A 64,437-nucleotide genomic window follows, 5' to 3' on the forward strand; every position below is an offset into this window, starting at 1 on the left:
GTGTTCTCAAGATAATGATAATTCATGGCCCATTTAAAATTGAGGGGGGTTCTGCGAATAGCTTCCTCTGTGTGGCTGTATTGTTAATACTGCACACGAGTCAGTCCCACAACATCTCCGAGAGGGATGACCCAAACTTGCAGCATTCAGCCAGACGTTGCTACAGGTAAGGAGTCTGTGACCAATTTGCCACGGGACCGTACTGCTGAGTTAAAACAATCCCATTGCATAATTATGGAGGGTTTGGGGTCATAGTGCTCTGAAACCATCGCAACCAATTCATCAAAGGATTTGGAGCTCAGTGCAGTGGATAAGTCAAACTCTTTATGCTCCCAAACATCTGGGCCCCGCAGGAGGAGGACCTTCTTTTTTATTTATTTATTTATTATAAATTTAGAGTACCTAATTCATTTTTTTTTCCAATTAAGGGACAATTTAGCATGGCCAATCCACCTACCTTGCACATCTTTGGGTTGTGGGCGCAAAACCCATGGGGAGGATGTGCAAACTGCTCATGGACAGTGACCCAGAGCCAGGATCGAACCTGGGACCTCGGCACCATGAGGCAGCAGTGCTAACCACTGCGCTACCATGCTGGGAGGAGGAACTTCTGACGGTCTTCCGCCAAAATGCCATTCGTCTGGAACTGAAACTTAAATGGGAGGAGGAGCTAGGCGGGGAAATGGAGGATGGGCTGTGGGCAGAGGCCCTGAGTAGGGTCAATTCGACCGCGACATGTGCTAGGCTCGGGCTGATTTAATTTAAGGTCGTTCACCGGGCCCATATGACGGTGGCTCGGATGAGCAAATTCTTCGGGATAGAAGAAAAATGCGCTAGGTGCGCGGGAGGACCAGCGAACCACGTGCACATGTTTTGGGCATGCCCTAAGCTGAGGGGGTACTGGGAGGGATTTGCGGGGGTCATGTCCCGGGTGCTAAAAACAAGGGTGGTGATGAGTCCAGGGGTGGCAATTTTGGGGTTTCGGAGGACCCGGGGATCCAGGGGGAGAAAGAGGCCGATGTTTTGGCCTTTGCTTCCCTGATAGCCCGGCAACGAATACTATTGGCGTGGAGGGACTCAAAGCCCCCGAAGACTGAGTTGTGGCTTGCGGACATGTCGAGTTTCCTGGGTATGGAGAAAATTAAGTTCGCCTTGAGGGGATCTGTGCAGGGGTTTGCCCGGAGGTGGCAACCATTTATTGACTTCTTTGCGGGAGAGTGAGCGTCAGCAGGGGGTGGGGGTGGGGGGGGGGGGGGGGGGGGGGTAGAGTAGAGTAGGAGGGAAAATATGGCGGGTAGTACCGGTGGGAGAGGAGCGGGCTTGTGCAATATGTTATAATGGAAGTATTGAAAGTACATGGATGTTTGCACATTTTTGCCTTTTTTGCTTTCTTTCTGATGATGTCTGTAACTGTTTATAAAGCCAAAAAGTACCTCAATAAAATTGTTTATTAAAAAAAAATGCCATTCGTCTGAAAAAATACCTCATGTGCTCTGCATATTGGTTCCAATCTCCCAGGCCTGCGCGATGTCTTCCAATTTCCAGAATAAAGGCATCCTAAGCTTTTGATGGTACGTCCCAAAACAGCAACTTCCGGCAGTTCCTCCAGTGTGTCCAGAGTTTCTTTTAATCCTCGTCGCCAATTTAGCAACTTGAGGAAACAGGCAAACATTAAACATTAATTTATTTTAGCGATATACAATGCCTGCGTAAAGCAGCATTTTGCTCCCAGTGCAATCCTGGCTGGGAGGCCTAGTTTGTCTAGCCCCTGCTTTGGGCTGGCTTTTATATCAATACATAATGAGCCCCAAGCAGGTGGCCCCCGCTCCCTACTTGGGAAGCTCGCACTTCACGAGTCCCACAGGGAGATTAATAATGGTTTCCCCATGCTATGTGTGAAATTTATGACAGTAACATACAAAAATGTCTTGTTTTGAAATGCTTTCAAAGTAATATACATATGTTCAAACTCAGTTACAATAAAGGCTGCATGTTACAGGTCAGGATTCTATCTGCTTTTTTGTTTTGTATGTCAAAGGCAGTGTCAAACAATTCCAGTAGGTCTGGTATCATTATCCTGTTACAGCATGTTTGTTTTCCAAAGTACTGTTCCTTGAATTTATATAAGCCTTGTCTCACCAGTGTTCATTAGTTCCACCTACTGGAAAATTGGAGAAGTGCACGAGGGCTCATAGAAACAGGACCATGTCACACGAGGGGGCAATTCTCCAAATGTGTTGCGTCCGGTGCAAATCCTGCTATGTCAGGAGAATTGTAGGAAAGCCCCCAACCGGGATTGGCGCAAATCAACTTCTGATTCTACTGGCCTGCTCCCATTGGCGTAATCAGGGAAACCTGATCGGAAATCATTTGCATTCTTTTTAATCTCATTAGAGAAATTAAAGTTGATTGCAGCGGCCTCCCAGTATTCACCTGTAGCCCCACCCCCCAATGGTAGGTTACCTGGGTGCAAATCACTACTGGTCCCTAAAAGTGGGGGCCAGGCACCAGGAACACCGAGGGGGAGCAAGGGGTGAGTATTCTCTCTACGGTTACCTCCAGGGTGCTGAGGGGGGGAGGGTTCTTCAAGGAGGTGGGTTTCGAGGGATGGGAAGAGCTGGAGGCCCCGTATTGTCCTGAGGAGATTTTGACTGACATTTGGTGGACGCAAACGGGTAAAATGCCTGGGCCTGATGGTTTTCCAGTGGAATTCTTTTTTTAAAAATAAATTTTGTACGGATGGCCTTCCCAAAATTTCCCCCAGGCACTGCGTGACAATTCCTACCTTATTCAAGTTGGGACGTGAGCACATTCACATTTTTAAAATCAAAGGTCCATCTCACCAACGAGCTGTAACGATATTCTTTTTCCCACAGCAATCTGCTTCACAAAGTGCCCATTTTCACAACGCAGCTCAACAACAGCTCCAGACTCCTCCTTGTTGAACACATTTTGTCCAATACAAATCACCAGCTGCATCATTTCCCATCATCAATACGTGGAGAACTTGTGCACAGAGTTTGCATAGTCCGCTCATGGCACAGCCAGTGTATATTGCCCTCTCGGGATTGCTTATTAGAAGGTTTACACTCGTGCTACCAAGATGCAATTTAACGTGAGAACATAATTCTGCATGGATTTAATCAGGGGTTTTCATTGTATCAACAGCATAAGGTCATCAAATCAAGTGTGAGCTAACTTTTGGCAAGCGGGCAGAGACTATTCCAGGAATCAATCTCGCACTATGTGACGTCACGCTGGCTACAGAATACCTAGAGCTCGCTGAAAACCATTTAAAATATCAATGATAAAAAAGATTTCGAGGAGAAATGTAAGTGGTCTGTAGAGAGTAGTTAGAATGGTGGTCTTCAATAAAATTAAAAGTGTTACTAAAATCTCAATATTATTGTGCACAAATTCAGGAATGCAGTGCACAAAAGGCCAATCTTTTGAGGAACTAAGAGGACCTTGTGGCAAACCATTATGTCCGGTACAAGTGGAAATTAAATTGCAATTCACTTTACCATCTCCCAACTTAACCGGTGCGGAATCAGCAGAAATGTGGAGAACTCCCATTGAAACGATGGTGGTCTTTGTTCTTTTAAATTAGATTTAAAAGTTGTCCTGTAGAGCAGGATTTTTCAAAGTGCGGATCGTGACCCCGTGGTTGGATGCCGGAAGGGATGCAGATCACGGTGTTCCCGACCCCGAAAGAAGCGCTCAATGGCTGCTACTGGCATTTAACATGAGAATGGCTGCATTATCAGCTATGCACACTTCCACCACAAGAGCCAACAGTGAGCAAGTCATGCACCCTGCACATATACTTGACTTCAAGTGCCCTGTCTGTACGTGCTTTTAGCACGAAATCACAGAGGTGAGCTTCTTACATTTTCTACCTGCTAGCAAGCCAGGCAAGAAGACTGTGATCTTGGATTATTTTGCTACAAGAAAGAGACAGCCAAAGATGCAAATAGGCAGTGTCCCTACTGGCCAGGATCTCACATTGGAATCAGCTGTAGAGAGCTGCGCAGGAGAGCCCATGACAGGACAGAGCAGTGATAGTGTTAGCTCTGAGCGTACAGAACTCCAGGGCCTCTGATGAAGTTTGGCAAGTGCGAGTACAAAACCTAAAACTACTACATGTTCCTCACACTGTTGCGGCACATTGAAGAAAACAGTGTTAGTAAGGGAACTGTCAATAGAATGGCAAGCCTTGTTCAGACACACCTGGCTGCACTGATCAACAGTTTTTGTCGCTACTTGCCAGAGGAGAAGCTTCAGATTTTGAAAGAGAAGTGGTGGGTAAAAAATCCCTTTTCCGTTTCAGACCCCAGACTCAGTCATTAACTTACAGCTGACTCCAAATGAGGAGACTGACCTGCTGCACCAGACCTGTGACAGCACATTAAAAACACGCCACAAGTCCATGATGTTGTTAACATTCTGAATTAGCATTTTCCAGGAGCAATTAATGCTGAGTAAAACAAGTACGTTGTTGCTATTGCCCTTCAAGGAGGCCTACATGTGAAAGATTGGATTTTCGTTCACACGAAGATGAAGACGGCACAGAGGAACCAGCAGAGCTCTGCACTTAATATGCGCATTGGCCTGTCCTAGTGTGAAACGGATTGGAGTGAGATTGTGAAGACCAAGCAGGCTCACCTGTCGCATTAAAGGTAAGCAAATGTGGAGTGTGCCACAAAGGTTGGCCAGCATGGGTCACAAACATCAGCCGGTTGGCAAAAGTGTGCCCCGGGAAAAAAGTTTCAAAAACACAGCAATAGAGGTATTATCCAAGTACCTCCCAATGAACTTGTTGTCATCTCACAGCAGTGCAAGAGAAATGTGCTTGCTTGTGATAAACATCCCTTTCCTTTATTAGTGTTTAAAATCATGATTTTAACAAATGACATGTGTCAGCTCCAGATACTTTTATACATCCCCTCTCTCTCCTAATTTTGAAAATATTTTTATTAAAAAATGTTTTAACATTTTTAGAGTCCCAATTCTTTTTTTTTCCAATTCAGAGGCAATTTAGCGTGCACATTTGTTTGGGTCGTGGGGGTGAGACCCACATAAACACGGGGGGGAGTGTGCACACGGACAGTCACCCAGGGCCGGGATCGAACCTGGGACCTCGGTGCAGTGCGAACCAGGGCGGCCGCAGACTGAGTTCACAGCCGCCACTCCTAGCTACCGCTGGATGGAACCATGAGTGAACCACTTCGGCAGGAACTTGGCCATTTGTCGGCTGAGAATCGCCGTGGGTGCCTCTTTCAATAGTCCCCGACCTGTGCCGCGATGACTGCGCACGACATTTGGCGACGATTCTCTGGTCCCCAGAGAATCGCGGGAACGACATCGGACCCGAACATGGGTCTGACGCCCATTTGCCGCCCCCGCGCCAAGCGAGATTGCGGCGCAGAGGCTCGGAAAATCCGGGCCCAGGTATTCATATTCATATAACTTATGTTTCACAAACTTTAAATTGGTCTCAGCCTGATGAGTCAGCAAGGTGTCAAGTGCGGCAAGAGTTGCACCAAAGGTTAGGACTCCTACCATACTCTCCTTCTATTTCGGCCAGTTTTACTTCTAACCAGAGCTGTTGCTCCAGCATTTTACGACTTTTGTTGACCATGTATGAGATGACTAGCATAAACCTTACAAGATTTCCACAGGATCGAGAGGCGGCACGGTAGCACAGTGGTTAGCACTGTTGCTTCACAGCACCAGGGTCCCAGATTCGATTCCCGGCTCGGGTCACTGTCTGTGCGGAGGCTGCACGTTCTCCCTGTGTCTGCGTGGGTTTCCTCCGGGTGCTCCGGTTTCCTCCCACAAGTCCTGAATGATGTGCTGTTAGGTAATTTGGACATTCTGAATTCTCCCTCTGTGTACCTAGGCGCCAGAATGTGGTGACTAGGAGCTTTTCACAGTAACTTCATTGCAGTGTTAATGTAAGCCTACTTGTGACAATGAGGAGTTATTTTTTTTACATCAGAAGGAAATTGATTAAGAGGATCCATCTTAAAATATGTAGTGAAATAGTCAATTCTAGTATGACATTGATGAGAAGGTGAAAATGGTGAAATCCTTACCTATCGGGTGGAGAGTTTCCCACACATTGAAGTACCCCACTTCACTGCAATTCGATGCTACCGCCCTTGCATTTTGGGTGGAGTTGGGGGGGGGGGGGGGGGGGGATCTTCTGGTTACTGAAAGTTTGTCAATCACAAGGTTAAGATGGCAATTGGGTAGCATAGTGGTTAGAACTGCTGCCTCACAGATCCAGGGATCCGGGTTCAATTCCGGCCTTGGGTCACTGTTTCTGTGGAATTTGTGCATTCTCTTCATGTCTGCGTGGGTTTCCTACGGGTGCTCCCGCAGTCCAAAGATGTACCGGTTAGGTGGATTGGCCATGATAAAATTGTCCCTTAGTTTCCAGGGATGTGCGGGTTTGGTTATAGGGTTAGGGCAGGGTGGCTGGGTAAGTGGATATGGATTGAGTTCTTTTTTGAAGGGCTGAATGGCCTCCATCTGCACCCATCCCCACATCCCCCTGGAACTCTGCCCTCAGTGACCGGCACCACAGTGGCCTCTAGCCCCTATGAAGTTGGCAGCTATAAAGAAATTGGCCGACGTCAGGTCAGCAAAGTCCATGAAGACTTTAGTAACAAAATTAGGGGAATAATTTGGAGGACGATACACATTTATTATTGAGACAGATTCCCCATATAAAAGGTGTTGTCAGTCTCTTATCGGCCCCTCTTGCTCTTTACCCAGTTCTCTATTTTGAAAGGAACATTTTTGTTGACTAATACTGAAATGCCACGACTACTGGTCGGAAAATCTGCCCACCCAGTCCCGCCTCAACTTTGTGTTCCTTGTCATGTAAACACGTTTCCTGCAACAAAGCTATGTCAACATTCTCTTTTTCAAGGAAAGATAAAGGGCGGGATTCTCTGCCCAGCGACTCCAGAATCGTGAAACATGATTGGGCGGAGAATCGCGCGTGAGCCGGAAATCGTGTCCAGCGCTGGGCACCCGATTGAATGCCATGGTCTGGTGCCTCGACAGTGGCGTCAATGCGCACATACAATAAACGCTGTTGACAAAGGCCCGACCCATTATTCTCCGGGCTCCCATGTTGCTCCGCCTCCACCAGGAGGAATTACCAACGGCGAGGTTCACATTTGGTTTTACAAATCGGGGAACAGTGGCTGCTGAGGGAGAGAGGAGGTAGGACATGTCCCCAGAGGCGTGACCATGAGCTGCCGGTCCTACCGCTGGCATGGCTGGAGTATGACATTGATGGAGGTTACTGCCAGGGCTTGGGGATGTGCATGTGTAGCAGTGGGGGTGACCAGGGGTGACCCCCGGGACCAGAGTGATGTCCAGGTACAGACGGCCATTGGCGCATCCGACTGACTGCCCAGCGTGACTGGTGGTTACATAGCGTGCCACTGGCCATATGGATGCATCCACCCCACCACCCCTGCCCCCCAACCCACAACTGGATGTGTGATGCAAAGGCATCACACGCCCCACCCAAGGGGAAAGCCATGGTAGCCCCTACAGGAGGGCTACGGACGACGTCCGCAGAGAGTACCACTGGCATGGGTCTCGCCAGCTAGTGGGGACGGGTGCTGGGGCTAGAGGCCACTGTGGTGCCGGTCACTGAGGGCAGAGTTCCAGGGGGATGTGGGGATGGGTGGAGGGACATGAGGGGGCAGGAGGTGCAGAGTGGGCCACCATGTAGCCCTTGGATCTGGTTGGGTATGGGGGGTACACACCATGCTAATATGTCTGCCTTTCACCTCCCAGATAGTCGGCCACCCAACAGGCCGAGGAGGTGGGAAGGAGGCACCACATCAGGCTTCGTGTGTACCGGCAGCTCATTCATTCTTGGAATGCCAGACTGGGCATGCGGTCGAAGATTCTGGCTGAGCAGGGGAACCATACGGCATATCTGTCAGATCATGGCGCACCTGGAACCGCGCGGGCTTGGAGGACACTTTCTCTCGGGGCCAGCAAGGGGAAGATCGCCCTTACCACTTTACGCCACGGGGTCCTTCCAGGCTCTGGGTGGGACCTGGCAGGGATCTTGCAGGTCTCAGTGCACAGACACATGCCGGCCATCATGGAGGCCCTATTTAACTACTTGGCACAATATATCAAATTCAATGTGGACCGAGCCCACTAGGATGCCCAGGCAGCGGGATTCGCTACCATCGGCGGGATGACCCAGGTCCAGGGATGATCGACGGGACACATGTTCTCTATGAGGACCGGCGCATGAGGGGCCTGTCTTCACAAACCGAAAGGGGTTCCACTTGATGAACATTAAGCTGGTGTACGACCATGAGATTCACATCATGCACATCTGCGCCTGATACCCAGACAGCGTGCATGATGCCTTCTTCCTGGCACATCCGATGAAGCCCAACACCTTCGAGGACCATCCCCGGGTGAGATTTTGGCACCTGGGCAAAGGGTTATCAGCTGTGGTCATGTCTGATGACGCGTACCCCAAGGCCACAGACCAACTAGGAGACCCGCTACGATGACATCCATACCGTGACCAGGAGCATGATTGAGCGGTGCATTGGCGCCCAGAAGATATGGCTCAGGTGCTTTGACTGCTCTGGAGGGGCTCTCAGTATAGCGCTAGTCTCCCACTTTGTGGTGGCCTGCTGCGTCCTCCACATTGTTTAGCAGAAGGGGCGATAAGCTTGAGGAGGATGAATGGTAGTAGACATCTGATGAGGAGGATGCAGTGGAAGGCCAGGATGGGCAAAGCGTGGGGCCCAGGCAGGCACAGGGACTGCACAACGTGCGCGCCATGGCTGACGAACAACTGACGCTCTAATTGCCTCCAGGTTGACCGACTAGGGAGCCTGGCCAGCGGCACAAATATGTTATCACACGCCCAACGGAGGTGGAGACAGAGTGGGTTGGGGTGGAGAGGGATGGGGGTGGGGTGGAGAGGGATGGGGGTGGGGTGGAGAGGGATGGGGGTGGGCCGGGTACCGGGATGGTGAGTAGTGGCTGAACTGGGGGCCTGGCCCGTGCCCACCTCCAACGACCGCCCATATCTCCCTCCCCACATTCTGCAATTAGCCCATCCAGACCATCCCTCACAGAGCATTGGGCAGATTGAAGCGTCTGTGCATAGTTGTTTATTGTGAAAAGGTGAACATCTTTGTTCAAGTCTGTGCCCTACCCCTAAAGCTATCTTATGTACTGCACCTGTGCAACTTAACTGGTGTCTAACTTTGTGGTCTTTTGGGCCCTAACGTTACACCTAGATGGATCCCCAGGTGGTAAATCAGGGGTGGAGAGGGTCTGTTGCGAAGCTCGTCATGTAACCTGGGTCCCCTTTGACCGCCTTCCACTGGAGCGATCTCTCGGGTATCACCGTTCTGCCCATCAGATGCACCAGGGACAGGGGACGAGTCCGAGGCGTGGTGTTCCAGCACCTCCCCTGCAGGGGTCATAAGCATGGGTTCCATCGTCTCCTCCCTTGGGATGCCCGATGGCCCCAGGGCTGCTCAGGACAAGTTTGCTTTGGGAGCACCCCCACCACTGCTCGTCCTGGAGGCTTGCTCTTGTCTCGACCACGGTCTCAATGCTCGCAACCTTTACGCACAGGGACTAGGTCACCTCCCTCGGCTCAAATCAGCCAGCACCCAGGCAATGCCGTCAACCATGGCCCATTGTGAATGGCTCAAGCTCTGGAATGCTGCTGCAATGTCCAGGTCGCCCTGGTACCTAGCTGCCTGTGCCAGGGCAGCCTTGTTCAGTGCCTTGGCCACACAGACCTTGGACATCCTGACCCATGGCTGATACCTTCGTCCACAAGGCCTGCCCCAGTGGACGTCGCACGTGGTGTTGACCTGGGGAGCTTGCATGCCCCTGGACTCCTCCAACTGCAACTACAGGTGCTAGATGTTGCTGACAACCCCTCACGTAGTCCCCAGCTCTGTGTCAGCATCTCCAGCATCAACAGGACTGCCCTTTCCAGAAGCCCGAGATGCGTCTGGACGGTAGCTGGTCGCTGGGGTCAGGCCACCCTCTGACTGTCCGCCCTCGGTTCCTACTTCCACCTGATGTACTGCTGCACGTGTGTGGTGCGCACCGGATAATATCCCAGGAGCCTCTTCACTATAATGCACAACCGAGGTGAGTTTTTCTATGATGGTGGAGGGTGTTAGAGACATTTCAATCAGCCAGAGAAAATATAGGATAAGATTTTTGTGCCATTTGTGAACCAAAACATACCTCCCTCATTTCCAGACATGCCCGAGGCACCATTGACTCTGATAAGAGATCTGCCTGCACCATTGCAGGATCCAGTTAACAATTCTTTAACCCCAAAACAAAAATCTCCCACACCCAAAAAATTCACAATGACACTAATTCTAAGGGGACATTCCTCAAGACATGTGAGGACTTGTAGGGTTATCCCTATAACCATTCCATCAGAAACAGCCGGACAGGTGCCGGAATGTGGCGACTAGGGGCTTTTCACAGTAACTTCATTGAAGCCTACTCGTGACAATAAGTGATTTTCATTTCATTTTCATTTCATCTATTTTTAATTACAAGTCACACATACATGCAAATACTCAAATTGGTGAAAGTGCTTTTGGTGCCCAAGAAGACCTGTTGACGTCAAGTCCACTCATTCAAATAAAATAAAAACTTTCTATAATATTCAACTGATGAGATAATAACTAAATGAAAAAGACCACATTAACCATCATCATTTAATCCCTACATTGCTGTTGACTGATTTTTAGCACTACAACTAGCCTCAAGGTACCTGGGCTTGGGAAGAAAAATATCCCATAGTTCATGCTTCCCAAAAAAAGTGCACATCTAACATTGGGTGATTTGTTTGATATTCTAGTTCATTGAGAATCATTGGGGTGAATTCTCCACCTTCCCAGCCACATGTTCCTTAGCAGCGCGCCGTCGCTGGCAGCAGGTATCTCTGTTCCTACCGCCGGCCAATGGCATTCCCTATTGTGGCCACCCCACATCACAGGGAAAGCCGCGGACAGGGGTACGCTGCCGGCGGAATGGAGAACCCCACCAGCGGAGAATTCACCCCATTGTCTTAGGCCAATCGTGAACAGTAACCATTTGAACCCAATGCTGAGTGTGGTATCTACCGTCTATGAAACAAGACCTCAGCAAGGAATAAACAAGCAAGCTGGTTAAAAGGCAGATGAAAATGGAGTGTGAAACAGACTTGAACAGAAACAAACTGCATTGAACATAATTTAAGATCAAATCTGACATTTAATGTCAAACTTGGCAACACTGATTTTTGTGGAATTCATGCATGAAATAGAACAGTCGTACATGGAGGTGAGTCTCAGTTTGATAAGTAAAAGGTTTTAACACTGGCGTTAGCATCTTTTTCATACTGTCTCTACAAAGAAAAACACAAATTCACATACAATAAGTCAAATATGGCAAGAAAATGCAGTACAGAGAAAATAAATCCAGATTGTTGATCAAATTAATTGAGGAATAAAAGGAATATGTGAAATCGTGAAAACCCCTGCATGGAGATCAACTTAGTACATTAGAAATTAATATGTTTTCTAACTAACCGTCATGGAACCAAACAATGATAGCAGCAGAAAAAGATGCCATTTGGCCGATCATGCTTGCGCTGGCTCTTTGGGAGATTAATCCCACTTTCCCAACAGTCCTGGGAATTTTTAAACCCTTCAAATATTTGTTCAATTCCCTTTTGAATTACAGGCAGTGCATTCCAGCTCACAACAAATTGAGAAGATGGATTCTGTCTTACGGATTCCACCAATATTGGCAAAATTAAGATAACGCTTCTTAAAATAAATCTTAAATACCACTAAATATCTGACTTAATTACACCAAAATATTTTGACATAACTTCTTCACCTCCTACATTACCAACAGTGCTTTTACTAGGATTTCAAGTCAGTATAATGGCAGCTCTGCTAAAAACAAAAATAACTTCCTCCGGGTGGCAATCAGTAGCGGATTGGCACTCTGCACTGACTTACCTGCACTTAAATTCTAAAGCGCCTGTCTCATATGACCTTCCCAAAATAGGTTGGGTGAGACTGAAGCAGCGAAGGAGGTCCCTGGCTCCGGCAGCAAAGACTAAAAGGGATGAAGGAGGAGAAACTCCCTTTTGCACAGGACTAGCTGCTGTAGAGCAGGTGACTTTAAAGGTGCCACTGAAAGGAAGTTTCTAAGATGTGAATGGGATGTGGAGGGGCGTTCGGAGTCAGATCAGATGGGGGTGTGGGGCTGGGGAAGTGGTCGGACCTCGGCTGGTCTGGGTCTTTAAAATAGTGACTATTAAGTTGGCAGTGTTTTTTCCCCTTACCTGGGAACCTCGGTGAGTGATTCCCCAGCACATCTTTGGGGTACCCCCCAAATCCGACACTGCGGTCCAGAGGCTATGGGCCTATTTTTCTAATATGTCCATCAAAACTATGTAAATCATCCAGTGTAAATGTGCAATTAGAAACTTGATTTAAATCTGAAGTGGGATTTCAATCTGTATAACACAAAGGTGAAGTCGTAGTGGTTACAGGTCTGTCATTTGAGTGGTAGAAACAATTTGTCACAATGAACAAAAACTGTTACTTTCTTAGTAATATTATTTCACAGAACGTGGTCAACGCTGGCTCAGCCAGTACTTGTTGCCCAACCCTAATTTTCCTTGGGAAGGTGGTGGCGGTGAGCCAGTTCTTTGAACTGTGGCAGTCCACGCGGTCTAGATACTCCCACACTGTTGCTAGAGAGGGAGGGAGTTTCAGGATTTTAATCTAGCGACAGCACAGGTCAGGCTGGTGTGAGACTTGGAGGGGAACTTGCTGATGGTAATTCTTTCCATGCAGCAGCTGCCCTTTACCTTCAAGGTTAAGTGGGAGTTACTGGGTTACGGGGAGAGGGTAGATACGGGGGCTTGAGTAGGGTGCTCTTTGTAAGGGCCGGTGCAGACTCGATGGGCCAAATGGCCTCCGACTGCACTGTAAATTCTATGACTATGGTAGCGGTCATGGGTTTGCGAGGTGCTGCCGAAGATGCGAGTTTCTGCAGTGGATCCTGTAGATGGTGCTTAATGTTGCCACTGCATCGGTCATAGAAGCTTACAGCATGAAAACATGCCCTTCGGTCCAACGTGTCTATGCCGCCCAATTTTTAACCTCCAAGCTAGTCCTAATTGTCCGCACTTGGCCCATATCCCTCTATACCCAGTTTTCCCATTTTACTGTCTTTTTCTTTTTTTAAATGTTTTTATTGAGGTATGTGCAAAATTTTTATAACAACAAAAACAATCATATTAACATGGCAAATAAACATTTCCCCACCCGACCCAAACCTTACACACCCCAACCATCTAACACCTATCCGTTTGTGAGGGCTGGGGTGCTAATCAAGCAGGTTGAGTTGTCCTGGAGGGTGTTGAGCTCCATGAGTGTTGTTGGAGCTGCACTCATCCAGGCAAGTGGAGAGTATTCCACCACATTCCTGACTTGTGCCTTATAAATTGTGGCCAGGCTTTGGGCAGTCAGGTGGTGAGTTACTTGCAACAGAATTCCCAGGCTTTGACTTGCTCATGTAGCCATGGTGTTTATATGGATGGTTCAGTTCAGTTTCTGGACGTTAGGATCCTGAAAGTTAGAATGTTGATATTAAAAGCATTTGAGCACCAAAACGCTAAATAAGCTAGGAGCAACTAATTTCTCTCCAACACACTTGCTTGCGGCAGCTTGAGCAAACATTTACCTGAAGAATAAAGTTATGGCATAATGGAGGTTTTATTCACAAAAGTACATCAACTTTGTATGTAGATCTAGTTCTCTTAATGCTCTTCCCTCGAATTCTTCAGTATCAACACTCTTGGAACTTCCGTCATTAGAAAACTGTCCAGAATCTGTACTAGTTTGACCACTTTGATCATTTTTCTCATTCCCAATATGTGGTAAAGTCAAGGAACTGGAGTATGAATTCAAGCTTTCAGTTTCACAAATGACTTTGAGCTGGTCACAACACTTCTCGGCATCTTCCTCTGGCACCAGCTCGAGGAAGGCATTCTGGGAAGGTACACTGAAATACTGCAGGAGTAAAGCAAAGGGAAGAGGGCAATAAATAGGATTGTAATGACAGGTTGTAACATTTTATGTATAGCCAAGTGTGTGTTTCTAAAAATAAGAAAAGGACTTCCATTTGTACTGTGTCTTTCACAATGCCTTACTGTCATATTTTGAACTGTGATCGATGTTGAGAACAATGACAGTCAATTTGCTCAGAACAAAGTCCCTCAAAATGCAATGAGACACAGGATCAAATCTATTCAGTGATGTTGGTTTAGAGAAATATAGTGGATAGGGTACCAAGAGCACACTTGGCTCTTCTCAGTAGAGAACCTGGTGGTCTCCTATTTCCACTAGAGGGGCCATTCTGTGCTTCGGTTTAAAACCTCAATTGAAAAATGTACCTCCAACAGTACAGTAGTTCCTCAGGGATACACCAGTGTTAGCCTGCAGTCTCTGGAGTGGAGCATAAACCGACCTACAACCTTTCGATTTAGAAATGAGAATGCAGGGCAGCACGGTGGCGCAGTGGGTTAGCCCTGCTGCCTCACGGCGCCAAGGTCCCAGGTTCGATCCCGGCTCTGGGTCACTGTCTGTGTGGAGTTTGCACATTCTCCCCGTGTTTGCGTGGGTTTCGCCCCCACAACCCAAAAGATGTGCAGTCTAGGTGGATTGGCCACGCTAAAATTGCCCCTTAATTGGAAAAAAATAAATTGGGCACTCTAAATTTAAAAAAAAGAAATGAGAATGCTGCCACTAAACCAAGACCAACACCTTAACAGGTATGTAGATTCCACTCAAAACTGTGAACTGTCTTCTCTTTTTCCCTACTAAATTAGATGTGACCAAGTTACAGATCAGATGCTGGGACAACGGTTGGCACTCAGGGTCCTGATTATTTCTGAAACCCCAATGCCAAACAGCTGGGAGACTAAGACTGTCAAAGTATTTGGGGAATATTTTTAAATGCAAACCCTTTGCAGTTGATGAACAAAAATATATTTTGCTACCTGGAGATCTTTAAATAAAAATCTTCCATAAACCATGCTTCTAAATTGTTTTCCACATTTCTTAGGAATTTTTAAAATACTATTTTTGATCTTCCAGACAAGATAGTAGTAAACCAACTAATCTCCTAAAAAATGATAATTCTTAAAACAAAATATCTTGATTGTAATGTTGGCACTTTTCATTTCAGGATAGATGTCAACGTACAAAACAATGCTAGACCGTACTCGGCATGAGGAAGTCCTCTGTAAAACTAATGACTCCAAATAAAATATTTAATGCTACACAAGGGAACCAAAGGATACGGGGGGGGGGGGGGGGGGGGGGGGGGGGGGGGGGGGGGGAGGAAGGAGAGGGCGAGAGCGAGAGAGAGAGAGAGAGAGAGCAGGTTAGAGGCCTATTTCTAATTTTTTTTAAACTCCAATTAAGGGGCAAGTTTAGCGTCACCAATCCATCTACCCTGCATATCTTTGGGCTGTGGGGCGAGACCCATGCAGACACAGGAGAATGTGCAAATATGCAAACTCCACACACAGGGGTGACCCGGGGTTGGGATCGAACCTGGATCCTTGGCGCTGTGAGGCAGCAGTGCTAACCACTGCACCACTATGCCACCCCAAATGGACTATTTCTGATCCTATTTTGTAAGTTTATATGCAATTTGTACAAGTCTGTATTATATTTCTAAACAGTTTGCACCATAACTTCAGATTTTTCCTTCTCCTTAAGTTCTGTCTGAAAACAAAATCCAACATCCCGATTTGATACAGGACACATACCTCCTGTAAATGTTCCGGCAAAATGTGCGGAGGAAAGAAGGCATACTTTATGCACCTGTATGCGTAATGTATACAGAAGGAGCATCCCACTGCCACACTGAAAACAATCACTAGTGAGACAATGAAGATGACAACAATTTTCCACAATGGAGTAGCACCTTAAGAAAATTAAAAACATCATCAGTTTTACTTTTTCACACATGAATGGTTACTATTTCCTGAGAACTATTTCACGACAACATATTTACAGAGCACCTTTAACATAAACCTCCCAAGACACATTATAAAACAAAATACAACACCAAGCCATACAAGGAGATATTATGGAGAGGTGTCGAGAGAGCATTCTAGATCTCAGGGCCAAAATTGAAGCATAGCCGCCAATAGCAGAGATTAAATTCAGGGATTCTCTTTTTAAAAAAAATAAGTTTGGAGTACCCAACTATTTTTTCCAGGTAAGAGACAATTTAGCGTGGCAAGTCCTCCTCATGTGCATCTTTGAGTTGTGGGGGTGAGCCCACGCAGACACAGGGAGAACGTGCAAACTCCACACGGACAGTGAACCAGAGCTGGGATTGAACCTGGGACTTTGGCTGTGAGGGAGCAGTGCTAGCTACTGTGCCACCGTGCTGCCCCCAAATCAGGGATTCTCAAGGGGACAGATTTGACATGGGCAGCAGAATTTCAGATGACATCAAGTTCACAGACAGTAGAATGTGGAAGACTAGTCAGCTGTTCATTGGAATAGTCCAGTCCAACGGGAGCAAAGGTATGAGATTCAGATGATGAACTGAGACAGGCCAAAGTCGGATGGTGTCACAGAGGTCAAAATAAGCATATGAGGCAATTATTATATCAAATTAAGTTGAGTCAAAACATCCCACTACCATAGTTTATCATGAGACACTTTCCTTCAGGATGGAGATCAAGAGAGTCCAGGCAGCAGATGAAGCAATAGTGGTGCATTAGGTGACATCAAGACAGCATTAAGGTGGTGGGGGACTGGACTGATGATCCAGCGATCCTGGGGACCTGGGTTCCAGTGCCACCACGGCAGATGGTAGAAACTGAATCCAAGAAATATCTGGAATTAAAAGTTTACTGTTCATGAAACCATTGTCGATTGTTCACTACTGGTTCGCCAATGTCCTTTAGGGAAGGAAATCTGCAGTCCTCACCTGGTGGGGCCTACATGTGACTCCAGATTCACAGCAATGTGGTTGACTCTTAAATACCCCAGCAAACTACTCAGTTATATCAAACCACTACAAAGTCAATAAAAAAAGGATCCAAACTGGACAGACTACTTAGCATCGACCTAGGCATTGGAAACCCTGAAAAGTCCTCCTTACTAACATCTGGGAGCTTCTGCCAAAATTGGGAGAGCTGTCTCACAGATTAGCCAAGCAACGGCCTGAGATAGTCCTACTCATGCAATCACCCCGTACAGATAATGTGCCAGACACCACTGTCACCATCCTGGAATCAATGGGAATCAGGGAGCAAACTCGCCAATGGTTGGAGTCATGCCTAGCACAAAGGAAGATGGTTGAGTTTGTCGTAGGTCAGTCATTTCAATCCCAGGACATCGCTGCAGGAGTTCCTCAGGGCATGGTCCTTGGCCCAGCCATCTTTAGCTTCTTCATGAATGATCTTCCTTCCAACATAAGGCTAGATGTGGGGATGTTCGCTGATGACTGCACAATGTTCAGCACTGTTTGCGAGTCCTCAGATAATGAAGCAGTCCACGTGCAAATGCAGCAAGACCTGGACAATATCCAGGCTCGGGCTGACAAGAGAAAAGTAACGTCTGCACCATACAATAACCATCTCCATTAAGAGAGAATCAAACTATCGCCCTTGATATTGAATGGCATTATCATCGCTGAATCCTCACTATCAACATCCTGGGTGCTACCACTGACCAATTGGACTTACAATATAAATACTGGGGCTACAAGCATAGGTCAGAAGTTAGGAATCCTGTGGCGAGTAAGGCACCTCCAGACCTGTCCACCATCTACAAAGCAAATGTCATGTGTGATGGAATACTCCCCATTTGCCTGGTGAGTGCAGCTCCAACAGCACACAAGAAGCTTGACTCCATCCAGGACGAAGTAGCTCATTTGATTAGCATCCGTTCCACAAACATTCACTCCATCCACCACTGATGCGAATTTTCAAGATGCACTGCAGGACTTCACCAAATCTCCTTCAGCAGCACCTCATGACCACTACTATCGCAAAGGACAAGGTCAGCAGACATATGGGAACACCATCACCTGGAAATTCTCCCCAAGCCACTCACCAGCCTGACTTGATATCACGGCTCCACTACTCGCCGGGTCAAAATCCCTCTTTTAACAGAACTGTGGGTGTACCTACGCTTCATCAACTGCAGCGGTTCAAGGCGGCGGTGGCTCATCGACTACAGTGGTTCAAGTGGCGGAATGCCACCATCTTCTCAAGGACAATTAAGAATTGGCAATGAATGCTGATCTAGCCAACTAAGGCCCACATCCCTTGATGAATAAGTCAAAATGAATGTTCCACTGTCATTACAAAACTAGTATGTGCTTTCCTGAAAATGCCCAAATGGGAGCACAGAAAAGTTGCAGTATGAAATGATTCTGCAAGACCAACAATGGCCTGCTCAATTGTTTGGCCAAGGAATTGGATTTGGCAGAGAGCCTAATATGTAAGGTAAAGCGTGGGGGAGAAAAGATTTTCCATTAGACAATGTAACCTACACTAACACTTTTAAAGCTAAATAATTAAAAGCATACCGTTAATCTTTTCACAGACAACATGACTGAGCTGTCCAACAACACGAAATGTAGGGCTGAAAAGCTGAACACGCAGACAGTACATGGTCCAAGGTTCGAGTTTTAGTGACACCAATTTACTTGTGCTGTTTGTCACCTGTAATTTAAATAAATAATTAAATACAGAAATATTCATTCATTTCAACAGTTTGCTATGTTATCTCTCCAAAGGATTAGTTTAATACATTAATTAAGTTATAAAGCATTTGACCCTACAAAGTCTATTTAAATAGATTTCCTGTTTAGTAAAATATTTTTAGAACAGTATTCTTTTGCATTCCAAACAGTCAGCACTGTGGTGCATATGGCTCCAGTTAGGTGCCTAAACTGACACATCAACAAAAGTACTGTGTTCTCCGATTGGGGGTATGGCCAGGAAACAACATTATATGAGTAACCCGCAGCATTTAGGGCGAGGAAAGAAAAGAACATTATCAAGTTTATCTTGCTGAAAAATTAGGCATTTTGGTGAGCAATCACAAAGCCAATTATGACTTAAAAAGATTACCCAATTTATTTTCCAATTAAGGGGCAATTTAGCATGGCCAATTCACCTACCCTGCACATCTTTTGTTTTTGGGTTATGGGGTTAAGACTCATGCAGACCCAGGGAGCCTGGATGCGGGGTTTCGAGTATGACAAAGGGCGGAAATTGAGAGGAAGGGAGACCTGTTCCTGGAAGGGAGCTTCCCTAGCTTGAGGGCGCTGGAGGAGAAGTTTGGGTTGGCAAGAGGGAACAACTTCAGATATTTACAGGTGCGGGACTTTCTGCGCAGGCAGGTATCATCCTTCCCACTCCTGCCAGGGGTCCAGGGTAGGGTAGTATCTAGGGGATTGGTGGGGGAGGGGAGTGTCTCGGACATCTACAAAGAGCTAATGGGGGTGGAGGAGACGGAGACCAAGTAGCTGAAGCATAAGTGGGAGGAGGAGCTTGGGGGAAGAGATGGAGGACGGCTTATGGGCGGACGCGTTGAGCAGAGTAAACGCGACCGCTACATGCTCAAGGCTCAGCTTGATCCAATTCAAGGTGGTACACCGGGTCCATATGACAGTGGCCCCGATGAGTAGATTCTTTGGGGTGGAGGACAGGTGTGCAAAATGTGCGGGAGGTCCAGCGAACCATGTCCACATGTTCTGGGTGTGTCCAAACCTTCGGGGATATTGGCAAGGGTTTGCGAACGTCATGTCCAGAGTATTGAAAACAAGGGTGGCAATGAGTCCAGAGGTGGCGATGTTTGGGGTGTCGGAAGATCTGAGGGTCCAGGAGGAGAAAGATGCAGATGTTCTGGCCTTTGCATTGGGCTTTTAAAGCAGACCAAGGCAGGCCAGCAGCACGGTTCAATTCCTGTACCAGCCTCCCCGAACAGGCGGCGGAATGTGGCGACTAGGGGCTTTTCACAGTAACTTCATTGAAGCCTACTTGTGACAATAAGCGATTTTCATTTCATTTCAAATGCCAATATAGTTCCAGCCACTTTATAGTTTTTTAAAAAAAAAGCGAATGCCCAGACTTTCCTTAACCTCAAGAGTGGTGGAATGTTATTTGACAGTACAGGACAACACAGCTAAACCCAATTCTGTCAACACACAGGCAGCAGAGCTGGAAGTTATCAGCTTCCCTGGTGCTAGGACCCAGGATGTAACAAAGAAGCTACAGAACATTTTGGAGGGTGGGGGCGAAGAGCCAGTGGTCGTACTATACACTGGTACCAATTACATACATTTTAAAAAAGGGAGGATGTTCTGAAAGCTGAATATAGAGATTTTGGCGATAAATTAAAAAGCACATCCAAGGTAGTAATCTCAGGATTGCTCCCAGTGCCATGTGCTAGTGAGAGCAGAAAAAGAAGGATAAGTAGGATAAATGCATGGCGAGAGGGGTGGTGTACGAGGATGGGTTTCAGATTCCTGAGCCGTTGAGACAGGTTCTGGGGAAGATGAACCTGCACAAACTGGATGGGTTACACCCCAACAGCACCGGAACCAATATTCTTGCAGGAGTGTTTGCTAGTGCTGATGGGGAGGCTTTGAACTAGTATGGCAGGGGGATGGGCACCTGCACAGGAAATTAGAGGAGATGGAAACAAATGGCAGAAAAAGTGAAAGCAAAAGGGAAGACATGTTAATAAAAGGCAAAAAGAAAATAGCAGCTCTACTGTCCCTAGCGATGGGCTTAGTGCAAGCAAAATTGGCAGAAAAACAAAATCAAGAGTTATGTATCGTAATGCACGTAGCATCAAAAACAAGATAAATGAACTGACTGCACAAATGGAATTAAATGGGTATGATCTAAAAGCTATTACTGAGGCATGGTTGCATGGAGATAAAAGTTGGGAAATCAGTTTTCATGGATATTTGACTTTTAGGAAGGACAGGCGGGAAGGAAAAGACGGTGGGGTAGCTCTGCTAATAAGAGAGGAAATAAGTACTGAGGGACCATCTAGGCTCAGAGGATGTGGAGTCGATTTGGATGGAAGTGACAAATACCAAAGAAAGAAAGAGAGCGATAGGGAGTATTGTTGTAGCCCCCTGAAAAGTAGCCAAATTGTAGGAAAGAGTTTAAGATCAAGAAATAACAAATACATGTAAAAAGAGTACTGCATTAATCATGGATGACTTTAATCTTCATATAGATTGGTCTAATCAAATTCAAAATGGTAGCTATGAGAATTAACTCAAAAGTGTGCATTTGGGATGGTTTTTTTTGAAGCAATATGTTATGGATCAAGCTATTTTGGATCCGGTAATGTGTAATGAGGTAGGTTTGATAACGATCTCAAGGCTAAGGATCCCTAGGAAGTAGTAATCACAGGGTGATAAGAATTTGGCATTCAGCTTGAATGTAAGAAAATTGGAGCTGAAATATCAGTGTTAAACTTAAAGAACAGGAATTACAATGGTATGAGAATGGAATTGGTCAAAGTGGACTGGTCATACAAATTGCTGGTAAGGTAATAGGTGAGCAGTGGAAGGCATTCATGACACCCAGCAGAAATACATCCCAATGAATGGAAAGGCTCTCTAAGAGTAGGAAGAACCTAGCATGGATAACCAAAGAAGTTAAGGAGGGTATTAAGTGAAAGCAGAAACATATATTTTAAATAATAAATTTAGGGTACCCTGTTCTTTTATTTTCCAATTAAGGGGCAATTTAGCATGGCTTATCCACCTAACCTGCACATATTTGTGTTGTGGGGGTGAGACCCACGCAGATATGGGGAGAATGTGCAAAGTCTACATGGACAATTACTCGGGGCTAGGATCAAACCTGGAACCTTGGCGCTGTGAGGCAGCAATGCTAACCACTGCGCCACCGTGCTGCCCAAAAGCAGAAACATATATGATGGCAAAAGTTGGTGGTTAGGCCAGAAGGGTGGGATAGATTCAGAATGCAGAAAAGATGGATTAAAAAAATAAGCAGAATGAGAAAATAAACTGAGGGCACGTTAGTGAGAAACATAACAAAATAGACATTAGAGCTTTTTAAAAGTACATTAAAAGAGAGAAATAAAAGAAAGCATTGGCCCCTTAGAGAATGAAGCAGAGTAAGTAATTATGGAAGCAATGAACTGGCTGAGGAATTAAATTGATATTTTGCATTGGTCTTTACTGTAGGGTATACAAGCATTCCAGAAATAATGAAAAATACCGGGGAGAAATGGAATACAGTCACGATCACCAAATAATTAGTTTTAGGCAAACTAATGGGGTTAAAGGCTGACAAGTCCCCTGGACCTGATGGTTTGCTCCTCAACGTCTTAAAAGGAAGTAGCTACAAAGATCATGGGTGCATCAGTAGCCCTTTTACAAAAATTCTTGGATTCTGGAACTGTACCAAAGGATTGGAGAGCTGCCAATGTGGTATCCTTGTTCAAAAAGGGAAGGAGTCAAAATGTAGGAAGCTAAAGGCCAGTTGGTCCAGCCTCAAGTTATTGGAAAAATATTAGAATTAATTATTAAATGAGGGCGGAATGGTGGCCCAGTGGTTAGCACTGCTGCCTACAGCATTGACGACCCGGATTCAATCCAGGCCCCGTGTCACTGTCCATGTGGAGTTTGCACATTCTCCTCGTGTCTGCGTGGGCCAGTCGGTAGCATAGTGGTTAGCTCCACAGCGCCAGGGTCTCAGGTTCGATTCCTGGCTTGGGTCACTGTCTGTGCGGAGTCTGTACATTCTCCCCATGACTGCGTGGGTTTCTTCCGGGTGCTCCAGTTTCCTCCCACAAGTCCCGAAAGACACGCCGTTAGGTAACTTGGACATTCTGAATTCTCCCTCTGTATATCCGAACAGGTGCCGGAATGTGGCGACTAGGGACTTTACACAGTAACTCCATTGCAGTGTTAATATAAGCCTACTTGTGACAATAAAGATTATTATTATAAAATCGCTCAATTGGAAAAATGAATTGAACACTCTAAATTATTAAGAAAGAAAAGAATCAATTATTAAGGAGAGAATGTCAGTGCATTTTGAAATCATAATCTGATCGAGCAGAGTCAGCATGGTTTCATGGAGATAAATCACGTCTGACAAATTTACTAGAATTCTTTGAGGAGGTATCAGCCAGAGTAGATAGAGGAGAACCAGTCAGTGTTATATATTTGGATTTTCAAAAGGCATTTGATAAGGTGCCATAAAAAAGGCTACAATGAAAGATAGAAGGTCATGGTGTTGGAGGTAATATTCTGGCATGGATAGAGGATTGGCTAACTAACAGGAAGCAGCGAGTAGTGAAAAGGAGTTTGCTGGTTTTCCATAGTACCCATAACATTCTAATAGATGTGGAAAGAGAACTGTTCACTTTCCAATACAAGGTTAACAAGTTATAGTACAAATCTCCTTCTCAGAACATACATTAATTTCACGCGAATATTCTTTCCAGTAAATTATGCTGTATTTCATTTCTTTATAAGCCTCCGGTATGGATTTATTATTTTCAGTTTGGGGGTCCATGATGTAGACATTAAGCAAATTATCTCTTGAATCCACATTTACTGATGGAGGACCAATTACATCTGTAATTTAAAGAAAGTTTCAATTCAATATCGGTCGCAGAATTACAATAAATTAGCACGTATAAATTAGCACAGGTAAATAAAAAATTAACGTGACTTATTTCATGAATAATGAACATGAATGATTCAACCGTTTTATAATGTAAAATCTTATTATGAAGCTATTACAAACCCATTATTTAACAACCTGATCCTGGCTGACTACGCATTATAATCAAAAGTTCAAAACTCCAGATCTACCCACACTAAAAATTACTTTTTAAATGAAAGGTCATTGACCTGAAACGTTAACTCGGTTTCTCTATTTGCAGATGCTGGCTGACTTGAGTATTTTCAGAATTTTCTACTTCTAGTGCGAGATGAACAATGTGAACCATTGAGCTGAGTGTTGTCAGCATGTGTAGGGAAACTGCCACTGTTTTTGGATGATGTTGTCAAGTATCAGCAAATGGATGAAAAATAGAACAGGCAAGGACATACTTAGTTGAAGATATTTAATGTAGTCAGAAGCTACAATAGCTAAGAATAGCAGGCCAGTGCAGTTTAGCCCAGCTGCATGGTGGAGGAGAGGCATTGGAGGATGATGTGCTCACTTGTGCCAAAGGCTGCAGACAGATAAAAAAAGGACAAAATGGGAATACTTTATCATTGTCAGTCACGTAGGATGCCATTTGACTTTGCTAATAACTGTGGTGGGGCAGAAACCTGATTTTGAGGCATTGAGGCATAGTGTTCTGGGAAATGCAGCCATGGATTTGTGAGGCGACAAGACATTAAAGGACGAGAGAAAAAGGTTAAAGATAGGGTGAATGCTTGCAACGACCACGAGATCAACGGTTATAGAATAGAACAGTACAGCACAGAACAGGCCCTTCGGCCCTCGATGTTGTGCCGAGCAATGATCACCCTACTCAAACCCACGTATCCACCCTATACCCGTAATCCAGCAACCCCCCCCTTAACCTTACTTTTTAGGACACTACGGGCAATTTAGCATGGCCAATCCACCTAACCAGCACATCTTTGGACTGTGGGAGGAAACCGGAGCACCCGGAGGAAACCCACGCACACACGGGGAGGACGTGCAGACTCCGCACAGACAAAAAAGGTTGTTTTTTGTTTTTAAAAGGGGACGGATGATGATAGCAGATCTATACGAGATGATACAACATCTGAAGAGAAAGAACCATTAACATTATTAGCTAATGTCAGGACGGGAAAGCAGGATTCAATATGCTTTATGCGGTCCAGCCAGATCTGGCTGTGAATGACTAAACCAGCTGTCCAGCATTTGCGTTCAAAACTGCATCCTTGGACTTAAGGGATCACAGATAAGGGCTGCATTGGGGGAACGGATAGCGTGAGTGAGAGTAATGTTTTTAGTTGGGGCTATTGTGAGGGTACAGACGAGTGCGTGATTAAGCAGATCAGTAGCTGCAGAAATGCTTGGGGTGGATGGAGGTCAAAGGCTAGTCCAGCTAATCTAGCATGTCCGCGTTCTTGTATGCTTCCAGTAGCTATTGTTTATCAAACACCTGAGCAGACATTTGACTTTTAACTTACTGAACATATTTCAAGCAACAGCTTAGTTGAATATTTAACTTTGACCAACTCAGAGGTCTTCATGAAAGAGTCAATGATGAAGAAGTCAGCCCACCTTGAAGTCAACTCCTCGACTAAGGGGTTGAGTGATATATGGTGTAGCAAAGAAACCTCCAATAGCCTGGTAGTTTCAAGGGCTTGGCTGGGAAATGAACAATGTGAACCATTTCTTGGTATTCCTAACTTCAATTCTACTCAGACAGGTCACAAACTGATAGTGCAACAAATGGAAAAATATCACTGTTGCAGTATCTTTCGAGGTTGTAGCAGTAGAGGGAACTTTTATTTACATCCAATCATAATTAATCAGAGTTGATAGTGCATAATACTTTAATTAAGGAACATTAGCATCCCTCAACCTTGACGAACACAAAATTAATTTAAAAAAGCAATCCATGGCATGCCAAGACCAACATCTCATGGGCTAATGAACTTTAAAGTAAATTGTTCAATTGATGTGCTCAGCTTAAGCATATGTGGTTGGAATCTATAAAAATATACTTTACATTAATGTATTATGCTGTAAAATACTATATTAAAAAGTTTTAAAACATATTTGCTTAAGTACCACAGTCACCTTTGTTGATGTAGGCACAAAAGAAATGTTCACTTCTGCTGAAAATGAACTTGAGGCTGGATTCTTAAAGCTACTGGAAAGGTTTGCATCCCACCACAATTGCTGAAATCAGACTCTAAAAGGTAAAAATCCAAGGTGGCCAAATATGGTTTAAAATTTTATCTATAATTGAAGTTTCTTACTGTGCTTATAGGGAAGAAAGGATTTGGAGTCCGCCCAGGCCGATGATTGATTCCCTCGTTGCGCTCGTACACGGAGCATATATTGTCCCAAAAAGATGATGTCTGTCGAAGTGAAATCACACTCTGTATGGCTGATGGTTTCACATCCCTTCACATCCTTCCAGTTTCCAAAATGACTAAGAAGAAACAAGTAACAATTCCATAAATTGCTACAAACGAGGTTTATAAGATTGTCGTGTTTCGGGATGGTGTCTTTAATTTAGGATTAGAAATAAAAAGGGTTTATATAATCTGTTCCGAAGTTTTCCCAACAGGCCTGGGAGGTGTGGCTGTTAAAGGTTAACAAGAGGCACAGTTTGCTGGGAAGGTCTAACACAGCTTCAGTGTTTACAGTGATTAGGCTGCTCATCTCCAAAATCACAGAATGTTGGATTCTAAACAGTTACACTTTAAATTGTCCATTTACTTCCAAGATGGAATAGAGATGGACATCTAAAAAAAAAAGTTAATTGACAGTTCTACCTGGAGACAAGGTGCTTGTGATTCAGATTGCCACGGAGATGGGCTTTGAGAGCAGCAGTGTTTTTAAAGATTTATTTGAAAGCTCTCAGATACAGGCAGTCTGTCGACATTGGGGGAGAGAGAAACGTGGCCAGAAAGTTTTGCTTAGCTTGCGCTCGAGAAAGAATCTCCAGGAGAAGTTCTCACTATGAAAGCCAGGCGTGGGGTTAAGTTACCAGGCTAGTAAAAGTTACCAGGCTAAAAGAATGGAAGTAAACCCTCAGGAACCAAGATTCAATTTTGGACTGGTTCCGGGGGAAGGGACTGTCTATTCAGGGATAGGGTGAAGTATCACTGTGAATCAAAAGATTTTTGGTTGAGTTAAAAATAAGAGGATAAATTTCTGTTCTCTAGTTTAAAGTATTATGTTCCCTTCTAAGATTGTGTTTAATCAACGTAATTTTTAATTTGTAAACTGGAAAATGGGATTAGAAAAGATTGGTGTTTAATGGCCGGTACAGTCACGACAGGCCAAATCTTGCTGTGTGATCCTTCAAGTTGGTTACTGAGAACTTGAATTACTTTTTAAAAAGTTAGGTATCGGTTTCTATGGAGATCACAGCAAAATTATAAATTTATTAAAGGCTAGCTTTCTTTTCAGACAAGTTGAAGAGACATTAATGCAAGTGCAGCTTCATTCAATAACATGCAAAATATCAATGCAAAGCATCAAGACAAATCTTTGGTGAATCTTATAGATACTGGTCAGGAGATGAACCAGAATAAGTTACCCCAACACTTCAACTTGACTGAACCAAAAGATATAGAAAATAGCACAGCATAGAAAAAGCAGACATGCAAATTAGTTATGGTAATTGCAATTTGAGAATTATACCCACACCATCAACAAAGAAAAGTTCCACAACATGATTAAGTTGTAATTATGTTCACAAAGCTTTACACGCATACTTACATATTTAGGTTCACTGTGCTGTTTACCTGTTGTGCTTGCTGGAACAGTCTAACAAGATCAGAGGACACAGTTTGAATAAATTGAAAATATATTTTATACAAACCTTTTTACTCGTGAATAGAACATACTGACTGGCAGGTTCACAGGTATAAAAATTGAGAGAGGAGATAGATGCTAGTCTGGGAACATTACAGCAAAAATGGACAACCTTTTTGTTCTTTCTCATCCCATAGCATCCATGTGTAGCAAACGCTCTGCAAGTACCTTTATTTTTACATGGGATGAGAGCATTGTTGGCAAGGATAGCATTTGTTGTTCATCACCATTTGCTCTGGAGAAGGTGGTGACATGCCACCTTCTTCAACTGCTGTAGTGCATCTGGTAATCCATTTTAACAGGGAGTTGATAAAAATGGAGTGGTTTCCTAGGCCATTTCAGACTGCAATTGAGAGTCAACCACATTGGGTCTGGAATCCCATGCGGTTCAGACCAGGTAGGAAAGATTTCCTTCCCTAAAGGATACTAAAACAATCAGTATTAATTGTCATGGTCATCATTACAGAGATTAGCTTTATCATTCCAGGCTTTTATTATTTGAATTTACTGATTAAGTTCAAACAGTTGTTTTGGTAGTGCAGAACTTGGGTGTTGCTGAGTAAATACACATGTTGTTGAAGCTTTTCCTCTTGCAGTCAGGACAATTCGCAAGAATATGTAATGTGAAGGGAACAATTTATGCTTCATAGGAAGATTCAAAACAGGAAGGTTGACTCTGATCAAGGCATTGCCCTGGAAAATGAACCTCAGAATGGCTGTCACCTATTTTGATTAGTTTGAAACAGACACAATGTGTGTACGTGTTCTTTCTGTTTGCAAAGAACAGGGCCCTGTGTATTAATGCATGTAGCTTCTAGCATGCGTAAGCAGACCATATTATGACGGTTGGTCTGTTGCCTGCTGTCAACAGCTGAAGGGACATTCGATTTGATATGATCCGCCTGTCTTTGGGACGTATAGCCGACATGTTTGGTATGTTTGCACAATGTTCACGCCTCCTCAGATACCAAAGCAGTTCATGATCATCGCTGAATCTGCCACTGACGGGCAGCACAATGGCACAGTGGTTAGCATTGCTGCCTACGGCGCTGAGAACCCGGTTCGAATCCCGGCCCTGGGTCACTGTTCGTGTGGACATAGAACATAGAACAGTACAGAACAGGCCCTTCGGCCCTCGATGTTGTGCCGAGCAATGATCACCCTACTCAAACCCACATATCCACCCTATACCCGTAACCCAACAACCCCCCCCACCTTACTTTTTAGGACACTACGGGCAATTTAGCATGGCCAATCCACCTAACCCGCACATCTTTGGACTGTGGGAGGAAACCGGAGCACCCGGAGGAAACCCACGCACACACGGGGAGGACGTGCAGACTCCGCACAGACAGTGACCCAAGCCGGAATCGAACCTGGGACCCTGGAGCTGTGAAGCATTTATGCTAACCACCATGCTACTGTGCTGGAGTTTGCACATTCTCCCCGTGTTTGCGTGGGTTTCACCCCTACAACCCAAAGATGTGCAGGCTATGTGGATTGGTCATGCTAAATTGCCCTTAATTGGAAAAAATAATTGGGTACCCTAAATTTAAAAAAAAAATCTGCCACTGACAAACATACAGGGGGCTATCATTGACCAGAAACTCAACTGGACAAGCCAGATTACTGCTATGGCTACCAGAGCAGGTCAAAGTCTAGGAATCCTGTGGTAAGTAACCCACATCCTGACCCCCCTCCACCCAAAGCCTGCCCACAATCTACAAGGCACAAGTCAGGAGTGTAATGGAATACTCTCCACTTGGATGGATGAGTGCAGCGCAAAAACACTCAAGAAACTCAACACCACCCAGGACAAAGCAACCTGCTTGATTGACACCCTTCCACAAACATTCAACCCTTCCACAAACATTCAACCCTCCATCTTCGACAAACACCTAGATTCACAGTATAAAAGGGATCCAGCTACAGTGCAGACTTTGTTTGCACTGAGTGCTGAACTTGGTGCATTTGAGTGCTACAGTGAGAGTTTGGTGACTGAGGGAGTTAGGTGAGGAGGGAGCAAGGTACTCCTTTCATTTCATTTCCGCAAAGAGCGTGAAGGGAGCCAGGAGTTTAGAGTGCAGCTGACTGGAAGCAGAGTCGCAGGACGGAGGTCCAGTTGGTCTACAGGACAGTTATATTCTGTAAAGTAAGAGGGGGTGGAGGCTAGGGCAGTTGCATGCTCCTCCTGTAGGATGTGGGTGGTGAGGGATATCACCGGTGTCCCTGCTGACTATACCTGTGGGAAGTAGACCCAACTCCAGGTCCTCAGAGACCGTGTTAGGGAACTGGAGCTGGATGAACTTCGGATCATCCGGGAGGCAGAGGGGGTTATCGAGAAGAGTTACAGGGAGGTAGCCACACCCAAGGTACTGGACAAGAGTAGCTGGGTTACAGTCAGGGGAGAGAAAACTAACAGGCAGACAGTGCAGGGATCCCTCGTGGCCGTTCCCCTTCAAGACAAGTATACCGTTTTGGATGCTGTTGGGGGGGATGACCTACAGGGGGAAGGCTCGAGCAGCCAGGTCTCTGGCACTGAGTCTGGCTCTGGGGCTCAGAAGGGAAAGGGGGAGAATAGAAAAGCAATAGTAATAGGAGATTCAATGGTTGGGGGAATAGATAGGGGATTCTGTGGTCGCGAGCGAGACTCACGGAAGGTATGTTGCCTCCCGGGTGCCAGGGATGTCTCGGATCGTGTCTTCAGGATCCAGAAGGGAGAGGGCGAGCAGCCAGAAGTCGTGGTGCACATTGGTACCAACGACGTAGGTAGGAAAAGGTGTGTGGAGGTAATAAACAAGTTTAGGGAGTTAGGCTGGACGTTAAAGGCTAGGACAGACAGAGTTGTCATTTCTGGTTTGTTGCCGGTGCCACGTGATAGCGAGGCTAGGGATAGGGAGAGAGTGCAGTTGAACACGTGGCTGCAGGAATGGTGTAGGAGGGAGGGCTTCAGGTATTTGGATAATTGGAGCGCATTCTGGGGAAGGTGGGACCTGTACAAGCAGGACAGGTTGCATCTGAACCAGAGGGGCACCAATATCCTGGGAGGGAGGTTTTCTGGTAGTCTTCGGGAGGGTTTAAACTAATTTGGCAGGGGAATGGGAACCGGATTTATAGTCCAGCAACTAGGGAAGCCGATATTCAGGACGCCAAAGCGTGTAGTAACGCAGTGGGGAAGGTAACACTGACAAAGGAGAGTACTTGCAGGCAAGGAGATGGGTTGAAGTGTGTATACTTCAACGCAAGAAGCATCAGGAATAAGGTGGTGAACTTAAGGCATGGATCAGTACTTGAGACTACGATGTGGTGGCCATCACGGAAACTTGGATAGAAGAGGGGCAGAAATGGTTGTTTGAGGTCCCTGGTTATAGATGTTTCAACAAGATTAGGGAGGATGGTAAAAGAGGTGGGGTGTGGCATTGTTAATTAGAGATAGTATAACAGCTGCAGAAAGGCAGTTCGAGGAGGATCTGCCTACTGAGGTAGTATGGGTTGAAGTCAGAAATAGGAAAGGAGCAGTCACCTTGTTGGGAGTTTTCTATAGGCCCCCCAATAGCAGCAGAGATGTGGAGGAACAGATTGGGAAACAGATTTTGGAAAGGTGCAGAAGTCACAGGGTAGTAGTCATGGGTGACTTCAACTTCCCAAATATTGAGTGGAAACTCTTTAGATCAAATAGTTTGGATGGGGTGGTGTTTGTGCAGTGTGTCCAGGAAGCTTTTCTAACACAGTATGTAGATTGTCCGACCAGAGGGGAGGCCATATTGGATTTGGTACTTGGTAATGAACCAGGGCAAGTGATAGATTTGTTAGTGGGGGAGTATTTTGGAGGTAGTGACCACAATTCTGTGACTTTCACTTTAGTAATGGAGAGAGATAGGTGCGTGCAACAGGGCAAGGTTTACAATTGGGGGAAGGGTAAATACAATGCTGTCAGACAAGCATTGAAGTGCAGAAGTTGGGAACATAGGCTATCAGGGAAGGACACAAGTGAAATGTGGAACTTGTTCAAGGAACAGGTACTGCGTGTCTTTGATATGTACGTCCCTGTCAGGCAGGGAAGAGATGGTCGAGTGAGGGAACCATGGTTGACAAGAGAGGTTGAATGTCTTGTTAAGAGGAAGAAGGAGACTTATGTAAGGCTGAGGAAATAAGGTTCAGACAGGGCACTGGAGGGATACAAGATAGCCAGGAGGGAACTGAAGAAAGGGATTAGGAGAGCTAAGAGAGGGCATGAAAAATCTTTGGAGGGTAGGATCAAGGAAAACCCCAAGGCCTTTTACACATATGTGAGAAATATGAGAATGACTAGAGCGAGGGTGGGTCCGATCAAGGACAGTAGCGGGAGATTGTGTATTGAGTCTGAAGAGAGGTCTTGAACGAGTACTTTTCTTCAGTATTTACAAACGAGAGGGGCCATATTGTTGGAGAGGACAGTGTGAAACAGACTGATAAGCTCGAGGAGATACTTGTTAGGAAGGAAGATGTGTTGGGCGTTTTGAAAAACTGGAGGATAAACAAGTCTCCTGGGCCTGACGGGATATATCCAAGGATTCTATGGGAAGCAAGAAATTAAATTGCAGAGCCGTTGGCAATGACCTTTTCGTCCTCACTGTCAACAGGGGTGGTACCAGGGGATTGGCGAATGTTGTGCCCCTGTTCAAAAAAGGGAATAGGGATAACCCTGTGAATTACAGGCCAGTTAGTCTTACTTCGGTGGTAGGCAAAGTAATGGAAAGGGTACTGAGGGATAGGATTTCTGAGCATCTGGAAAGACACTGCTTGATTAGGGATAATCAGCATGGATTTGTGAGGGGTAGGTCTTGCCTTACAAGTCTTGACTTCTTTGAGGAGGTGACCAATCATGTGGATGAAGGTAAAGCAGTGAATGTAGTGTACATGGATTTTAGTAAGGCATTTGAGAAGGTTCCCCATGGTAGGCTTATGCAGAAAGTAAGGAGGCATGGGATAGTGGGAAATTTGGCCAGTTGGATAATGAACTGGCTAACCGATAGAAGTCAGAGAGTGGTGGTGGATGGCAAATATTCAGCCTGGAGCCCAGTTACCAGTGGCGTACCGCAGGGATCAGTTCTGGGTCCTCTGCTGTTTGTGATTTTCATTAATGACTTGAATGAGGGATTTGAAGGGTGGGTCAGTAAATTTGTAGATGATACGAAGATTGGTGGAGTTGTGGATAGTGAGGAGGGCTGTTGTCGGCTGCAAAGAGACATAGATAGGATGTAAAGCTGGGCTGAGAAGTGGCAGATGGAGTTTAACCCTGACAAGTGCGAGGTTGTCCATTTTGGAAGGACAAATATGAATGCGGAATACAGGGTTAATGGTAGGGTTCTTGGCAATGTAGAGGAGCAGAGAGATCTTGGGGTCTATGTTCATAGATCTTTGAAAGTTGCCACTCAAGTGGATAGAGCTGTGAAGAAGGCCTATGGTGTGCTAGCGTTCATTAGCAGAGGGATTGAATTTAAGAGCCTTGAGGTGATGATGCAGCTGTACAAAACCTTGGTAAGGCCACATTTGGAGTACTGTGTACAGTTCTGGTCACCTCATTTTAGGAAGGATGTGGAAGCTTTGGAAAAGGTGCAAAGGAGATTTACCAGGATGTTGCCTGGAATGGAGAGTAGGTCTTACGAGGAAAGGTTGAGGGTGCTAGGCCTTTTCTCATTAGAACGGAGAAGGATGAGGGGCAACTTAATAGAGGTTTATAAGATGATCGGGGGAATAGATAGAGTAGACAGTCAGAGACTTTTTCCCCGGGTGGAACAAACCATTACAAGAGGACATAAATTTAAAGATGGTGGAAGATATAGGGGGGATGTCAGAGGTATGTTCTTTACCCAGAGAGTGGTGGGGGCATGGAATGCACTGCCTGTGGAAGTAGTTGAGTCGGAAACGTTAGGGACCTTCAAGCGGCTTTTGGATAGGTACATGGATTATGGTAGAATAATGGAGTGTAGATTAATTTGTTCTTAAGGGCAGCACGGCAGCATTGTGGATGCACAATTGCTTCACAGCTCCAGGGTCCCAGGTTCGATTTCGGCTTGGGTCACTGTCTGTGTGGAGTCTGCACATCCTCCCCGTGTGTGTGTGGGTTTCTTCCGGGTGCTCGGGTTTCCTCCCACAGTCCAAATATGTGCAGGTTGGGTGGATTGGCCATGATAAATTGCCCTTAGTGTCCAAAATTCTATGATCTATGATTAACCTAGGACAAAAGTTCGGCACAACATCGTGGGCCGAAGGGCCTGTTCTGTGCTGTATTTCTCTATCTATCTATCTAAACAGTGGAAACTGTGTGCACCTTCCACAAGATGGACTGCAGAAACTCACCAAAGTTCCTCAGAGAGAACTTTCCAAGACCGCTGCCACCTAGATAGACAAGAGCAACAGATATCTGGGAACACCATGACCTGGAGGTTCCCCTCCTCCACGTTACTCACCATCCCAATTTGGAAATACATCACTGTTCCTTCAGTGTTGTTGGGTCAATAGTTTTGGAAATCCTTCCTTAACAGCACTGTAGGTGTACTTACACCTCAGGGCCTGCAGCAGTTAAAGAAAGCAACTCACCACCACCTCTGAAGGGCAACTAGGGATAGGCAATAAATGCTGGCTGAGCCAGTGCGCCCACATCCCAAAAATTATTTTTTTTAAATTGCACTGTTCAACTAAACAAAATAGGCAACAGCAATTCTCTGGTGCTTTCCCTTGTACAATGGGTTGACCAGAGTCAATTTGCCTAGTTTGAATTTAAACAAAGCTTGAAGTGTAAATGAAGCATGAATTGTTGTTCCCTATTCATTTGGCATTTTTGTAATATTGTCCCGATGAGTGCAAGACAAAAAACTTCAACAGCATTTCTTTTCTCAGCAATACTCAAATTATGTTTAAATTCTACCAGGTGCGTTGTGATTTGAATCTGTTGTCCTTGCAGCATTAGCCTAAATTGCTGGATTACGAGGCTAGTGACATTATCACTATACCACTAACTTCCTCGCACATGCAAAGGGAGTAAGAAGGAAGCGATTTCTCATAATAATCCCACCCACCCAACACAAAGGGGAATACTTGATGATGAGAAACCAGGATCTTGAGCTCGCCGCCAAAGCTGTTCTAATGCACTGTGCCAACTCTTCATACCCTTAATTTGCTAAAAACTGACTGACCACTGGCTGCATGAGATGTTGCTTCACAGCGTCAGGGACCTGGGTTCAATTCCTGCTTGGGTCACTGTTTGTTCAGAGTCGGCATGAGTTTCCTCCGGGTGCTCCAGTTTCCTTCCACAAGTCCCAAAAGACGTGCTTGTTAGGCAAATTAGACATTCTGAATTCTCCCTCAGTATCCGAACAGGCACCGTAGTGTGTCGACTCGGGGATTGTCACAGTAACTTCATTGCAGTGTTAATGTAAGCCTATTTGTGACACTAATAAAGATGATCTTGTCACCAGATTCTACTGGTCTCGGCCTCTGGCAACCAGTATTTCCAATCTAGCTTTACTACTCTGCAGCGAAGAAACAATCGGTTTGATCTGAAGCAGAGAGATGTACAAATAGAGAATGTCTTAAAACGAAATTTATTGGGGCTCAAGGAGGCAGTGGAATTTCATCAGAATAATGCCGATTGGAGGGCAAGACAAACATAGCTCGATTGAGTGGTAAATTTAACAAAGGTCCTCTTTGCTGTCAAGTTTTAGCTGCGAGCTCCCACAAATTTGCAGAAATTATTTTAAGGCTACATTCGTAGGGCTTGCAAAGCAGGAGGAACAATCCTTATAACAGACACCAGTAAACTCTTCCCATGTTCTTGAGATGCAAATGCAAACACACACATTTATCAGTACTTCTTTCCCACTCAGTTAAAACTCTAAAACACATCTTTATCATCTCAAAGACTGACTTCTCCAATTTCTTCTTCCTTGTCTCCTTGCTTTCACCAACTTGGAGAAAGTCTTGCACTCCTAACAGCACTGTTCTGATCAAATTCCACTGTTGCCTTGCACCCAATAAAATTATTTTTTCAGGCCTTCTCCATTGTTTTCAAATCGGTCCGTGGGTTTGCCAGTTCAATGCTCGTTCCAGCCATATATGTGTCCATGGCTTGCGCTCCTCCAAAGCTGGCTACACCTCATTGTTCACTGATCGCATTTTACTATTGATATCTGTTAATTGCTTGGTTCTCTGGAACTCTCACCATTAATCCCTCTTCCAAACTGCCTCTGGGAAACCCACCGCTCCAATATCCTTTTGGGTCCTCCTCGTCTCTGATTCTCTTTTCCCTGTGTAATTTCCAAACTTGCTTCTGCTCTACAAAATGATGTATCTGTATAGAAATGCAGGGTGGCAGAAATACAACTTAGGAAATAGGAATAATTGATGGCTTACCTTTTGTACTGTACAGTATAGCTTACACTGTCGTGGCTTCTCTGCACATCATCCCATTTAAGCACATAGTTTAGATTAAAAGCACGTATCTGTAGATTTGTAGGCCTCTGTATTTCTCCAAACGCTGCCAAAAATTAATACAAGGCACTGAACGTCATATGTACGTCAAAGTAAAAAACACTCTACAATTCCAAAGGTTTTACCATTCCCCAAACAAGCAGAGGCTTGGTTTATTAACAAGATATTAAAATTAAAACATTTCCTTTCTTCCTCTTAATTAATAGCACTAGTGTTATGTACTGATTAAAGTGAAGGTGTGCTCGCTCCCTACCTCCGGTATTGAGCTTCCAGCCAAGGCACGAATCATGTACATGTATACACGAGGCTTTCCTGGAGTATTGATTTACAAGCTTTTTTTGGGAAAAGCTGAAGAAAAGTTATAATGCCTTACTTGACTCAAAGTGCTATTTAGCAGAAGCATGAAACCAAATAAGCTTAATGACAACTGGAAACTGTTCACAGGAATATGCTGGGTAACCATAACGGCAAAAATCAGGAGCTTTCAAAGCAACAAGTTCAGTTTAAGAGGGCATTAACCATTCTTGAACAAGCTGAAAGAGGAGGGAGAGGGAGAGAGGGCAGGGATCAGTCCTGGAGGTGGGTGTGGGGAAAAGAGTCAGAGTGGGTCGCATTGGGAACTTGAGAGGAGGGATTCTCAGCGCATCATAGGGGTACCCCCTAAATACGACGCTGGGGAACCCGGAGGTTATGGGCCTTTGACTTTGCCTCTTGCAATTGATATGGTTAACATGTGGAGAAGGTGGGGGAAAGCAAATTTACAGCTGTACCTCTCTTACACAAAACTTTGAAACAAAGAATTGAGGCAATGGTAGATGATCAGAAATAAATAAAGCACTTAAAAAAATCATACGTATATGAAGATTGATGCATAACCTTTGCTAAATGTTATGTTGTGTTTTTATTGGTGGCTGTAGCCATATTAATTTTCAAGCGTTAAGTCACATTGGAAAATAGCTTCTAATGCAGTGCTCCAGTATTAGTCAACTAGAACATCACAAACAAACTTTATAAAGAATTATATTAAAAACATTGACATTTTATCATAATAGAAAAAAAAAGTGATATTACACAAGTATAAAATATTTTTTCAGGGCCAGAGAGGTTTCTCAGGAGTAGTTGTGACTTAGACTCTATTAAAACCAATGTTTAAGACCACTTTTTCCGGCCAAAAGTCATGGCTTAGACTATTACATCAGTAACGGTTGAGGGGTTAACATGCATGCTTGATCCTCTAGTTGCTAGGAAGCTGCGGAATGGCCACATTAATTCAGTTTTCCACCTATTATTAAAGGCAACTGAAGTCTGTTAAATAAACCTTTGAACCTGATCCTCTGCTCAATAATCTTAATCATATACTTCTGTTTCAAAAATAAACCCTAGCCCAAAATTGCATTTCTACTGCTTTTTATAAAACACATCCTTCCTTGGTTCCAGGTTTTGAGTGAGTTCACCTTCTACACTTGCACTCTGCAAAGTTCCAGACAATTTTCTCTCTTTAAAATGGAAAATAAATTGGCATTTATCTCAGTTACTAACCCATCACTGTAATCGCTTTGTAACTTTTATGACGACTAGGATTTCTTTTTGCTACCATTACGCACGTTGAGAAGTATTTGGTTGGTTTCACTCTTGCCTTTCCAATTATAGCCTGGACATTTAAAACAATGCTCTCTTCCCAACCCCACAAACCCTTTGGTAACAATGATTTCACAAATCACGGACTGCCTTTTACACAAGTATGCATGGTAGTTTTGTGGTTACAGCATTTGTAAAATGCAAGCAAAATGCCCGAAAATGTGATGACATTTGGTGCATGTGCCAAGGAGAAAAACACACAAAACATTACATTGGTGATGGAATCTGATGTTGTATTACTCGATTTTGATAACTTGTCTATTTTGCCCAAGAACAAAATTAGACTAAATACAAGTACCGTGACTACAGGTCACAATCAATATTAAACATATAACTTTGTGTACCTTAAACAGATTATTATGGGCGAAACGATCTAGTAACTGTAGAGGTGAGGGGTCATAAAGACACTGTACTTCCTCTTTTGTTTTTACAGTGGACACGCCATGACAAAGGACATCTTGTTGAAATTAGTGTACAATCTGAGTCTATCTTAGTCTTCACGTGTACCGTACAGCGGTTCTTTAGGCACAGGAGTGAAAACAAGTACAAGATATGAAAGCAATCTTCTTTAGGCGATTTACATCAGACAAGAGAACAGTGGGCGGTGAAATAAGATGTTCCATGCATGACTGTGCCCTTCAAAAGATTCAAGTGGATGACTGAGAAGACAGGCAATTGGAGCACACAGTTGAGGTATGTGAAATTTCATTACTAAGACAAATTAGTTTCAGATTTAACCAAGTGGTTCTTTAAAAAGATCTCCAGCAGAAGTCCCCATCCCCGAGTGTCAGAAACCGAGACAACGTGCCGGATTCAGCATCACAAGCAGTCTGAGAAAATGTCTCTGATTTTTCATTGCTCCCATTCAGAACAAAGTTCTACCAGAACGTTCAATGACTGGTAAAGAGTCACAAGAAGCAATTGGAGCTGTTTTGATACCACAATTCACAAAGTAAAGTTATGAAATGAAATGAATGAAAATGAAATGAAAATCACTTATTGTCACAAGTAGGCTTCAATGAAGTTACTGTGAAAGGCCCCTAGTCGCCACATTCCGGCGCCTGTTCAGGGAGGCTGGTACGGGAATTGAACCGTGCTGCTGGCCTGCCTTGGTCTGCTTTAAAAGCCAGCGATTTAGCCCAGTATGCTAAACCACATATATCAGTAGAAACTTAAGGAATGCTTCATTATTAGCATCTCTTTATAATATATATTTGTTTTGAAGAAAATCTCTCTCTTATCAACCTCTCTTCTCTTGGTATGGGCAGTATGATGTTGCTAAACAGGATCCAAAGTCAAAATGCACCACATTATTAATTTTATGTATGAAGGTTCAATCAGTTAAGTTTAATGGCAACTAGATTTACAGTATTTGAATAAATAACTTGACTGTCGGGATCAAAGAAAATCCCTGCAAATCTGATTAAGAATAGAAAATAGGGCAGCACAGTAATTAGCACTGCTGCCTCATGACGCCAAAGACCCGGATCGACCTGGGTCAACTAAAACCCCTAGCTCTCTCGATTTCAGCCCGAGTTATTTCAATACCATTCACATAGCACTTTCATCACCACACTTTACATGTGCCCCTATTTAAAATTTCACATCTTATTTGAAATATTTTCAATTTATTTTCTAGTTTTTGAACAGCCTGAACTGTAGTCTTATTTGCACATGTAGTAAATTCTCTTGAGATTATACATAGAAAATAGGAGGAGGAGGCCATTCGGCCCTATGAGCCTGATCTGCCATTCATTATGATCATGGCTGATCATCAATTTCAATACCCTGAACCCACCTTCCCCCACCTCTCCCTATATCCCTTGATCGCTTTAGCCCCAAGAGCTATATCTAATCCCTTCCTGAAATTACACGTTTTCGCCGCAACTACTTTCTGTGGTAGCGAATTCCACAGATTTACCACTCTCTGTGTGAAGACATTTCTCCTCACCTCAAGTGCTGAAAGGTTTACCCCTTATCCTCAAACTAGGTCTGGACTCCCCCACTATAGGGAACATTCTTTCTCAATCTACCTTGTCTAATCCTATTAGAATTTTATAAATTTCTATGAGATCCCCTCTTATCTTCTCAACTCCAATAAATATACCCTAACCGAATTAGTCTCTCTTCATATGGAAATCCTCCCACCCCAGGAAACTGCCTGCAAACCTTCGCTGCCCTCCCTCCATAGCAAGAATAGCCTCCCTCAGATATGGCTGAAGGGTGCAGGAAACCAAAATGGCATACAATACTCCAGGTGTGGCCTTACCAATGACCTGGGCAATTGCAGTAAAACATCCCTATTCCTAAACTCAAATCCTCTCACTATGAAGGCCAACATACTATTTGCCTTCTTTATCCCTGCTGTACCTGCACGCTTACTTTCAGCGACTGATGCACGATGAAACCGCTAAATTGTTGATACTTTCTCTTGGTCTCTTATTTCTATCTTAATCAAATACTGCCCCATTCTATTTCACTTTCCATACCTGATATAATATTTTCACCCACTTGATTAGTCACACTGTTAGAATCATAGAATCCCTACAGTGTAGGAGGCCATCGGCCCATCGAGACTGCACCAATCATTAGAAAGAGCACCCCAGCTAAGCTCAAGCCCCTACCCTATCCCCATAACCCCACCTAACTTTTTGGATAATAAGGGGCAATTTATTATGGCCAATTCACCTACATCTTTCAAGTACATCTTTCGACTGTGGGAGGAAACCCACGCAGAGAGAAAGTGCAAACTCCACACAGTCATCACCCGAAGCCGGACTTGAACCTGGGTTTCTGTTGCTCCGGTTTCGTACTGAAGCCTCAAATCCCACTAGTTGAAGGGATAAACTGTTTGTCCCATACTATTGTCACACTAATGCCACTGCATACTTTAGTAACTTTCAGACAAAAAGTAGTTTTGAGCTGAAGGGTGCAGGAAAAAGAAAGTCTTAACGGCACGCGACACAAGATACTCTCATCTAGCAAAATCATAGTCAATATTAAAGTGGGGATTAATTGGGTTTGGTAATAAGGCCCTCGATTCTACATTGATTCATATACTTAAAGAATGGAAGGTTCTTTGAGGCACCAGATGACTGTCGGCACCGTAACAGCACTTGCAGGGCAGGTGGAAAATGTTTAAACAAAGGAAGTCCAGCAATCTTTTCCAAACCTTTCATCTAACACGAGTGTTGCAAATACGCAATAAAAAAAGTAACCATGTGTGTACTGGAAATTTGAAATAAAGACAAAAAAAAGACCAGAAATACAAAACACGTCTGTCGTCAGATGAGGTTTGAGGTTCTGAACAAGGGTCTATTTCCAAATCTATCTCTTGGAACGGTCGGGTGGGGGGAGTAGACCCCTATTTTCTGTTTTTAATACGAGCTTTCAGAGCACTGCTCCTTCCTCAGGTGAATGAAGAGGTATACCTCTTCATTCACCCGAGGAAGGAGCAGTGCTCCGAAAGTTCGTGTTTGAAACGAACCTGTTGGACTTTAACCTGGTGTTGTCAGACTTCTTACTGCGCTCACCCCAGTCCAACGCCAGCATCTCCACATCTGTTTTTAATCGCAGACCCCCATGTTCAAGACAGGTTTGAGTCCAAACAGAACAAAAAGCTAAAGCCACAATCTTTTGACCAGCCAAACACAAAGTGGAGGAGAAAATTAAAATTAAAAGAAAGGAAGAGAGAATGCAGGGGTAACTCAGCAGGCCTGGCAGCATCTGGGGGGGGGGGGGGGGAAGAGAAAAACACATTTCGAGTCAGGTTGGCTGGAGAGGAGTCATACTGGACTCGAAATGGTCAACTCTCTAACTCTCTTTCCCCACAGATGCTGCCAGACCTGCTGAGCTTTTCCTGCATTCCCTGTTTGTTGTTGATTCCAGCTACCCTAGTATTTTGCTCATTTAAAAATTAAAAGTTGGGTCCAATAAAAAGGGGCGGTGCAACCCACTTGATTTCCAAGCTGGAAGAGCAAGTGTTTGAGCCCAGCAGAGTTTGGGGGGGAGGTTAGGAGGGGCCGGGCCCGGGCTCAGCCCTGGAGGAAGGTCCAGGCCTTACCTTGGACTGTTAGCACCACCGTTAGAAAGGCCCGGAAAGCTGCCGCCATGCTAATCTCCTCTTCCTGCCCTCGCTCGCTCCCCCGTCTCGAAAACTACCTCCTCTGCAGCTTCCATGTGATTTACAGGAAACTCTACGCCGCAGAATAAGCTCATCGCGGAAGATGTCTGATAAACATCCGCAAGACATCAGTGGCCTAGCCGAGTCAGTGCACCACTGCCCCCCAGCGGCCCGGCCGAGTCACTGCCCCCAGCGGCCCGGCCGAGTCACTGCCCCCAGCGGCCCGGCCGAGTCACTGCCCCCAGCGGCCCGGCCGAGTCACTGCCCCCAGCGGCCCGGCCGAGTCACTGCCCCCAGCGGCCCGGCCGAGTCAGCGCGTCGCTACCCCCAGCGGCCCGGCCGAGTCACTGCCCCCAGCGGCCCGGCCGAGTCACTGCCCCCAGCGGCCCGACCGAGTCAACGCGTCACTGCCCCACACCGGCCCGGCCGAGTCAGCGCGTCACTGCCCCACACCGGCCCGGCCGAGTCACTGCCCCCAGCGGCCCGGCCGAGTCACCGCGCCACTGCCCCCCAGAGGCCCAGCAAGTCAGCGCGTTACTGCCCCCCAGCGGCCCAGCCGAGTCAGCGCGCCACTGCCCCCAGCAGCACGATGTGGAGATGCGGGGTTGGAGTGGGGTGAGCACAGTAAGAAGCGTTGACTCGGTTGGGCCGCTGGGGACAGTAAGAAGTCTTACAACACCAGGTTAAAGTCCAATATGTTTGTTTCAAACACGAGCTTTCGGAGCGCAGCTCCTTCCTCAGGTGAATGGAGTGCTCCGAAAGCTCGTGTTTGAAACAAACATGTTGGACTTTAACCTGGTGTTGTAAGACTTCTTACTGCCCCTCAGCGGCCCAGCCGAGCCAGCGGGTCACTGCCCTCCAGAGGCCCAGCAAGGCAGCGGGTCACTGCCCCCAGCGGCCCAGCCGAGTCAGTGCGTCACTGCCCCCCAGCGGCCCAGCCGAGCCAGTGCGCCACTGCCCCCCAGCGGCCGAGCGGAGTCAGTGCGTCACTGCCCCCCAGCGGCCCAGCCGAGCCAGTGCGCCACTGCCCCCCAGCGGCCGAGCGGAGTCAGTGCGTCACTGCCCCCCAGCGGTTCAGCCGAGCCAGTGCGTCACTGCCCCCAGCGGCCGAGCGGAGTCAGTGCGTCACTGCCCCCCAGCGGCCGATCGGAGTCAGTGCGTCACTGCCCCCAGCGGCCGATCGGAGTCAGTGCGTCACTGCCCCCCAGCGGCCGATCGGAGTCAGTGCGTCACTGCCCCCAGCGGCCGATCGGAGTCAGTGCGTCACTGCCCCCCAGCGGCCGATCGGAGTCAGTGCGTCACTGCCCCCAGCGGCCGAGCGGAATCAGTGCGCCACTGCCCCCCAGAGGCCCAGCAAGTCAGCGCGTCACTGCCCCCAGTGGCCAAGCGGAGTCAGAGCGTCACTGCCCCCAGAGGCCGAGCGGAGTCAGTGCCTCACTGACATTCCCAGTTACAGTGCCCCTAACAATCTGAAATATTAAATAGTATTGCTATTACTAAAACCCAGATAGGGAAGAGAGGGAGGAATATGGCCATCGAGACAGCGAGTTAGTGGAGGTGGACAGAGGATATTCAAGGGTGCCCATCGTGGAGGGATTGGCGAGGAGGGAAAGGTTGCAGGAGCAGTTTGACAGGTTGACAGTGTGGAGAGCGGTAGGGCAACTGCGTAGGGCAAGAGGGGTGCAATACGAGTATGGGGAGAAGGCGAGCCGCATGCTGGTGCACCAGCTGCGGAGGCAGGCTGTGTCCAGGGAAATATTTAAGGTATGGACTGGAGCTGGGGAATCTGGTGTCCGAGCCAGGGAAAATAAACAAGTTGTATTACCCGGGACTGCATGACGTGGACCCGGGCGGAGAGGATATGGACATGGGGCCATTTCTGGACGAACTGGAATTTCCCCAGGTGGAGGAAGCAATGAGGCAGGCATTGGAGGAGCCCCTGATTCTGAGGGAGGTGCTGGATCGTATCAGGGGTATGAAGTCAGGGAAGGCCCCAGGGCTGGATGGAATTTTATAGATATACCTGGCGGAATTTTATAAGGAATTTGCGATGCACTGGCACCACATCTGTTGGGGCCGTTTCATGAAGCGCTTTAGAAGGGGGAGCCGCCGGAGACGATGATGCAGACTGTAATCACGCTAATCCCGAAAAAGGGAAAGGACCCGGTGGAATGTGGGTCGTATAGGCCCATATCACTATTAAACACAGATGAGAAAGTATTGGCTAAGTTGTTGGCGGGGAGGATGGAGGATTGTGGCCCGGGGGGGGGGGGGGGGGGGGGTTGTTGCAGAAGATCAAACAGGCTTCGTAAAGGACAGACAGCTCGCAAGTAATATAAGACGGCTGTTGAATGTAGTGATGAATCCATCTGGGGCTTTGGTATCGGAGGTGGTGGTGGTGTCCATGGACGCGGAGAAAGCATTTGATCGGGTGGAGAGACGGTACTTGTTCGAGGGTTTGGGAAGGTTTGGGTTTGGGCTGAAATTTGTGGCATGGGTGCGGTTGCTGTATGTGGCACCAAACACGAGTCTGAGGATGAATAATATGAGTTCATGGAGCTTTTACTTACACAGGGGTACAAGGCAGGGGTGCCCGCTGTCGCTATTACTTTGCGCTGGCCGTAGAGCCGTTACTGATGGCTCTCAGGGGATTGGCGGAGTGACAGGGTTTATGAGGAGACAGAGGGAGCATCGGGTGTCGCTCTATGCCGATGACCTGTTGCTGTATTTTTGGAACAGCTGGAGAATATGGGCAGGATTATGGGCCTGCTGGGGAGTTTTGGTAGGTTCTCGGGGTATAAGCTGAATGTAGGGAAAAGCGAGGTTTTCTCGGTGAGTGAGCTGGGACGGCGGGCAAATTTAGGGGGGATGCCATTTACGGTAATGAGTGATAGGTTCAGGTATTTGGGGATTTAGGTAGCGAGGGAATGGATGGGGCTCCATAGGTGGAACTTAACGAAGCTGGTGGAGGAGCGAGGGAGGATCTTACGAGGTGGGATGCATTGCAGTTGACATTGGTGGAGAGGCTCCAAGTGATGAAAATGAATATTCTGCCACGGTTGTTGTTTATTTTTCAGGCTCTCCCGATCTTTATACCAAAGGCCTTTATTCGGATATTGGACATGATCATTTCTGGCTTTGTATGGGCGGGGAAGGTGCCGAGGGTGGGGAGGACCCTGCTACAGAGGCAGAGGCAGCAGAGGGGGTTGGACGAACAAAGAACAAAGAACAAAGAAAAGTACAGCACAGCACAAAAGTTCGGCCCTCCAAGCCTGCGCTGATCTGCACATCTTTGGACTGTGGGAGGAAACCGGAGCACCTGGAGGAAACCCACGCAGACACAGGGAGAACATGCAGACTCCGCACAGACAGTGACCCAAGCCAGGAATTGAACCTGGGACCCTGGAGCTGTGAAGCAACTGTGCTAAACACTGTGCTACCGTACTGCCCTCTTGTGCAAGGCTGAGCCTGATACAGTTTAAGGTGGTGCACAGGGTGCATATGACTCAGGCGAGAGTGAGTGGGTTCTTTCAGGGGATAGCAGATAAGTGTGAGAGGTGTGGGCAGAGGCCAGTGAATCACGTGCGCATGCTTTGGGGTTGTGAAAAATTGGGAAGATTCTGGGTAGGAGTGTTCGCGGTCTTAGCCAGGATAGTGGAAGAGGAGGTGGACCTGGACCCGTTGGTGGCAATGTTTTGGGATTCAGCGAAGCCGGAGCTGATGGAGAGGAGAAAGGCCGATGTCGTGGCCTTCGCCTCTCTGATTGCACGGCAGCGAATTTTGCTGGAGTGGCGGTCGGCATCGCCACCGGGGGTAGTGGCTTGGTTGGGTGACCTGCGCGACTTCCTGTGGTTGGAGAAGATAAAATATGAGTTAAGGTGCCCTGCAGAGGGGTTTGAGAAAAGGTGGGGAATGTTTGTGACCGTGTTTGAGGAGGTGTATGTCGCAGGAGAGGGGGGCGGGCGGTAGGGGGGGAGGGTGAAAAAGGGGAAAAAATTTGTACAGGCTGTATAGTTGATTGCTGGGAAGTATGTTTCCCGGGGTGTTCACGTGTTGTAACCTGTTTTAAAAAAAAATAATTTTTATTCAAATTTTCCAACAACAAATTTTATCACAACACAAAAAAAAACAGTAACGCCTCCCCCCCAATACAAAACAATAAATTAACAACAAGAAAGAAATGAGCGTAACACCATGAGAATAAACCCCCATAACAAACCCATAGCCCCCCCCCCCAATCAATCCCCCCCCCCCCTCCCCCCCGGGTTGCTGCTGAAGTTGACCACCCTCTAACGCTCCACCAGGAAATCAAGAAAAAAAAAAGGCTGCCACCGCCGGAAGAATCCTTGCACCGACCCCCTCAGGGCAAACTTGACCCTCTCCAGTTTGATTAATCCGGCCATGTCGTTAATCCAATTTCCAGGCTCGGGGGCTTCGCGTCCCTCCACTGTAAAAGAATCCTTCGCCGGGCTACTAGGGACGCAAAGGCCAGAATACCGGTTTCTCACGCCCCCTGCACTCCCGGCTCCAATGCTACCCCAAAAATGGCGAGCCCCCAGCCCGGTTCCACCCTGGAGCCGACCACCTTGGACAAGGTCTCCGCCACCCCCTTCCAGAAACCCTCCAACGCCGGACACGCCCAGAACATGTGGGTGTGATTCGCTGGGCTCCCCGAACACCTGCCACACCTGTCCTCTCCCCCAAAGAACTGGCTCAGCCTGGTCCCAGTCATATGCGCCCTATGCAGCACCTTTAGTTGGATTAGACTAAGCCGTGCGCAAGAAGAGGAGGAATTTACCCTCCCCAGGGCGTCCGCCCACGTCCCCTCCTCAATCTCCTCCCCCAACTCCTCCTCCCACTTCGCTTTCAGCTCCTCCACCGAGGCCTCCTCTCCCTCCTGCATCACCTGATAAATTGCAGAGATCCTACCCTCGCCGACCCACGTCCCCGAGAGCACCCTCTCCTGAACCCCCCTTGGCGGCAATAGTAGAAACTCCGCCATCTGCCGCCTAACAAACGCCCTAATCTGCATGTACCTAAAGGAATTCCCAGGGGGGAGACCCCACTTCCCCTCCAACTCCTCTAAGGTCGCAAACTTCCCCTCGAGGAAGAGGTCCCCCATCCGCTTGATACCTGCCCTGTGCCAACTCAGAAACCCTCCATCTATCCTCCCTGGTACAAACCGGTGGTTCCCCCGTATCGGGGACCAAACCGAGGCCTTCACTTCCCCCCTATGCCGCCTCCACTGCCCCCAGATTTTGAGGGTAGCCACCACTACTGGGCTCGAAGAGTACCTTGTCGGGGGGAGCGGCAACAGGGCCGTCACCAGCGCCTCTAAACTCGTGCCCACACAGGAAGCCGCCTCCACCCTCTTCCATGCGGCTCCCTCCCCCTCCATCACCCATCTACGAATCATTGCCACGTTCGCAGCCCAGTAATACCCACACAGGTTGGGCAGCGCCATTCCACCCACCTCCCTGCCTCGCTCCAAGAATACCCTCCTCACCCTCGGGGTCTTCTGCGCCCACACAAACATAATACTCCTGTTAACCCTCCTAAAGAAAGCCTTCGGAATCATAATGGGTAAACACTGCAAGAGAAACAAAAACCTCGGGAGCACCGTCATCTTAACCGACTGGACCCTGCCCGCTAGGGAGAGTTTCAACACATCCTACCTCCTGAACTCCACCTCCATCTGCTCCACCAGCCTCGTTAAGTTTAACCTATGCAGGGCCCCCAGCTCCTGGCTATCTGGACTCCCAGGTATCTGAAGCTCCTCTCTGCCCTTTTCAGCGGGAGCTCCCCTATCTCTTTCTCCTAGTCATCCATATGCACCACAAACAGCTCACTTTTCCCCACATTGAGCTTATAGCCAGAGAAGTCTCCAAACTCCCCCAGGTTCCTCATCACCTCTGGCATCCCCCCCGCCGGATCTGCAATGTACAGCAGTAAATCGTCCGCATACAGCAACAGCCGATTGCCCCAGGGGGCACTGACCTGTACAACTCCTCATAGAAGGTCCTGAACACTCCGTTAATGCCCCTTGCACTCCGCACCAGACTCCTTCCTCCGTCTCTGACTCCCCCTATCTCCCTCGCCGCCTCTCGCTTCCGGAGCTGGTGGGCCAGCATCCGACTTGCCTTCTCCCCGTACTCATATACCGCCCCATGCGCCCTCCATGCGCCCTCCTCCACTGCGCCTCCGCTTTCCGGGTGGTCAATATGTCAAACTCCGCTTGGAAACCACGACGCTTCCTCAAAAGCCCTTCGTCCGCGACCTCCGCGTACCTCCTGTCCACCCTTACCATTTCTTCCACAAACCTCTCCCTCTCCTTTTTCTCCCCTTCTCCCTGTGTGCCCTAATAGAAATCAGTTCCCCCCTAACCACCGCCTTCAACGCCTCCCAGACCACCCCCACCTGCACCTCCTCATTGTCATTAGTTTCCAAATACCTCTCTATACACCTCCGGACCCGCCCACATACCCCCTTGTCCGACAGCAGCCCCACCTCTAACCTCAACAGTGAGCGTTAATCCATCCCCTCCCCCAGATCCAGGTCCACCCAATGCGGAGCATGGTCAGATATGGCTATCGCCGAATCCTCCGCCCCTACCACCCTCGGAATCAACACCCTGCTGAAGACAAAAAAGTTAATCCGGGAGTGAGCCTTATGGAACATGGGAGAAGAACGAGAACTCCCTACCCCCCCCAGCCTCATAAACCTCCAAGGGTCCACCCCTCCCATCTGGTCCATGAACCCCCTCAGCACTGTGGCCGCCGCCGGCCTCTTACCGGTCCTGGACCTAGAACGATCCAGGGCTGGGTCCAGGACTGTATTAAAATCTCCTCCCATTATCAAGCCCCCCGTCTCAAGGTCTGGAATCCGGCTCAGCATGCGCCGCATGAAGCCTGCATCGTCCCAATTTGGGGCGTACAGATTAACCAGCACCACCCGCTCCCCTTGGAGTCTACCGCTCACCATAACGTATCTGCCACAGCTATCCGCTACCACAAATGACAAGCTCTTTCCTCACGAATGAGGTGATCACTAAAGTGTATCAGTTGGACTCACGGCTGCTGAAATTGTTCTTTGCTGAACCACAAATCATCGGCTGCACACTCGACTGGAGGGATGGCAAAAATAAGAACAATTCGAATTAAACCAAAGTGCAGGAGTTGAAGCAATCCAAGAACAGTGACAAGAACCATATCAAATGAATCGTTCTTCAATTTCTTCCGTCCCACTGAAATTCCACAGGGTGAAATCTTAAGACAAGCTTTGGCGGCCAAACAAAAGGCTGATTTTGAACTTGGCGCTCTATTTCAAAAACAAGTAATTCCGTATGCAAATTCCGTATTTCAGGTGAAAAGACTGATGATGATGTTGAATCTGAGGTCGGTTACTATGAATATCTGCTCGAGGTTATCAACGATGATGCAGTAAGTGATGACATGGAAGGTGAGACGGATGAAGAACACTTTGAGCTGCTTGCAGATTGTGGTGAATGTCACTTAGTAATTCACACTGTATTTACCAATACTATTGTAAGCGCAGTAGCGTTATCCGACCACTAGGGGGAGTAGCTCTGGGAATGCTCAGGAGTTTGTACAGGGCTCCACCCTTGGCTCCACCCACGACTCCTCCCCCTAGACTGCTGTATAAATAACCATGTCCAGAGCCAGCCTGAGTTCATCGAGAGTTCAACGGGTAACAGGCTGGCTCTGAAGTAAGTAGATTAAAACCACTGTTCATATCTGAAAGCACGTGTCTCGTGAATTGATGGTTCCATCAATTTAATCTACTTAAGAACAGTCAGGATCGATCATGGAATCAGCCCTCAAACCTGGAAGCCTAGAACTCGACCCACAGGATGCAAAGGCAAAAGAAATCTTCTCCCACTGGCTGCGGTGCTTTAAGGCCTACCTAGCAGAAGCGAGCACAGCCGAAACAACAGAGGAACAGAAGTTAAGTCTACTGCACGCGAGGATGAGCCACAGAATCTCTACGCAACTAAATTCGGCCGGTTCATATACTGCAGCGCTAGCGATACTCGATAAGATGTATGTAAGGTCCATTAACGAAGTTTACGCATGCCATGTGTTCACAACTTGCCGCCAGCGGCCTACAGAATCACTCGCCGAATTTCTCAGAGAGAGCAATAATTTATCAAATGACTAACTATCAAGCGGTTACCGCGGCTGAACATAGAGAACTTGCTGTACGCGACGTTTTTGTAGCGGGCCTCAGGTCTAATTATGTGCGCCAAAGACTGCTGGAAAAGGGGGCCCAAGACTTAGAAACAACTGCGGAAATTGCTACCACGATGGAGGTCTCTTTCCGCAGCCTCACCTTGTTCCCCGCGGACCCCACGACCCAATCATGGGCCCCCGACCAGCGACCCCCCCAGGCCTGTGCCACGCGGCCGCCCAGCCACCATGCTGCCCCAGCCAGCCACTATGCTGCCCCAGCCAGCCACTATGCTGCCCCAGCCAGCCACTAAGCTGCTCCAGCCAGCCACTATGCTGCTCCAGCCTGCCATTTCTGCGGCCAGAATCAGCACCCCCGGCAGCACTGCCCGGCCCGCAACGCGACCTGCAGCAGCTGCGGGCGGAAAGGCCACAATGCGAGAGTGTGCCTCGCAAAAAGGGCCCCAGCTTCCAACTCCCCAGCGGCACAAAGTAATCGCTCCCCACATCCGCAGGCCCGCAGGGCCCGAAACGCTGCGGCCTATGCCCCGACCCCGCCCCCTCTCGCCACGTGCGATCCATGGGGGCTGCCATCTTGGAAAATCTCCACCACGCGGCCGACCACGTGCGACTCATGGGGGCCGCCATCTTGGACGCCATCTTCCTCGCCGCCCGCCACGTGCGATCCACGGGCCCGACCTGCATCTCCACGCTCGAAGAACTCATCGGAAGAGTACGACTACGAACTCAGAGGGCAGTCATCACGGGGCCACTCCAGCACAGCTGATCGAGCCGCCGACTACCTGCAACTCAGCGCAGTCACCCTGGACCAATCGTGCCCGAAGCATCTGCGAAACTCGATGGCAGTGGTCCAAATCAACGGGTACAGCCCGCCATGCCTTTTCGACTCCGGGAGTACTGAGAGCTTCATACACCCAGATCTGGTAAGACGCTGTTCGCTCCCCGTTTTCCCCGTGCAGCAAACTATCTCGCTCGCTTCAGGCTCCCACTCTGTCCAGATCCAGGGGCGCATCGCCGCGACACTCACAATCCGAGGCGCTAGCTATGCAAAATTTCAACTCTACGTCTTGCCCGAACTCTGCGCGCCACTCTTGTTAGGCCTAGATTTTCAATGTAATCTTAAGAGCCACACCCTCAGCTTCGGCGGGCCCCTGCCCTCACTCACTATCTGCAGCCTCGCTACGCTGTGAATCACTCCCCCTCCTCTCTTCGCCAATCTCACAAAGGACTGTAAACACATAGCCACTCGTAGCAGGCGGTATACCCTGCAGGATAGGGTATTTATCAGATCAGAGGTCCGAAGGCTTCTCAGTGAGGGGATTATAGAGGCCAGCAATAGTCCCTGGAGAGCTCAGGTGGTGGTCGTTAAGACCGGGGAACAATTCCGCATGGTTGTCGACTATAGTCAGACCATAAATAGATTTACGCTCCTCGACGCGTATCCCCGCCCCAGGATTGCAGACGTGGTAAATCAGATCGCCCAGTATCGGCTCTTTACCACGGTGGATCTGATGTCTGCATACAACCAGCTCCCAATCCGCCCGGAGGACCGCCACTACACGGCATTCGAGGCCGGTGGCCGCCTCTTCCATTTCCTCCGGGTCCCCTTCGGCATCACTAATGGGGTCTCGGTGTTCCAACGAGCAATGGACCGAATGGTGGAACAGTACGGGCTGCGGGCCACGTTTCCGTACTTGGACAATGTCACCATCTGCGGCTATGACCAGCAGGACCACGACGCCAACCTCCACCATTTTCCCCAAACGGCACAGAAATTAAACATCACCTACAACAACCAGACTAGCCATCCTCGGCTACGTCGTGGAAAACGGAGTCCTGGGCCCAGACCCGGACCGTATGCGCCCCCTCTTAGAACTCCCCCTCCCCCATTGCCCCAAGGCCCTCAAACGGTGCTTGGGCTTCTTCTCCTACTACGCCCAGTGGGTCCCTCAATATGTGGACAAAGCCCGCCCACTCTTTAAGGCCACACGATTTCCCCTGTTAGCTGAGGCGCGCCAGGCCTTCAAGCGGCCATGCGGGCGGTGGATGAATCCACTCCATTCCAGGTTGAGAGCGACGCCTCAGAGGTAGCTCTATCAGCCACACTAAATCAGGCAGGGAGGCCAGTCGCATTTTTCTCCCGTACCCTCTCCGTTTCAGAACTCCGACACTCCTCAGTCGAGAAAGAAGCACAAGCCATTGTGGAGGCTATTCGTTATTGGAGGCACTACCTCGCAGGCAGGAGGTTCACCCTCATCACCGACCAACGATCGGTTGCCTTTATGTTTGATAACTTGCAAAGGGGCAAAATAAGAAATGATAAAATTCTTCGGTGGAGGATCGAACTCTCCACCTATAATTACGATATTAAGTATCAACCCGGGAAGCTCAACGAGCCTCCGGATGCCCTATCCTGCGGGACATGCGCCAGCGCGCAGATTGACCGACTGAAAGTCATCTACAACAACCTCTGCCACCCGGGGGTCACCCGGCTCGCCCACTACATCAGGGCCCGAAACCTGCCTTTCTCCAACGAGGAGGTAAAAGCGGTCACCAGAGACTGCCCGATCTGTGCGGAGTGCAAACCACACTTCTATAGACCAGACAGGGCCCACCTTGTCAAGGCTTCTAGGCCCTTTGAACGCCTCGCGATTGATTTCAAAGGGCCACTCCCCTCAACTAACAAGAACGTTTACTTTCTAAACGTCGTAGATGAGTTCTCCCGTTTCCCATTTGCTATCCCGTGCCCCGACATGACCACCCACACAGTCATTAGGGCCCTGGATAGCATCTTCACCCTGTTTGGTTTCCCCAGCTACATACACAGCGACCGGGGTTCGTCCTTCATGAGCGCCGAGCTGCGTCAGTACCTGCTCGAGAAGGGCATTGCCTCGAGCAGGACTACCAGCTACAACCCCAGGGGGAACGGACAGGTGGAGAGGGAGAATGCGACGGTCTGGAAGACCGTCCTACTGACCCTCCGGTCTAGAAAGCTCCAAGTCTCCCAGTGGCAGGAAGTCCTCCCAGACACGCTCCACGCTATTAGGTCCCTCCTATGCACAGCGACCAATCAGACCCCTCACGAGAGGCTCTTCATTTTTTCCAGGGGCACTACCACGGGGGTCTCACTTCCGGCATGGCTGAGGACACCGGGCCCGGTACTCCTGAGGAAACACGTCAGGGCACACAAAACCGACCCCCTTGTTGCCTTCGTCGAGTTTCCTGATGGCCGCCAGGACACAGTATCCCTCCGGGATCTGGCACCCGCCGGATCCAGCGCCCCCTCTACCCCCACAGAAGGACCCCTCACCCTACACCCCATGCTGCTGCCCCCTCATGCTCCCGAGCCCACGAGCTCGCTCCACCAGTTCCGTGTACCCGCGCCGGCCAGCCCTCAGCGCCCCCAGTCGAACCAGAAGAGTATGAAGCTCGGACACAACCCTCCCTGGAGTCCGCCATTGTACCCCAGCACACAACACCCATCCAGCCACCGCAAGAGGCTGCAACCCCGGTGCTCCGCAGATTACAGCGGACAGTTTGACCACCGGACAGACTTACTTTGTAGACCACCACCCCCGCCGGACTTGATTTTTTTGCAGGGGGTGAATGTGGTGAATGTCACTTAGTAATTCGCACAGTAGCGTTATCCGACCACCAGGGGGAGTAGCTCTGGGAATGCTCAGGAGTTTGTACAGGGCTCCACCCTTGGCTCCGCCCATGACTCCTCCCCCTAGACTGCTGTATAAATAACTGTGTCCAGAGCCAGCCTGAGTTCATCGAGAGTTCAACGGGTAACAGGCTGGCTCTGAAGTAAGTAGATTAAAACCACTGTTCATATCTGAAAGCACGTGTCTCGTGAATTGATGGTTCCATCACAGATCTCTTCTCCAACAGCACAAATGAGGCTCCAGTTGCACAGCTCCAATGGTCTGCAAGCAATGAGGAGGGGGACGCCGAGACCATGCTGGACTCTGTGGAGAGCGGGAGTTTGGAGATGGTGCATGTAGAAATTGAAGCTGCTGATACAACCGAAAATCAGCTATTGATTGAACCAGAAGTGTAAGAAATCATTCCAATCTTGGAAAAAATGGCCTCGGATGTATGTGGTGATCCATTACAAGTCCTTGAAATGGCTTTGGTAATTTACTCCCAAGTAGTCGACGATACCGATGACGAATGGGAGGACATAGATGAAGATGCTGATTACAGCGATGTGGAGATTGCAATAGTCGCCATCTCTGACACTGACGACGGCCTAATCACATCGTACAGCTCCACACACCACTCGTACATTTTCGAGTTTGAGCAAGAATACCCAGTGCCTGGATCAGCACTGCTAGAAAGCATAGTCATCTCCAGTGATGAAGAGCACGTCACCGATGCTCCAGCACGCCAAGACGAGGTGAAACCGACAACCCCAGTTCCATCCTTCATGCCGGCACTAGAAACTAAGGTGGTCCAGCATGTCGATGAGGCCGCAGAAGTGGGCGTGGTTACACCACCCAGAGATGAGGCGTTGCTTAAACCTCTGCAAACATCTCAACACACAATGACAACCAGCCAGAGGCTGCTACGAAAAAATGCAAAACCAAGAGACACACCAAGATACATCACTGTGTCCCAAAAATTATAAGAAAAAAGAGAAGACGGGGAAAATTAACTCATCCCATCAGCCAATCAGCAAAGAAAACAGTCGCATATAGCAAGCAACAGCATGCAAGAAAACGGAAGAGCATTGACTGGTAACACAAATATGGCAGTCTTAGACACAGACCTTTAAAAGGCACAGGGCGAAGCGCAAGAGAAGAAAGACACTGGCAAGTCAACCAGTCTCCAACAAGGTGGACAACAACTCGAAAGTATTGCTCATGTTACCAGCTACATGTAATGAATGTATAAAGTTTAATGCTTAACATTACCTTAAAACAAAAAATTTCTCAATGTTTTGTGAGGAAGGGGGATGTGGTGATCTGCCTATGGGCTATATCATAGTTGGAAGGTGTGCGACCTCCAACCAGCAGGTGGCGGAACAGACACACCACGTGGTCGCTAGACTAAGGTCATGTGACCTGTGACTCCACTATAAAGGAGACACATTCAGCCATCTTCAGAAGAAGGTTGAGAGGGTAATAAGACATACATGTGAAAGGTCTGTGAAAGGAAAGGTGGAGGTTCCAGGGGAGCAGTTAGCAGACTCCATGATAACGTGCTCTGTATCAGATTGCTATCTTACCACACGAGACTCAATAAAAGATTCTGGTTTGGACAAGTCAAAATGTTTGGTAGATTCCTTCGTAAGGTACAAAGGACCGAACACAACAGTGTTGAGTTTGCGTGTTATGCCCCGATGATCAATGCCCAAGTTCATACATAAAGAATGGCTTTGTAGTCAAGGTACAATTGTGTTAGCTGCAACTCAGTTGTAGCATAGAAGGTTGTGAGTTCAGGTACTACTCCGTGGACTTCAGTATAAAAACCTAGGCTAACACTTTAGTGCAACACTGCAAGAATGCTGTTTTGTTGAAATGCCATCTTTTGGCTAGTGGACATCTCTCAGGTTGCCAGAAAATAATCTATGGTACTATTTAAAGAGTAGTAGAGGAATCGCCCTTGGTGTACTGGCCAATATTTATCCCCCCAATCAATAGCTGCTGTTGTTCCTATATTTATAGCAGTGATTGAACTCAAAAGTATTCACTGGAAATGAGGTGGTGAATGGAGCTATAAAAATGCATTTTTCTTATTTCAGTGGGGCTGCTGGTACCACTGGAGCCATATCCTCACAATCGGTCAGCACCTTTAGTAAAGGAATGGAAGACCAGAGAAGATAAAGCACCTCGCCATAAGAAAATAGCTGGTTTAGCTCAGTGGGCTAGTCAGCTGGTTTGTAACTGTAGTACAAGTTAAGAAGATTTAACTTATCGTACACCTCCGAGTGACTAGCTTTAAAATAGCATGAAGAGGAGCCAGAGAACAGGTAACCTCCCAAAGTCTTCTTTGTCAAGGAATGATAAAAGGACAATGTGCCTCATTGCGTCTTTCAGAAACATTTCAACATACTTCAAATGCGACAAGACATTTTGAAATACAATGACTTTTACCATGTAGGAAGATGTAGCAATAATTATATGCATAACAATATTCCACAATAAGAAATGAGACAAATGACCAGTCAATTTGTTACCTTTTGGTGGTGTTGATTGAGGAAGCAATCAATTAACTGTGCATAGCAGTGTGTGATCCACCACATTGACCAGAAATGGCAGATGATACTTCTGTTTACCGTTTCTGAAAGTTGGTACTTTCAACATTGCAGAACTCCCTCATTGCTGCAATTGAGCATCAATCTGAGCTAAAGGTTAAACTCCCATTCGTACCTAAACCCACAAGCGTGTGACTAAAAACTCTGCCACGCTGGCACATTTTGCTCATATATGGTTAGTAGAGGAAGAGAAAGATAAATGAAACCAAAATATCATTCTGCTCATTGAATGAACATTGAGAGTTTTGTTATTCATAGTATATTCATACTGGGACAGACTGTACAAATGTTGAAATGAAAGAGGAAGGTAGATGACACGTAAGAGACAAAGATGTGGATAGCACAACTGCTTCACAGCTCCAGGGTCCCAGGTTCGATTCCGGCTTGGGTCACTGTCTGTGCGGAGTCTGCACATCCTCCCCGTGTGTGCGTGGGTTTCCTCCGGATGCTCCGGTTTCCTCCCACAGTCCAAAGATGTGCAGGTTAGGTGGATTGGCCGTGATAAATTGCCCTTAGTGTCCAAAATTGCCCTTAGTGTTGGGTGGGGTTACTGGGTTATGGGAATAGGGTGGAGGTGTTGACCTTGGGTAGGGTGCTCTTACCAAGAGCCGGTGCAGACTCGATGGGCCGAATGGCCTCCTTCTGCACTGTAAATTCTAATCCGACACCTCTTTCCCTTGTTATTTCTCTTTAAGCAACTTCATGAAAAAGGTGATACATTTCTGGGATTATCCGCTTTACTTCTATAAATTTCTTCTGATCAAGGTGTCTGGATGTTTCTTTTTTATGCATACACTTTGTCAAAAGTGTACTCCCTCTCTCTCAAATTGTGATTGTTGTCTCTTTCTTTTCTTCCATTCTCTTTCCATTTACAGTTGCAACATGTTTCTATTTTGTGGCTGCATTGGCCATGATCAGCCTGGATGGTAGAGAATGGCAGAGCAGACTCAAAAGGCTTAATGGTCTAATCTTTTATTAATATATTAGAGAGTCTTGTAAGAGGTCAGGGTTGTGGGCGATGGCAACTGCTCCAGTCCTGTTTGCCCAAGGGAAATATTTGGGGAGTCCAGTGGTGGCCACGTTGAAACTATGGAGTCAATTTCGACAGCATTTTAGGTTAGGGGCGGGGTCAAAGTTGATGCCAATTCCATGGAGCCGGCAAGGTTATATGCTCGGTTTCCGGGATGGAAGGAGTGGGGGTGATGGAAATGAAGAACCTATTTCTACAAGGGTTGTTTGCGAGTTTGGGAGGAGTTGGGAGAGAAGTTTGGGATCCCACAGGGGTAGGTTTTCTTGTATACGTAGTTGCGGGATTTCGCGAAAAAGCTTTTCCCCAACTTTTCCAGTGGCACCACCCTCCTCGTTGCTGGAGGGGCTGCTGTCAGTGATGGGGCTGGAGATGGGGGGCAGGGGTTATCTTGGTGATCTATTGGAGGATTTTGGAGTCGGATAGGCTGTCTCTGGAGGGGGTGAAGGCCAGGTGGGAGGAGCTGGGTGGCACTGGAGGAGGGCTTGTGGTGTGAGGATGAATGTCTCAACCTCATGTGCGAGGCTGTGGTTGATACAGCTAAAGGTAGTACATAGAGCACACCTGACGAAGTTGAGAATGAGCCAGTTGTTTAAAGGTGTGGAGGATGCTTGTGAGCGGTGTGGGAGGGGCCCTGGCCAATAATGCACATATGTTCTGGTCCTGCCCGAAGGTCGTTCTTCAGCACCATGTTGACGGTCTTGCATGTGGATTTGGAGCCCAGTCCGCTGGGGGCCATATTTGGGGTGTCAGATTTGCTGGAGCTGCAGACGGAAATAGAGGCAGAATATTTAGCCTTCGCTTTGCTGATCGCTCGCAGGTGGGTCCGTTGGAGTGGAGGTCAGTTGCTCCACCCTGTGCCTCGGTGTGGCTGATGAATCAAATGGAGTTTTGTATCTGGAAAATATGAAATTTGTTTTGAGGGGTTCCACAAAAGATAGGGTTTGTTTGTACTACATTTAACCATCAGCTGTTAAAGGGGAGGGAGGGACAAAATGGTTTGGTTGAGGTTATGGGGTGGTGGGGGGGGGGGGGGTGGTGGTGGTGGTGGTAGAGGTTGATGTTGTTTTGTCTTTACTATGTTGAGTGTTTTAAAATGTTAAAATATCAAAACCTTGAATAAAATATTTTACATTTTTTTAACACATTAGAGTCTCAATTGTGCCAGAGGTACAAGTGCAAAACGTAAAGGCCAGAATTTTCTCAGTGCTGAGTTCAAACAGATCCCATTTGAACTGTAGCAAGGGACTTAACCAACAGTGTGGAAGTTATGTTTTTTTTTGGCATAAATGCTCTTGAAGTGCAGATAACGTTTGTAGAACTTCAACCTGCAAACTTACTTCAATTCCTAACCCTTTTAAAATTGATACAAACAACCTGCCTGTGTCAGTGAGAGCTGAACAATCTCAAACTGTCAAGTTATTTAACCCCTTAAAAATAAAGAAAGGCTGCCTGCATCTGAAAGTTGAAATAACTGTCTGTTGACATAGATTTAAGAGCCACAATTTTACCATTGTTAATGCTACGTTACTTTCCACAACCTATTGAAGTTAAAACTCACCACTATTCTTAGAATTCCCCCTATACCAAAAAAAAGGTTGATATTCTAAATGGTGAACAGGGATTCTCACTCCCTGACTCCAATGCAGGCTTCTGTGGATGCTATTCAGGTCAAACTATCTTTTCAAGTTATCCCCCGGTATAACCCATACCTTCACCGAAGAATTTTACCTACTTACCCCTTAATAGCATTGATGTCCTGGGTCCTGCGTTATTAAGGAAGTGAAGTAAGCTAATAACCACTTTTTCAGGTTAAGTTATTTTTATTATTATATTTTTTCTTTTAAAAGCTGCAAACACTTTCTTTACAGAAAGGAAAAAAGATCTTGCTTCTGGCTGCTGGTTGCTTCAGGCCCACCTTGGCAATCGATCTTCTTAAAATCTGATCTTCTTGAGTTGTATTTGCTGGTGAACTCGGTTGCTGTGTCCTGTTCTTCCCATGCACCGAGCTGTGAGAGCTGGCTCTGCTAGCTATCTCTAAGCTGACTCTGACTCCTGTTTAAATTCTAGTCTTCCTTAGATGTATAACTGTTTAAACTCGGCTGCTTGCCTTGTCTTTCCCATGACCGAGCTCTCTCTCTCTCTCTCTCTCTGAGTTCTCCTCCCCTTCTCTCCTGTTGCTGGTTTCTCCTGTCCTCTGTCCTCTGCTGCTGCTCCCTGGGTTTATATTCTCTTTCTGAGAGTTATTAAGTTTTAACGACTTTATTGTAAATGGGCTTGTTTCACTTTGATAGTTAAAAGTATCTTTGATGTAAACATTTTACTACAACTAATTATTCATTTTGGGCATATCGTCTCCTCTCAGATCTGATTAAAAAATGCTTTGGTTTCAATAGTTAACTTTTATTTCTGTGATTTCGAATCGTTTAATTTTCCCATTGTCCCCAGCTCATAACTTTGCCTTTGATTTTGACTTAAATGATGTTTCTCGTAGACAGGTCGTCTCCAATTTTCTTTTAATTGTCTTGATGTTCATAGAATTTTACACTTTAAAATTGACACCAAATTCGACTGGGCATCTTCCATCCTTTCCAGCTGTTTACTAAGAGAGTTTATTTCAATTAAGGTGTGAAACTTTGCTTTTAGCTGTATGCTAAAATTTAACTTGGTTATGACTTGAAAGACTTGCCTGTTTTAAACATTTGTCACTTAATGCAATTGAAACTCTCATCCATGCTTTTTCAGATGCTTCCTGAGATAGTTACATTCCATGAAGGTGTGAGCCATTGTTTTAGCTTACCACATGAAACCGGTGTGTTTGTTAAGCCTGTTTGTGAGCAAGAATCAGCATTTTAAAACCCTGCTCTTTGCAGCTGCTATGAAACTTTTGTGGGATCTTTCCCTGTATCCTCTCAAACCAGATATTGCCAGACTTCCATGTTTCAAATGACACATTTTTCTCTATTTTCAAGAACACTATCATTATCAATAGAACAATAGAACATTACATGCAAGAGGGAGGGGGCTGTAACTTTACTGTTGAATTGACAGCTCAAAGAGGCTATTAAAAACATAGCTGTTTTTCATGTGAAGTTGTGAATATAACTGTTTGCTTATATAGAGGATTAAGTAGTGACAGAGGTTTAATTGTATTCAAATGGCCTTTCATGAATGGTTATGTTTTATGTAGTAAAGTCTGTAATAGATGTTTAGAACATTATTTTATTTAATCTCAACATGACTCCTGAGGTCTTCCCATTAGAGAAACAGGATTAGTTGACCCAAAGGTGGGAGAGGGGCTATAAGGCACCATAGAACTGGTTGGGAGAATGAGTTGGCATTAAGGTAGTGATATAACCCTGCATGGGACTCATCCAGGCGGGGATGATTGTTTCCTCCTGCTGATTGGGTTGTAAATTAACCAGCACTAGAATAACAGGTCTGCCATAGCAGCTGACAGAAAAGAGTGAGGACCCGGAGATGTGTAACTGTGTAAATATTGCTGTTATGCTGAATAAATGGCTTATGAACTCTTTGGACTCCCCTTTGCCATTTACTTCAGGTAGCATAGAGCTATAACGGGCCAGAAGGGTGGGTGGTGAATATGGCTTGGCATTATCATAGAATCATAGAATTTACAGTGCGGAAGGAAGCAAGTCGGCCCATCACGCCTGCACTGGACCTTGGAAGGAGCACCTTACTTAAGCCCACACCTCCACCCTTGCCTGTAACTCAGTAACACCACCTAACCTTTAGGACAGGAAGGGCCAAATTAGCATGGCTAATCTGCCAGTCCAAACTGCACAGGCGTGATTCTCCGCCCCCCACGCCAGGTGGGAGAATAGCGGGAGGGCCTCCCGACATTTTTCACGCCCTCCCAGTATTCTCCCCCCCCCCCCCCCCACGCCCGACACATGGCACAAATCGGCGCTCGTCGTTTTTTACGGCGAGCGGCGATTCTCCGAGGCCGATGGGCCAAGCGGCCGGGCCTTCACACCCGTTTCAACACAGCAGCAAACACACCTGCTCGCTGCTGTCGTGAAACGGGTGCCAGATGCCCGTTTGGGGCATCTGAGGGCCTGATTGGCACGGCCGTGGTACTGCCGTGCCAATCAGGCCCAAGGGGGGCATAGGCCCGCGATCGGTGCCCACCGATCGCGGGCCGTTCATCCGTAATGGACGCACTCTTTTCCCTCCGCCGCCCCACAAGATCAAGCCGCCACGTCTTGCGGGGCGGCTGAGGGAAAAGACACCAACCGCGCATGACATCATCGGCCGCGTCAGCCGGCGTGACGCACGGGGCCGTGCTCCTAGCCCCGCCCAGGGGGGAGAATCGGCCCCAGAAGTGGGTGTGAAGGCTGCCATGGGTCACGGCCTGTCCCACGGCAGCCGTTACGATTCACCACATTTGCGGAGAATCTCGCCCCACATTTTTGGACTGTGGGAAGAAACTGGAGCACCCGGAGGAAAACTCTGAAGATATGGGGAGAAAGTGCAAACTCCACACAGGCAGTCACCCAAGGCCGGAATTGACCCGGGTCCCTGGAGCTGTGAGGCAGCAGTGCTAACCACTGGTTATGGTGGCATAGGGGCTATAATGAGTCACGAGCGTTTGGTGGGATACTGGATTGGCATCAGTTGTTATTGAGATGGAATAGCTGCTGTAAGGGACTGTGTGGATGGCAAGGGTTGACATTCAGGTGCAGGAAGCGCTGGAAAGGGCTATAGATGTGGTTGGAAGGAATGAGTTTGCCTGTGTTGGCAATAAGGTGACATATGGGCTCTAAGGCGCTGTGGGGTTGGGTGGGATCATGCGTTGACATGTTGCCATGTATGGGGCATAGAGAGTGGGTGGGATGGTGAGGGGGTTTGGCAGTGAGAGCTAGAGGACATAATATTTAAACAAAAAATTGGGACAAAGTCCCCAAGAACTGAGGCTGGCCTTTTAACAGCCACCTGAGCATTTAGCACCCGCTTTGGTTGCCTTCAATCTGCAAGAGGAGGCAGTGGCCTCACTCCATCATGCACCCCCTTCCCCCCACCACCCACCCTTCCAGATGCAAAGACCCACTGTTCAGGGGAATTTCCCTCAAGGTGTATGTGGCAAGCCAAGAGATTCCTCCACTGCTGCTACCTGATCCCGGAGCAAGAATCTGGGCCACACTCGATTAACCAGGCATGAGAAAAAGATACTGGGAATGATCAGGTGGAATAACACAATAAATATGAGCTACTTATTTTTCATCATAGTTGCACTGATGTGCTTTTAATCTGAGCATAGATAAATGGGCTAGCACTGAGGTGTTTGCTTGATATAACCCCCATATCCATGTCATATGGAATCAGACAACGCAGAAGGAAATCATCATGTCTTTTCCAGCTCTTTGAAAGAATTAGACCCACTCCTTGGCTCTTTCCTTGTAGTCCTGAAAATATCCATTCAAATATTCAGCTAGTTCCTTTCTGAAAGTTCCTGTTGGATATGGTCCTATAAACCTGCAGTTAGTGCATTCCAGATATTAACAACGGGTTGTGTAAATAAAATCTCATCTGCCTTCTTGTTCTTCTGCCAATTACCTTAAATCTACATTTTGTGGTGTCCTTGATGTAGCACATAATGTTAATGAAACAATAGTCAATCACATTGCACACTGGGAAGCAAGAGCTCAGGTAACCTTCAGGTGGAGTGGGATTAGAGGCAAATGATAATTGGACCAGACAGACATATATATATGTTTTTTTGTTAGAGTAACATGATGGGCGTGATTTACCTGAATGGGAACAGACGCCCATCACGCCATTTAAATGGCATCCCAATCTCTCGACCTCCCCCAACGCGACCCCCAAATCCTCAACTCACCTATAAGGGAATCCTCAGCCCCCCTCACTCCACCGCAAAACCCCCCCCCGCACCGGGTACCCTCAGGCTCAATCTGCAGCATGGGAAAAATGCCAGCTTGGCACCCTGGCATTACCCCTGTTAGCTGGCTGTGCCACCTCAACACCTTGGGAATGCCAGGCTGGCACCCAGGTGGCACTGCAAGGGTTCCATTCCGGCAGTGCCAGGGAGTGCAAGTGGCACCAGCAGTGCCAGGGTGCACTGAGGGCAAGCTCCCGAGGGCCTCCAACCTCCTAGGAGATCTCCACAACTCACTGTCTCACTCTAATATGCAGAGTTGCCAAAGGTTGTGGGTATAATTCAGATCGCGACGTCTCGTGAGATCGCATTGATCTTGTGTGGCATGGCCAGCCAGGTAGAACCCGGAAAAGGGATCTCTTGGCATCTACCGGTTGCGCTGCGCCAGGCTGCCTTTTGGGTGTAAGGCGGCCGGTAGATTGCACCTAATGTTTATTGAATGAGATGGGGAAGCAGGCAGTTTCAAGTAGTCAGTGGTCTAAAGCAAAGGGTCATGGAGACAAGATTAAAGGGAAGTAAGTTACAACAGAGAACAGGAGAAGTTTTTGATACTGCAAGTTATGGAATTCACTTCCTACTGAAAGTTGTGGAATTCACTTCCAGGACTACTATTGAGGCAGAATTCATGTCAACAATCTGGATTCAACTGGATAACGAATGAATGGATGCAGCTATGTCATTAGAGCTATTTATTTGCAGGGAGGGTGAATATTTACTGGTTGGGCTGAATCGCCTATTTCTGTGTAACTCATTCTGCATTTTAACACCATACATTGTTATAAATTCCAAGTTCACATCTATAACAGAAAATGTCTATGTAAACCTGTTACACTGTAATTGCACATTGCAGCTTGCAGTGACACTACAACACCTCCACTTGCCAAGAAAGCATATATAGCTCTGGTTTAGCTCAGCTGGTTGTGATGCAGAGCGATGCCAGCAGAATGGGCTCAATTCCTGTACTGGCTGAGGTTATTCATGAAGGCCTGGCCCCTCACCTGAGGTGTGGTGATCCTCAGGTTAAATCAACACCTTTCATCTCTCTTTCTCCAACCCCCCCCCCCCCCCCCCCCCCCCGTCCTCAATGGGAAAGCAGCCTGTGGTCATTTGGGACTATGATGACG

General features: G+C 47.0%; 1 protein-coding gene across 2 annotated transcripts; it reads right to left on the reverse strand.

Annotated features, from left to right (window-relative positions):
• Positions 1–11,287: 11,287 nt before the first annotated feature.
• Positions 11,288–42,081, reverse strand: LOC119968817 (interferon alpha/beta receptor 1a-like). Of its 2 annotated transcripts, XM_038801642.1 has the most exons (9): positions 41,841–42,081; positions 36,062–36,185; positions 27,572–27,619; positions 26,098–26,273; positions 23,576–23,736; positions 18,682–18,817; positions 15,896–16,053; positions 13,801–14,129; positions 11,288–11,440 (listed from the first exon to the last, which is right to left on the reverse strand). In XM_038801642.1, the coding sequence occupies exons 1-8, from the start codon at positions 41,887–41,889 to the stop codon at positions 13,833–13,835; spliced, it is 1,149 nt and encodes a 382-aa protein (XP_038657570.1). In that variant the 5' UTR covers positions 41,890–42,081; the 3' UTR covers positions 11,288–11,440; positions 13,801–13,832. The 2 variants fall into 2 exon arrangements, with proteins under 2 accessions (XP_038657570.1, XP_038657572.1); XM_038801644.1 differs by lacking the exon at positions 27,572–27,619 and having other exon boundaries at positions 11,288–14,129; positions 41,841–42,080.
• Between the last annotated feature and the right edge of the window lie 22,356 nt (positions 42,082–64,437).

This window comes from Scyliorhinus canicula, chromosome 7 (genome assembly GCF_902713615.1).
Source record: "Scyliorhinus canicula chromosome 7, sScyCan1.1, whole genome shotgun sequence".
Lineage (NCBI taxonomy): Eukaryota > Metazoa > Chordata > Chondrichthyes > Carcharhiniformes > Scyliorhinidae > Scyliorhinus > Scyliorhinus canicula.

Excerpts from the sequence above, each read along its gene's own strand:
- LOC119968817 (XM_038801642.1), bottom strand. The coding sequence starts at position 41,889 with ATGGCGGCAGCTTTCCGGGCCTTTCTAACGGTGGTGCTAACAGTCCAA. Across the intron at positions 27,620-36,061 it reads TATACTGTACAGTACAAAAG|ACTGTTCCAGCAAGCACAAC; the intron begins GTAAGCCATCAA and ends TGATCTTGTTAG. Across the intron at positions 18,818-23,575 it reads AATATTCGCGTGAAATTAAT|GTGACAAACAGCACAAGTAA; the intron begins GTATGTTCTGAG and ends TTTAAATTACAG.